We start from the raw sequence: 72,089 nt of genomic DNA on the forward strand, positions 1-72,089 counted from the left end.
GATTCTTTTGATAAATGCTTGCATCACTTATCTATGGTCCTTAAAAGATGTATTGACTCTAACCTCGTTCTAAATTCTGAGAAATGTCATTTTATGGTCCAACAGGGCATTGTGTTAGGTCATGTAGTCTCTTCTAGAGGTATTGAGGTTGATAAGGCTAAGATTGATACTATTCAGTCTCTTCCTTATCCTACTAATGTGCGTGAAGTGCGTTCTTTTCTTGGCCATGCAGGTTTCTATCGTAGGTTCATTGAGGTATTCTCAAAGCTTGCGAATGCTATGTGCAAATTGCTGCAGAAAGATGTGAAATTCCACTTTGATGATGATTGCAAGAAGGCTTTCGACGAATTGAAGGCTAAGCTCATTTCTGCCCCTATCATTCAAGCCCCAGATTGGTCTCTACCATTTGAGATAATGTGTGATGCGAGTGATTATGCAGTTGGAGCTGTGTTAGGCCAGAAAGTAGGGAGGGCATCTCATGTGATCTATTATGCCTCAATGACCCTCAATTCAGCCCAACGAAACTACACTACCACAGAAAAAGAGTTGTTAGCTGTAGTATTTGCTCTAGAAAAGTTTCGATCTTATTTGCTTGGTACTAAAGTAATTGTTTTCACTGATCATGCAGCTCTTCGCCACTTGATGACGAAGAAAGAAGCCAAACCAAGACTAATAAGATGGATTCTGCTCTTATGTGAGTTTGAGTTGGAAATCAAGGACAAGATAGGCGCGGAAAATCTAGTTGCTGATCATTTGAGTCGTTTGTCCCATATTGTTGATCAACCATCATTTCCATACCAAATCCTAGGAGAATTTCCGGATGAATCTTTATTTGCTCTTAAGGATTTGCGGCCTTGGTTTGCTAACATTGTGAATTTTCTGGTTTCTCAACAGTTTCCTCTAGGTTTCACAAAGTCTCAAAAGGACAAGCTTCGAAATGATGCGAAGTACTATGCATGGGATGATCCACACTTGTGGAAGTTCTGCTCCGATCAAATCATTCGCAGATGCATTCCCAAAAATGAGGTGATCCCTATTCTCACCTTCTGTCATTCTCATGCTTGTGGCGGACACTTTGGAGCCAAACGCACAGCAAGGAAGGTTCTCGACTGTGGTTTTTACTGGCCAAGTTTGTTTCGAGATTCCTATGGATTTTGTAAATCTTGTGATAATTGCCAGAGAGTAGGTAACATTTCCCAGAAAAGTGAAATGCCCCAATCCTCTTTACTATATTGTGAAATATTTGATGTTTGGGGTATAGATTTCATGGGACCATTCCCTATTTCTCACGGTTTTACTTATATACTTCTTACTTGTGATTATGTGTCGAAGTGGGTGGAAGCAATACCCACTAGGAATGACGATTCTAAAGTGGTTTCAGGTTTTATCAAATCTTACATATTTTCTAGGTTTGGAATCCCGAGGGCGTTGATAAGTGACCGAGGAACGCACTTTTGCAACCGTACAGTGGGTGCTATGTTGAGGAAGTACTCCGTTCACCACAAAATCTCCACGGCTTATCACCCACAAACCAATGGGCAAGCCGAGGTGTCCAATAGAGAGGTGAAGTCAATTCTGCAGAAAACGGTGAATCCGGATAGGAAGGATTGGAGTTTGAGGTTGGAGGATGCTCTATGGGCGTACCGCACCGCATACAAAACACCTATCGGGATGTCCCCTTACCGCCTTGTCTTCGGAAAACCGTGCCATCTTCCGGTTGAGCTTGAGCATAAAGCATATTGGGCGGTTAAGTCATTTAACAAGCAATTGGATGAAGCGGGTGAACATCGGAAATTGCAACTCCAAGAACTAGAGGAGATCCGGCTTGAGTCCTATGAGAATGTCGATACTTATAAAGCAAAGACCAAGCTATGGCATGATCGAATGATCACGCGGAAGGAGTTCAAAGTCGGTGACAAAGTACTCCTATATCAATCCCGACTTAGATTATTTCCGGGAAAACTTCGGTCCCGCTGGGAGGGCCCTTTTCAAGTGGTGAACGTATATCCGCATGGAGCAGTTGAAATTCAAAGCCTCGAGACCGATAGGGTTTTCAAAGTCAATGGCCAAAGGCTCAAACCCTACTTCGAGGGTTTCAAAACCGAGAACGTGGAGAGCATCGATCTCTACGAGCCATCAATGGAGTAGCGAAGTGGGATGAGCCGCGTCGAGCCAACGACGTAAAACAAAGGCGCTAATCGGGAGGCAACCCGATCGAAAACTCTTCCCCATTTCTTTTCGTAGTTTATTTTTTTTTTATTTTAATTTTTCTTGTGATGTGAAGAGTGTTTTTGTTGTTTCTATGTAGGTGGAGGCCTCGGGAGCATCTTTTATGCCTGAAACACAGCAAAAACAAGCTGAAACAGAGCCAAAGGGGACATTCCCTGCTGAAGCCGCTGGCAGCTGCTCTGCAGCCGCTACCAGCGGGTCTTCAGGCAGTCCAAAAACCCCAGGCTCTGTCCCAGCCGCTGCCAGCGGCACCCCCCCTCAAAAAAAAAAAAAAAAAAAGAAGGAATCAGTATCAGCCGCTGCCAGCTGCCCCGTACCCGCTGGCAGCGGGTCTTCCAGCCCAGAAAACCCCAAAAACCTGCCAGAGCCGCTGGCAGCGGGCCTCAAGCCGCTACCAGCGGCTCCACCAGCCTCCCCGATATTTTCCCCCTTATTTCCCCCTTTCCAACTCCTAACTTCATTACTCCTTTCATAAACCCCAATTCCCACAAACCCTTACTCCTTTTCTCCTCCTTCTCTCTATTCTTTCATCCCCTTACTCCAATTGCACCAATCCCCTACCAATCTCCCTTTCCCAAGTCCTTGCCTTTCATCCACTCCTCAATTCCCATCACAATTACAACCTAGATTTTCCATTTTCTCTTGATTTCAAGTGTGACATTGAGTTGGTTGTGAAGTTATGCAAGTTGAATTTCTCGTAATTGAAAGTGAAGGTAAAGGTACAAGCATACAATTAGAGTCATGGGTAGGGATAACAAGAGGTCTAAGGCATCATCTCCATCAAGACCCCCAAGGGGCAAGAAGCAAGGTGCTTCTTCTAGTCAAGGTGAGGCACCTCCATTGCCTCGAGGGGATGGATTCATGGGTATGCGGTTGAATTCCAAGGAGAAGGGGATATGGACTAAGCTTCAACAACCACGACGAACGGTGCAATGCACCAAGTTTTTTGACTTAGAAGCTTTGCAAGAGCTAGACATGGAGGAAGTAGTGCGGCTCTTGCTAAGGAAAGTGGGTATGGAGAATTTCATGACCAAATGCGCCCCCACCTATGTCAGGTATACCTATGAATTCCTTTCAACTCTTACTAAAGGACGTGATCAAATATCCTTTAATTTGAATAATAGGAATTATGTTGTGTCTTATGATGATATGCGAATGGCGTTTGGTTGGGATGCACCCCCATTGGTGAACCATTGGGGTGATCATAGCACGTACTCGTCCCGAATATTTTGGAGGGCTATAACTGGTTGTGAAGTTGACCCTCATGGTGATCATAGCTTCAAGATCACTCACCCATGCCTTAGACTCGTGCATAGGTTTATTTCGTCCACTATTCTATGTCAAGGGGAAGCCACTAAGGTTCCCAAAATTACATTGTCTTATTTGTGGGCGATGACCCCGGAGGGTGTCGGTACTCCCAATTGGGTCGAGATTTTTGTTGACAGTTGTGTAAAGGTGCGGTCAAACTCCAGTGGCCACATTAGCATGGGTGGCATGGTCTCTTTGCTTGCTTGTTATTTGAATGTTCCACCCCCTGAGGATCTTGTGCCAGTAGATTCGGCATACTTAACGTATAACATCATGACTCTGGTCAAGATCGGTCTATTATCGCGTTCCCTCGTCGCCGGTAGTTATTTCTGGCGATACGGACCACAAGGTTTGAACTATTTGAGAATTCCTCGTCCCGAGGGACGAGCATTACCTTTTGGCCCTGCTGCCGCAGACTTTTTCCTTGCGCCCGACCCGGATGTTGCCCCCTATTTGGGAGATGCCGAAGTAATAATTGAGAACATGGGAGAGGAGAATCCCGATGTTCATATGGGCGGAGAGTTTGTTGATGAGGAAGGGGGTGAGGATGCTGCTGGAGTGCAGCACGATGATTGGCCTCACTGGAGGGCTGATGTAGATGATAGACTAGAGGAGGTGTGCGATAGGATGCAAGAGCTGCTTGCATATCAGAGAAGCATGAGTCGGTTTTATACCGCTCAATATCCACAGTATGAGCCCCCAACTGAGGCGTTCATGGATCACCTGGCATCCCGTGCTTTGCGTCGTTCCGAGAGGCGTGCTTCTCGGGGTGATGCCGGCTCTTCTGGCTCTGGAGGTCCCTCTCATTGAGATGGTAACGATTTTCTTCCTTTTCCCTTACTTTTGGTTTCATTGTAGTTGTTCTTGCATCGAGGACAATGCCTCATTTAAGTAGGGGGGGGAAGCTTTTCATTGCATATTTTTGACATTTTGTATAGTTATCTTGATTTCATGTTTTGTATAACTATCTTAATTGTGGTTCAATGAAAAAAAATGCAAAAAGAAAAAGAAAAAAGAAAAAAATTGAAAAAAAAAGAAAGAAAAAGAAAAAGAAACCCGCTAAGCCGAAAACCTGAAAAGGCGGCTTAGGCAAAAATGGGGGCCCGGTTAGGTTGAAAACTCGAAAGGGCGACCTAAGCAAAAAAGTGGCTAATGAGTGGGTGAGAAAGTGAGATTTGGAAAAAGATGAGAGGCTAGGATGAAAACCCGAAAGGGCTCCTAGGCAAAATGAGAGAAGAGAGAGAAAAATTCGTGAATTTGCGCATCTATTTGCCGGAGTCGGTGTCATAAGGGGAGGAGAAATATGGAGGTGTTGGGTAGGTCTCATCTTGATGTTTTCGGGAGATAGTTGAAGTTCGGGAGAAGTGTTGATCATGCTTAGAAAGCTAGAGTTATTTTTCTTGACTTTTGAGTGTGGAAGTTTTTTTTTTATGGACTTTTGGTTTAGTTGAGTCTTGTTTGCCCAATTTTATCAAAAGTTTCGTGTGGTAGGATAGTTGAGAATATCTATGCTCTTGGCTATGTGCTTGTTGTTCTAGGTTGGTTTTGGGGGATGAGTTGAATGTAAAAAAAAATGAAAAAGGGAGTTTGTGAAGTGAGAAGGCGGTTAGTTGGTGGTTGCTAGGATGTCTTCTTGAGTTTGAATGCGTAGAGCTTGTTCGGTTCCGCCATCTTCTGTTTTGAACCTTAATGGGGAGATGTGTTCTATTCTCTAAGATTACTCGAGGGCAAGTAAAGGTTCAAGTATGGGGGAATTTGATAAGCCGTCTTATCAAGGGTTGAGAGAAGAGTTTTAGGGTGTGTGTTGATGTTGTGCATGAGTTTTTAATAGCTTTTGTGAGTTTCGGGCGGTGATCTCACTTGTGTGCAAAAGCCGGGATTTATAGGTGTTAGTGAGTGAGTTCGGGAACTAATGAGGAGGATTATAGAGTATGGACCTTAGCTCGTGATTTGAGAAGCGTGATGGAGCTTGGAAGAGCAAGGGAGAAAGCTTGAGTAAAGGTGAAGCAAAGCTAGAAGAAAGAGCAAAGAAGACAGCAGAAGACATCAGAACCGCTGCCAGGGCCGCTGGCAGCTGGCCAGAGCCGCTGGCAGCGGGTCAGCCAGAGAGGACGAAGTGTTTTGCTGCTTTAGCCGCTGCCAGCGGGTCCCGAGCAGCTGGCAGCGGGTCTTCCAGATTTCGGGGCCTGTTTTGGTTATTTTTCAGCAGTTTGCTTTGTCTTGGCTCGTGTTTTGTATTTATTTATTATTTTTATTTTTGTTTTATGTTATTTAAGTATGGAAACATATATATAGTCTATTTCTATGAAGAGTTCAAAAAATTAATTAGTGAGAATTAAGTTAGAGAGAAGTAAAAGTTTTCTAGGGTTCTTGGCAAATTTCAGAAATCTTTGTTTTTGAATTAGAATCCATGGAAACTTAATCTTCCAGATTCTTGGTTAAAGATTGAAGCTTTTGGCTACGAATTGTGAGATTTCTCTTCTCTTTATTATCTATTGAATGTTTATTATTCCTTTGAATTATTTCATGATTTGCTTTAATCAATTGCTAGGTTAGAATTGTTAGATTCGCTTGCATCTAATTAATCTTTCCAAAGTAGCAACTTTGGGTTATGAATGCATGCTTTTGATTGATAACTTAAAGAGGGAATAATATTATTGAAGAAATTAGACCGCTTGTGTTAATTTATTCAATCCTTGTTGATTTCTCCGTTTATGTTCTTCTTGTGGATGATTTAGAGCGCTTGTCTTAAATTATACATTAGAAAGGGTTAGAAAGGAGCGCTTTGCTATTTCTAACTAGCTTATGAGAATTTAGAATTTAGAATTCTACAACAAGGTGTTCAATAGTGTTTGATTGAAGAGGCTTCTATGATCAATTTGTATGTTCAATTGTGGATTTCGCATAACCAAGACCGTTATTCTCATTGATTGAATACTATTTACGTTCATTGTTCTGATTTAGTTTAATTGTCACCATTGCTTGTCAAAACCCCCTTGTTACTTAGATTACTACGTTCCTAGAGTAATTCCACTTAGGTTTGCAGTTATTAGTCCCTTTTTCCCTGTGGATTCGAACTCGACTGCCCTAACTACGTTTATTTGCAGTTAGCTTAGTTGTGATATTTTTGGTTGCATACGACTGAGGCACACCAGCTAGTGACATAACGACCCCTGGGAGAGCCAGGAAACATGTGGCCTCAAGGATAGGGAGCAACCCACCTCCAAAATCTCCAGCCGTCCCTGTTGGTAGTTGGCCTGAGAAGGAGAAGGAGAAGGAGAAGCAGGCGGCCACTGAAGGTATCAAAGACTTATTTCCTTTCCCTTACCCTTTAAGGGTCAAATTCAATCAGCAGTCGTCTAGCACCTCTGAGAACAGTTGGTCTATTAGCCGAATTTACACCTAGTACTTACAGGGTATTGATTGTGCATATGTCTCTCAAAGGCCGGATCTTGTCCACCTGGCCAAGTCCATGCTGAAAGTCATATCCCTTCAGGACAGGGAGGCTCTCAGAGGAGTTAACACCCTCAACCTAGATGCCATCCTCGCTTTTCTCGCTGAGGTATACTTGTAAAAAATTTCGTTTGTCTATATAATTTGTTAGCCGCCTGTATCTAACGTCTGTTTTTGGCCGGGTGCAATCTATGCTGCGAGTATACGGTCTTTGCAGGCCCATAAACGAGAAGACCAAAGAGGTAAAGGATGCAAAGACTCGGGACGCCTCTGTTTTCGACAAAGCTATGTTCTAGATAGCTCAAAATGAACTGACTACTGACATACTGTATTATCAGGCGACTGCCAACTTGCAGGTCAAAACGGACTTAGAGGCGGCCAAGAAGAGGATCTCAGAGCTGGAGTCGTCCGTTAAAGACCTCAAGGCTAAGCTCGAGCCTCTTAAGGAGGCGGACCAAGAAGCAGCCGACCTCTGCACCAGGGTGGACAAGCTCAAACTCCGCCTGCAGAACCAGGAGACCCGACTTGCCAAGGAATACCTCTCAAGGGTTGATGAAGAAAAGGTGGCCCTGGTCAAGGAAATGATGGACGACAACAGCGCCATCATGAAGATGACATGGGGGGCTCTCTTCCTAGAGACCAGCTATGAGAACTGGGAGAATCAGTTTATTGCTTCCTCTAAGGAATACAATGAAAAAATCCTGAACCAAGCCCAAGAGGGCGAAGAAGAGGAGGAGAAGTCGTCTGATTCTACTTCAGGGGAGTCGGACCAGGAAGAGGAGAAGGAGGGGGAGGTTAATGAAAAAGAACAGCGGCCGACTAGGGACCAGAAGGATGCGACTGCTGATGCTGATCAAACCCCTCCGGTTGCTTAAGTTTTCCCTTTTTATATCAACTTTTCTTCGGCCTGCGTACCGTTTGTGTTGTATCATTATCCAACCAAGGGGTTGGGGTTTATTAACAATTTCAACTTTTTTGTCAGTCTTATGGTCGACTGTTTATATGAATCCTCTTGCAGTTTTGTCGGATTTTCCAATTTGCACTTTGTTTTGAATTTTTGCATTTCATAAATTTTTCTAAGTGTATGTAGCCTGCTTTTTCATGAATGCTTTATATACCGACTATTCTTGCCCCTGGGCGACTGGGCGCCTGGTTTTCAAAGGTGAGTTGATTGTCTTGGAATTTTTGATACTTGAAGAGTATGACTAATTTCAAACCAATCAATCACTATGGTGATTGCCCTAAGCCAGGCGATCAGTCGGCCATTGCGCAAGCGAACACATAGTAATATCCGGCTATCAACCTCATGATAGTTCATTTACTAAGTTTTGTACTGAGTTCTTTTATTGGGTGTTAACTGGCCGTCTGTTATGATGCCTCTGTTTGCCAAAAGCCAATCAATCTTGTTCGCACCGTTTAGGTTATGTGCTAGGTTGGTTGAGTGACTATAAGTTAACCATTGGGGTTAATCAGTCTCCGTCACTTGAACTTGAGTGAATAGAAGAAACAGTCGGTTGTGGCCGCATGTTGTTTCTACATTTGCTAAGTTAAACTTAGCTTATTACCCAAAATAGCTGTCAAGCTTAGAACTCAGCTTATGCCAACTATATTGTCCCAAGCAATAGTAGGCGGTTTCTGACTTAGATTTTAACTCTACCGCTTGTTTGTAGTCAGCGGCATGTTTATCTTCATCACATGTCAAACGACTGCGAGGTGGTCTTAGAGACATTCGGTAGGGCCGTTTGTTTTAGGTTTATAGAGCAATGTGCCTCCCGAATGGGAGATGCTCTCTGCGATGAATTCACCCAGATGGATGTCGCCGGACGCCTGCTCATGTTTAGGACAGACGTATTAGTTTAATTTTATTAGAATCATCCGGCCATGGGCCTCAAGTAGATCATCCGACCATTAGCCTCATTAGGTTGTTCAGAAAAGAACATAGTTGCTAAGTTGTCTGGACTTAGCATTTTTACTCATGTTAGAGTAGGTGATTAAAAGAAGTAAGGCCGACTGTGTATTGCACTGGCGGCTTGCCCCACTGGGAGGAGCCTTACAAATAAACAAAATACTAAGAAATAAATTGCAAATTTTATTGATATGCTTTCATGTACAAATAATTTATAAATTTCAAAATTAGTACTTTTCAAGTTGTCTACGTTCCAAATTCTGGCTAGCTGTCTGTCGTCTGGTGTTTCCAGGCGGTAGGTTCTGCCTCTAACTTCTTCATAGATTCGGTAAGGGCCATCCCAATTAGGATTCAGCTTTCCCTGCTCGTTGGCCCTACCGATTGCTTCCTTTTTTCATAACACAAAGTCCCCTACTTTCAAGGGGCGCTTGTGCACTCTTTTATTGTAAGCTCTCGTCATTCTCAGACGATATATCTCATGACGCAAGGCCGCATTGCCCTTGCGTACTGGAAGTGAGTCCAATGCTAGCCGCATGGCCTCCCAGTTAGCCTCTTCGTCATAAAGCATGACTTGAAGAGTCGGCTCATAGTGCTCGATAGGCAAAACAGTTTCAGCACCACAAGTCATGAGAAATGGGGTTTCGTCAGTCGCCCCTTTTTCAGTCGTCCTGATAGCCCAAAGAACATGCAGCAGTTCGTCTGCCCACAGACCACCAGCCTTCAATTTTCTTTTTGATACCATCTGAGATTAACTTGTTAAAAGCTTCAACCTAGCTGTTTGCTTGCGGACGGCCGACTGAGGCAAAGCAGTGGGAAATCCCTTGGTCTCCCAGCCAATTCTTGAGAGTAGGCGTCTCAATTTGAGGACCATTGTCAAAGACCATAGACATAGGCATCCCAAACCGGGTGATGACATTTCTCCAGATGAAGGAGATAACATCCTTTGTTTTAATGCCTTTGACCGCCTCCGCCTCTACCCACTTGGTGAAGTAGTCGATAGCAACCAAAATGTATCTCTGTCCGCCTGTAGCAGGCGTATACGGACCCAAAATGTCCATGCTCCATTTAGCGAATAGTACTGGGCTATGGATAGCCGTCAGGTCAGTGGCCGAACGATGAATGAGCTTGCCAAACCTTTGACACTTGTCACATTTTTTCACCATCTCCATGGCGTCTGCTTCTAGGGTAGGCCATAAGTAGCCTTGCCGCCTAGCTCTCTTTTCTAGGGTCCTGCCGCCTATGTGGGAGGCGTAGAAGCCCGAGTGCAAGTCTTTTAGGACCTCTCGTCCCTTCTCTGGGGTAACACATTTCAATAAAGGTTAGAGATAGCCTTTCTTAAAAAGCTCTCCATTGTGGATTTCAAAATTGGTCGCACGCTTTTTCATTACGACCATCTCTAGATAGGTATCCGGCAAGGTGTCGTCTGTTAAGTAAGCCCGGATGTCGTCCATCCAAGTTGAGCTTCGATCTAGGATTCCAATGGGTTCCTCTTCGATGCTCCTTTTTTCAATCACTTCCCAAAAAACTGACCTAGGTGTGTCACAAGAGGCGGATGATGCCAATTTGGAGAGAGCATTCGCCAGGTTATTCTCAGACTTGGGCACCTGAGTTAGATGAAATTCCTCAAGCGTCCCAGCCTCATCTTTGACCACCTATAAATACTTTATCATAGCCGGATGCGTGGCTTCATAGTCACCATGGTATTGGCTAACAATCAATTGTGAATCAGAACAGGCGTCAACTTTCTTTGCCCCAGCCGCCTTACACATGCGGATGCCGGCTAGTAGGGCTTCATACTCTGCCTCGTTGTTCGAGGCCTGGAACTTAAACCATAGTGCATATTCGTACTTGTCTCCTCAGGAGACTGACATATGACGCCTGCACCACAACCATTAATTGTGGAGCTCCCCTCCACATATACCTTCCAAACTTGTTCAAGATTTTCTAGATCATTCGGCCTAGTCATTTTAACAATGAAGTCGGCAAACGCCTTCCCCTTCACTGCTTTCCTTCGCTCAAAAGTTATTTTAAGGCTTAGAATGTCAATCGCCCATTTGATCATTCGGCCAGATGATTCCATGGTTGTCAGTGGCCGCTTGATTGGCTGGTTAGTGTAGACCACGACCGGATGTGCCAAGAAGTAAGGTTTTAACTTCTTAACTGCCATGAAGAGGGCCAGGCCAAATTTTTCAACCATGGGATACCGTAAATCATCATTCCTTAAGACATGGCTGATGAAATATACCGGGAGCTGGCAGTCGTCTCTTTCAGCAAGGAGAACGGCACTGAGAGCATGATCAGAGACGGCCAAGTAAATGTATAACACTTCCCTTGGAAAAGGGCAGACGAGCCTTGGCAAAGAGTGTAGGTGTTCCTTCAACTTTTGGAAGGCCGCCTCTACATCCGCCCCCCATTCAAACATAGTCTTCTTCTTGATTGCTTAGAAGAAATAGAGACACTTGTCGCCTGACCGACTAAGGAATCTCCCCAACGCCGCTAGGCAACCTGTTAATTTTTGAACTTCTTTTACAGTGCGGGGCGACTTCGTGTCTATGACCGCCTGTATTTTTTGTGGGTTTGCCTCTATCCCCCTTTGATCAATTAGAAATCAGAGGAACTTCCCAGACTCAACACCAAAGACACACTTCTTGGGATTGAGCATGACCTGGTGCCGCCTGAGTGTGGCGAATGTTTCTCGGAGGTCTGTAAGATGGTCCGTTTGTAGTTTGGATTTGACTATCATATCATCATTGTACGCCTCCACATTCCTTCCAATTTGATTAATAAAGACCGTATTAATCATTTGCTAGAAGGTAGCAGACGCGTTATTCTTCAAACCAAACGGCATCACAGTGTAACAGAATAACCCCTGATTAGTGACAAATGCTATCTTTTCTTGATCTTTCTTCCACAGAGGTATCTGGTGAAAGCCTGAATAGGCGCCTATAAAGCTCATTAAGGCATGGCCGGCTGTAAAGTCGACCAAACTGTCGATCTTTAGGAGAGGATAGCTATCCTTCGGACATGCCTTGTTCAAGTATGTGTAGTCTATACACATGCGCCAAGTTTCATTGCTTTTTTACAAGCACAATATTGGCAACCCAATCGGGGAAATAACATTGCCGAATGAACCTAGAATCTAACAATTTTTTCACCTCAGCGGATACCGCCTGGCTTCGTTCTTCTCCGTGGTTCCTTTTCTTTTGTCTTACCGGCTTCTTTTTTAGATCCACAGCAAGCTTGTGGACGGCTAGATCTAGGCTGATGCCTGGCATCTCGTCCATCTCAAAGGCAAAGATGTCTTTAAATTCTTTTAACAAGTTGCGCAGGTCTGCACCAAGTTTAGCAAAAGCAGTCGTCCCCACCTTGACAAGTCGTTCAGGACGAGAGTCATCTAGAACGATGTCCATCTGCTCACCAGCCGGCTGGGGACAGAGTTAATCCGGTCGTTCACCGGCTAATGATTGCTATTGCTTGTCTTTTTTCTCGGCCACATTTAGCTGGCCTTTCTCTTCTTGTCAGCTGCTGTGGCAGCAGGCACGGTTTCCTTAACTTGGTCAAGGTCAGTAGTTTCTCCACTGGGGTCGGCTGCGACCACAGTGGGTTTGACATCAGAGAGATAACATTCCCTGGCCATCTTTTGGTCTCCCCGAAGGGAGCCGACTGTTCCATCATCCTTCTCAAACTAGAGGAGCATAAAAGAAGGAATGATAACAGCCTTGGATTCATTCAGGGTGGAACGCCCCAAAATCATGTTATAGGCCGTCAGCTCTTCAACAACTAAGAACCGCACCACCATGTGGCGTCCCTCCCCTTTTTTGCCCAGACGAATAGGTAGGTCTATTCGTCCTATCGGATGTACCAACCCCCCCTAAATCCCACCAAGGGATGAGAGACCTGGTGCATGCTCTCGGACATGTACTAGAGCTTGGCCAGGCACTTGCGACTGATGAGATCAGACAAACTCCCAGTGTCAATGAGGATTCGACCAACTCTTTGGTTGGCCACTTTGCATTCGATGACAATAGGGTTATCATGCGGCCTCTTAACTGTTCCCTTATCAACCTCAGTAATTACAACCTCGGGGAAGGAGTCCTTGGTCGCCTACCCCTCGTCGACCGAGTTGACGTCGAGCCGTCTGATGTAGTCCTTGTTACCCCAGATCGTTGGGCCACCCCCAGCAAAGCCGCCTGCTATTGTATAGATCGAAGTTTCATCAGTGCCCGAACTATTAGCAGAGTGGGGCTTCTTCTTAGACGACTGCCCAGGGTTAGTTTGCAAGGTAACCTTGGACCTCAAAATATAAGACTTGAGAACTCCTTTATCAGCTAGACGGTCCAATAGCCGCTTGAGACTAAAGCATTCGTTGGTGTCATGGCCAATATCCTCATGGTAGTGGCAATATTTACTTTTGTTCCGATTTTTGGCGGAACCTTTCATAGTAGCCGGCTTCTCAATGGAGTCCCGGTCCTTAATCTCCATGAGGATGGGGTGATAGTCTTTATTGAATTCGTACTTTGGGGAGTATGTTTTTGTTTCTCTCTTTTTATTCTGGGACGGTTGTTTAGAAGTATCAGCCACCCAGACTTCTTTTCTTTTCTTTTCTTCTTTCTTAGCCGGTTGTAATGACCGACTCTCTCTTTTGTCAGACCTCTTTGAGTCCAACTGTTTGCTGATGTTGCAGAGTTCGGTTGCCTGTATATAGGCGTCCGCCTCCATTAGCGCCTCTTGGAGGGTAGCAACCCTCTTCCTGACAAGGTCGAACTTGAAGGCCGACCCGTCCTTCAGACCTTTGAAAAAGTCTGTATAGGCCACCTCATCAAACAGCCCTTGAATCTGAATTCTCATCAGATTAAACCGCCTGATATACGAGCGTAGCCCTTCCTTCTTACCCTGCTATATAGCTCCCAAGTCAAGAGTTATTTTCTTTGCAGGGATATTCATTGAGAAGTTTGACGCAAACAAGTATGCAAGCGTCTTGAAGTTATTTATGCATCCGGCTTGCAGGTTGTCGAACCATTGCTTGGCGACGCCCTTTAATGTGGCCGGGAAGCATCTACACCATGCGGCATCATCCAACCCTTGAAGATACATAAGGTTGGTGTATGACATCAGGTGGTCTTTTGGGTTGGTGGTACCGTCATAGGCACCTACCAACACATTTCCACCTTGGCCGGCTGTGCGGCCTCAGTTATTTCCTTGGAGAATGCAGAGGGTTGTTCTCCAAGTCTTAGCAGTCGAAGCTGCCAGTCCAAGGATTGGACATTGTGTGTCGCCTGCCCCCCAAAGAGGGTCGGCTGCATATAAGGTTGTCCATACAGTATGTATGGCTGTTGAGGCGCATACTGGGTCGTATGGAGCATCTGAGGACTAGAGTGGGCAGACATGTCGCCTGTTTGGTTCTCTCGATTTGATTGTGAATACCTTATTGAGGTATTCTGAAAGTTGTCTTGCAAGTTCGACGTTGAAGCCGACTCTGACAGTTGCATGTTCTTCTTCTGCTGGATTAACATCCGAGCATCAGAATAAGTTTTCTTTGAACCATCCGGCTATACATGCCGGATGGCCTTCCTCTTCCCTAGCTCAGGGAACCGGAGTTTAGCCAAATTTAACAAGGGCCTCTGCCCCTCCTTAGGTTTAGAGTAAGGAGTGGCCTCTCGGTCTTTGACCGGCTTATTCCTCCCAGAATGAGAGGGCTTCTTGGCCGACCGGTCCTTGGTGGAAACAGCCGTCCGTTTGTCAATCAGGTCCTTAATCTTCCCTTTGAAACTTGTCATGAGAGTCATGAGCTCGTTTCTGGTGATAGGGATGGATCCTTTGGCCACCAGGGGTTGACCGGCCGGCTGGTCGACGGGTTCACTAAGGTCTCCCTGTTCGTCATTCCGTTCCCTCCTTTCGATGGGACAGATGCGCCTAGTCCTTAGGGACCCGTCAAGGGCCGTGTGTGTGTCGACCTCATAGTCATCATTTGTATCCTGGTCTGTATAGACCTAGATGTCGGCCATAGGTCGTTTCTCATTAAGAGGCAGTACAGGTTCTTGTGAAGCCATCTCAAAAGTACTCTCCCCACAGACGGCGCCAAATGTTTTGGGTTTTTTGGAATTTTCTGAATGATGTTCCTCAGAGGGAACATCTCCCTTTTATAGGATCTTGAAATGTGTGCCTAGTACTAGGTTTTCAGAAACCTAGAACTGACTGGGCTTGCCTAGGTATTTAGGCCGTTAAAGGCCACTTTCCTAGTTGGCAATCTGCATGCCACGTGTCGTGGCCTGATTGGTCAACCTTGGACCTCTCACGAGGTGACACGTGGCGGACTCTGGTTGGTCCACGTGGATGACACGTGGCAGAGTTTGATTGGTCCACGTGGCGGGAGAAATCCCCTAATCAAAAGCTCGTAAGAAACTCGAATTCCTTTATATAATATTATATTTACTAAAACTTAAAATATTTTGATAAAAAAAAAAAAAACTTTTTTTTACATTAATAATTAATAAATAAACATTATTTATGTACTTGTATCATCATATGTATATTCCTCAAACAACAAAACTAAAGAGGATGAATAGATGTTACACTAAATAAAGAGTTCTACTAAGACGGATCAAATTGCAAGCTACTCGAGATCGACTCTGTCAAAACTCGACTCGGTCAAATTTGGTCATAGCTTGACTCGGTCAAAGCTCAATCAAAACTTGACTCGATTAAGATCGACTCGATATGTAAACGAGTTGAGTCGAGCTACCCCAAACTCGAACTCGACTCGCATCATATACACCCCTAGGAGAAATGAAGCAAGTAATAAAATACGAAGCAAGTATTTCTTTTTTTAAGGTGGAGTGAATAAGGCCTGGCCCTGTTTGGTAATTAGAGGATAGCTGATTGTTAAGATCTGATTGTATTAGCTGATTTGACTAGCTGATTGCATTAGCTATTTTGACTAGTTGATTGTTAAGAGCTAATTAGCTAGAGTTGTTTGGTAAAATTAGCTTATTTGTTGTAGCTATTTTGTTAGTTAAACACATGAACTGGCAATTTAGGACATTGACATTTTATTTTACTACCATTGCAAACTATACTACCATATACATTTTTGAAAAAAGCATATTTTTTTTATAATTTATAGAAACAATTTTCTTAAAGTTCTATAATTGAGAAATCAAAGAAAAAAAATATGCTGGTTATAAATTAGAGGAAAAGAAAGAATAAAAGATGAAGATGTAGTGCAAATATTCATTGTCTATTCCATTTTCCATACAACATATATATATACATTAGATCATTGTAACTTCCTAGTGATAATAAGAAGTAACCATTATGAGGAGAGTTAGGGCTAAGGGAGTTACAAGGGGGATTACAAAGTGGAAATAATAAAGCTTAATAGGTTACAAAAGTATAATGGACATACATTAATATATTTCATAACACTCCCTCTTGGATGTCCATTATCCAAAATAGTATGTGTGAGGAGGGTGGCCTGTCATTGGGGATCCCATTTCCTCTATGCCCTTGGACCTTTAAAAGCCTAGGACTTTACACCTTTTGGGGTGTGTTAAGATTTGAATTCCTGACTGTTTGGGAGACCTTGAATTAGAATTGAGTCTGTCATTACTTCTTTTTATAAGAAATCAATAGAGGGTCGCCAATGAGTTTTAGGAAAACTCATAAACCTCGTTCGTACCTTTCTCCCAAGTAGTTTTCAAGGGATAATTTGCATGAATCATAAGTTTACCCATGCCCAAATTGGTTTACTAAACCAGAAATGAGTTCGGGAGCGAGGGTACTAGAAAAACGTTCTCTTTGAGAATCGCAATTCTAGCCCTAATGCGGCCTCTACTAACTCTTCCTTTTTCACAATTTTATCACCAAATAATATACGCAACGCGATTCCTAAAAAGTAAGTTAATTGATTTTATTTACAAATATTAATCACAAAAGGTCTACATTGCAACGATTGTCGTTATTCTTTTCAATTCAAATTCGTGAAAGAAACAAAAAATAAACAATATTCGCCTTGACTTAGGTGATAAAACAACAATTTAATTATTCCAATTCTAGTCTTTAATTAACGAAAGAATACTACGTGAATTGATTAATTAGATGTTTATTTAAAGTGATCAAACAACACTAATTAATTGATTAAAGTTATTTAAAACAAGAAGAAAAAGTGATTTAACTAAGTGCTTAGGAAACTAACTATTCTCCTTTTTTGCTAGATCTCCGTTTTATGCGTGTATGGACTTTCCTCCTTCTTCATACCTCCAAGGACTTCAATGGAACAAATTAGAGTTGAAGAGTATTTGGGAAAAGAGGGGAAAAGTAGTATGATAGTAAGGGAACTTGAGAGATTAGGGTTTTTAGAATGCTAGGGTTTTAATTTTGATTTTTCAGTTGTGTTTAGGGATAGTAATCTAGGTTTAGGGTTTTAGAGCTGCGGCATCAAGAGGCGCGCGACTCTCAAATTCATGCTGGAGTGCCGAGCGCAACTCTGGGACTTGCGTGCGGCTGGCGCATGCAACTTTGGAGGTTGCACGCGGTGCGGTTTGCCTTATATGAAAATGCATTTTTAAAACTTCCGTAAATTTTGATTACGAACTTGGAATAAGGCAAATAAGCTATCATTGTAAAGCTCTGAATGTCTACTTTCCAATACCGTTAGAATTAGGTTAAAATCTGTTGTGGATCAAAAGATATAGCCGTTTTAGTGCAAGGGTGTCGGTTTTAGGGCCCGGTTTAGTATTTTGGCGTTTTAAGTCGAAATTGGGCTTATAATATACCGCTGGAAAGCTCTTTGAATGGGATATCCAGATTTATAGGCATTAAATGGATATTAGGTGATTAATTGTTCTGGTTGGCTTGGTTTTCAACAATGTAAGATCTATTTGATCCAATCATTGCATATGACGCATTTAGGTCCGTTATTAATCAAGATTAAACATGTATGAACACGTTTTAGGCCTAATTAGTAATCGGACTAGGCTGTAAGATAATTTAGTCTCAAATACGAGTTATAACTTACTTCATAATGCATTTCGGAGTCCATAAACACTTCAACTTTGATCTAGCATGAAGAACGAGTTTTGGTAACATCATCGCACTTCTCGTTGGGATAAGTGGCCAAATGTAGGTGTCTATAGTATGATGTTAATGCATATAGTCATATATGTTGCCTTAGATGTCCATATTGAAAATTGTGCCTCGTTAAAACCTTACTAGGAAAAACCCTGTGGGATAAAAACCTAGTGAAGGACAAAGTGTACAACATTCATCATAATACACTTAGGATGTTGCCTCATTACAAACCTTACCAGAAAACCCAATGGGAAAAACCATGGTTAAGGGGAATACATAACATGAGGTCTTTTGGTGTAATGAATCCAATGTCGGTGGGTAATTTTTCATTTGTAGCATAATAACATTCCTTGATAGTTGATCCTCCCAAGTTGGACTTGAATGTTCAAATCTTTGCGTGAATAAGTTAGATGTCTTCATTTCACCATACTCGTTAAATAATACATGTGTTTATCTCAATCTCATTTGATATCTTGACCATTAAAATTATGCTTTCTTTTAGAGGTCAAATTAGTAAAAAGTGATTATCAATAATTGATCATAATTGATGTCAACACGCAACACATGATATCATTATCTAATCTTATATGAATTAGTAATAAAATTACTAATCACATACATTACCCATGGTTCTTCTGGACCATAAGAAAATTATTCTAACTGAAAGATATTCTAATGTTATCCTTCACAATTTTAATATGAGAGTTCTCCAATGAATATTTCATAGCTTAAACTTATGGTTGAGATGTCAATGATGTAGTCACATAGACGTTTCAGGACTTTGATAATAATTTCAATATTCAAAATATAAATTTGTAGGGCTTGGTACTTATATACGCCGTGTATAAATTCTTCAGGAGCTCTTCTTACCTAATTCATAACTCGCTTTTAGATCAACATCATACATAATTTCATCACAACTATAAGCCCATTAGAATATAAATACAATATCTTTTTGTAATTTTCCATCAAAATTGTAAATTCGCCTTTACTACACTTAATACGAACATCCACATGCATATATATATAAGATATAGAAATTATGATAAGATAATGTTGAGCATAAATTTATAATAAGTAATGTATCTAAAAACTGCTTACACATGCAATGAGTAATCCATCTACCTGCAACTCATACATGCACATGAACGTAAGACTCAAAAATAATGCAAGACACTATACAGTGTGGATTTAAAAATCCATATTTCATTGGACTATGTAGATTTAAAATTCCATATTTCATTGGACTTTTGGTACTTGATAAATTTTTTATCATTATCATCATGTTGACATCAAAATGGAGATATATTTTAGATCCCTTATTTATTAGTCCATTCTTTCAAGCATATGCATATTATTCATCGGTTCCACAATATACCGATATCATAAACTTCTTTAAGTTACACTTTCGTATGATATCTAAGTGCTTTTGCAATTGGTTGCATTATATTTATCTCATATCATAGGTCATCTTTTATATATGATTCAAATATCTATACCACTTCTTGGGTATTTCATACACTATGATATTCATATATTATTATTACACATTAAAAGTTTCAACTCCACTATCTTGCCATATATCACATATTTATATTGGAACCGATCATACAATCTACACTTCAGGTGTAGTGATTCAAACAAAAAAAATGGTAAGATCTATCACAATGTATGCACATCAATATGACAAAAATGTATCTTCTCTATGCCTTTTGATGGGTCATAACGGTATACAAATTAAAACATATATAGATGTGCAACATATCTTGATACAAAAGTTGGCATGCATGTAACTTTACACATTACTATTATAGGGATCAACTATCTATAATTTTTCCAACTTACTCCAGTTCTTTTCCCCCTAAGTTGGTAAAATATCTCAAATATATGGTGCATTTGATTCAATCTATTCAAGCACTCTAGTGCTTTTTTAGGAATAATCAATTCAGACCAAAATATTCAAATTAACTAAACGCACCTATAGGGGCATCAAAATTCTTAACCAACTTAGTATACAATTGTGCAACAAATTCTTTGGGAGGATCATATTCAAAAAAAAATTTATCTCTTATGTAGAGTATTATCCATGGGAAGGAGTATATTATGCAGTTATTTATCATTTCTTTTCCTTATTCTTGTGCTGACTGATATAGCCTCATCAAGAGATTTTTATATAAACATAAATAACTTTTATGTAATTCCACTAGATGAAAATCTTCTGGATTCCCAAAAACTTTAATATTGAGGGTTACCCAAAAATTATCATATAAAAATTACTTTAGTGAGCTTCCAGCCAACTAATAGTGAACAACATGTAAGCTATGTTGGTGAACTTCTATTCACTTTTTACATGTTCACATACAAAGTTTTTCAAAGCTAATATATATCTCCGAAATTCCTTAAAAACAAAGTATTAAAATTACAATCCAAATATGGCTCAATCTCAATGTTATGTCTTGTCATTCAACTCATCATTTCATATAAATCCGAGAGAGCGTCAGCACAATATTTCTTTCATGTCAAATGACATTTCTAGTTTCCACCATAGGAATTTACTAAACATAAATAGATGACCTAATTTAAATGTCACATCCAATCACGCACTTTTCTAAATTTAAATTCTGGTGAGTTTTCTAACACTAGTGATCACTTTATTAACCATACTTTATGCATGTCCATGAATATGATGTGATATTAATACCAACATTTATTTCTATCCACAATTGGCAAGACAATCAAATAATGACTCATATCTGCTAGAACATTAAGTGATTAAAATCTTGATACATGCTAATCTTGTTAGATATTTTATTAGATTCTTATCTTTGGAACCTATAGGTTACCACGCTTCAAGCGTGTGCTCTAGATTCATTAGCAACTGTTGTTGTCCTTCCGGGACATCAATTCTAATTATCATTTACATTTGGTATATAGTCAATGACATTTATTCAATCAATCTTCAAGATTGTGTCATTCTAAATATTTAAAAATTATGTGGTCGCCTCTATTGAATAAATCATTGATGTTAAAGCTAATGTATGTACCAAATTGACCATCAATGTGTTTTATTATTTATTATTCATGTGCAAGAATTACATAAATTTGTGGAATAAATACTATCTCCCCCTAATCCTTACATATGGGGTATGAAATTAATCCAACAACCTTTATTTTCCCTTGCACCTTTTAAGCCATAAATTCTTTTGGCAATGTCATGTATCAAGCCAATTAAAATTATTCTTATCACTTGTTCCTCTTGCCCAATTATATAAATATTTATTATTGAAAATTCTTAAAACTTTGGGCATAATAAAATATTTTTATAAGTAACTTGCTCACAATATCATGTTTAATTTCTTAAACTCATAACACTATTTCTTGCTCAATACATATATCTAATATAATGAAATATCCCATATATTATATATAATTAAGAGAACATACACCGTGCAACAAATACTTGTTATTTTTTCAATCATGCGATTTCTCATTCATTTATGGGAATGAGCTAGTAAGCTAAGTCTAGTTAGTTATATATGAATCATCAATGCTCCTCACCCAAAATTTGGTATCAACAATAGTTATCAAAATACTTTGTATATGATCACTACATGACATATATATTTAGGAACACATTAGTTTTGTGAGCAGAGGATAATCTAATCAACATACTTTTGAAACTATTAGACATTTCTAAATTATTCTGGAAGGTTTCCAACCCATTATAAATTTAAGAAACTTCAGGTCTATATTTATGAAAATTCTATTATTCAATTTACACATCATTCCAATAATCTATCTTCATGTAGGAGTATGTATAATATCACATATAATTGAATGAAATCACGCAATCTAAGTTTAATATAAAAATCAAGATAGTATGCTTCATAATAATATAAACTTAGCTAATAATATGACCATGGTACCAAGTTTATTTCAATTATAAGGTGTGTACATGATATAATCTGTAACTAGTCTAGAAGTGGAGAAGAATATGCAATTATAGAGTATTGTCTTGCAAATTACTAGTAGTACTTGTCTTCCCTATTTCACATGAAACTATTTGTATATCATCTAATAGTCATTGTCATTACAAATTGTAATTCACCAATTTCTTTCACATCTAATTAACAAAAATAGATGATTTTTCTCAAATTCATTTTGAAACAAATTCTAACATAATTTGGGCTCATCAAGAATAAACATTCAATAAGGTTATGACATCATCCATGTATAAGTAATCTCACTAATTAATCATTCTCGATAAGATAATTAGTCCACAAACTTTAGTTCATTGAAAACATATACTCATCATAGTATTGGTTGATATCTCATACTCCGTATGCATGAAATATTATAGAGTTAATTTTAATATGTTCAAAATATCAAAAAAAATGTAAATTTAACTGGACTATTGAGGATTAATATATAATCTTACTTTTAAACAATACAGAGGAATTGTTAAACATAATTATGCAAATAATACTTAATTGAATTGTACAGTAATTAACAAAATTCACAAATTTACCGAGTGTGGAAGTCCGATTACTAGAGTACGAGTAATGTACCTTAATGAAGTATATATGTATACAACAAAATATATTATATTCAGTATGAGTTGAATAATTAAATGCACCCCATGAAGAAACCAAATCCAATACGGGACAATTAGACCATAAATTCTAAGCCTAATAAGCCAAGACTTTGAATATACAATTATAATTATCACATTATATATGATGGAAGAAAATTATTGGAACAAATCTCACTTAATGAACACATAAGAGCATAATATTATTCGATATTGTTGTAAACATAATAGGCCAACAACAGTATAATATTATAGTGGTATTAAGTTGTATGTTGATAATCTAACAACAATATAATATTATCACAATTTTAAAAAGATCCTAACTAATTTAATCTAACAATCAATGACTAATTAGAAAAGTAAAAATTTTATCACATGGAATCTAATAATCTATAACTATAATATCATACATACAAGGTTACGACAATATTTAAAAACCAACTACTTAGTGCAATTAAAAGATACTCACAGTAATTTGACGCGTAAACTTTTGGACTGGTATGGTGTAATATAAAACTTTTAAATTCTAATATATAAATGCAATTCCTCACAAAAATAATGGTTGGTATCATAATCAATTTAACAAATTTTTTTTTTTTTTGGGTGCAAGAGAGGGGACAAACCCCCAAAACAAAAACAAAAACGAAGCAACAAAATAAAAATAAAAACAACTACACTACAAATTAACTACTAGGCTTGTCCTGAACCATCCTAGGCCAACCCACACCACCCAATTCCTCCAATAAAACGGCACGAATATCCTCCGAGTCCGCCTCAAAAATCACTAACTTTTCCTCCGATGCAACCCCATAGTTAGCAAGCCAATCCGCAACACGATTCGCTTCTCTGTAACAATGAGTAATCTCCACCTCCCATTCATGACGAGAGATAAGAGCTTTGCATCTTCGAATAATATGAAAATAAGGAGAGCTAGCAGGGGTTTCACCTACTAGCAAACGGACCACAACCTCCGAGCCAACCGAGACTTCCACTTTACGGTGCCCACCATCCCCAGCTATAATCAAGCCACGCAACACTCCTCAATTCATAGCAAATAAATCAAATAAAGCACCATTACAGCCTCGAATAACACCGCCTGCACCAACCCTTCTAGGATTCCCCTTAGCAGCCCCGTTGGTATTCAACTTGACCCAGCCAACTCGTAGACTCAACCACCTGACATACACTTCCTTTCTCTTTCGCACCACTCTACCAGGTGCTTTGATATTACGATCCATAGCTGCTCCATTCATCCCAAGTCTTGTATAAATAAAACTTGCCTGGTCTAACGGGATATTAGGATGCGCATTGAAATACCTCTCGTTCCTCCATCTCCATAGCTACCAACATGTAACTACGAAAAACCGAGGCCATTCACTACCTAACTCTGCATTACCATCATCAATATTGTCAAGAATCCACTCCCTCAACGGTAAATTATTACCCAGCACCTGATGATAGACCTTAAGCTTTCTCCACACTAATTTAGCAGCCGGACAAACGCGAAGGATATGCTCCACGTTTTCTTCCACCTCACCACACACTTGACAACGAGGATCATCTGTTAAAGTTCTAATGAACCTATTCAAATTTGTCATCAAACGTTCCTGGATAGCAAGCCAAATAAAGAAGCGCATTCGTTGGGGAACTTGCGCTCTCCAAATTAACTTCCACCCTCTAATTTCCTCAATGTTGGAAGCCTCTTCATCCTTGATAATTTCAATGGCTAATTATAACGAGAATCCACCAGAAGGGGCTCCATTCCAATAGACCTTATCCACTGTCTCGTCATCATTAATCACTTCATGAGCAGCTATCTCACCTAGGACACTCGCAGGGAGAAAATCAGCAAATTTATCGAACTTCCACCCAATATTCTCATCCCACATTTTACCAACCGTCATGTTTTGAACCTCAAGAGGCGGTTCCTCACTAACATAGGAAAGCAAAGGATCCTTGGTCACCCACCGCTGGTGCCAGAAGAAGGTCCTATCTCCATTACCAACGGCTATATTAATACCTTTTCGAACAATATCCACACTACTCATTATCCCTATCCAAGCATTCAACGCATTTTCTTTGTCTTTAAACATATCGGTATCACATCGATTATCATAATACTTGGCACGAAGAACTCTTGACCATAAGGCATTCGGCTCCGCAAGCAATCTCCATCCCAACTTAGCGAGGAAAGCTGAATTGGTATTGCGCATCGATTTAATTCCCAAACCCCCTTCCCTTTTGGTTTGATCAATTTATCCCACGCGACCATGTGCACTTTTCTCTTTCCATCCGCACCTCCCCACAAGAAGCTAGGGGTTTTGCGGGCAATATCATCACAAGTGGACCTAGGGAGCTTCGTTAATTGCATCGTATAACAAGGAATAGAACTCAAGGTGGACTGAATTAGGGTCACACGGCCAGCAATTGACAAAGTCTTGGTCTTCTAACCCGCTAGCTTGCCATTGATTTTATCAATTAAATACTGATATTCCCTTTTAGAAGTCCTCCCATTAATAGTAGGGACTCCTAAATATTTTCCAAAGTCCTCCGTGGCTTCCATCCCCAAACAACTACACGCTACATCTCGAATATCATAATTGGTATTGCTAGAAAAATATACTCGAGATTTGTCGATGTTAACTTTACTTCCCTAAGCTAAACAAAATTTGTCAAGGCACTCTTGCAAAACTTGCGCTTGTTCAACACTTGCTTCACAAAACAAGATTAGATCATCCGCAAACGCTAGGTGGGAGATTGAAGGGTCATTCTTGCTAGCACAAACCGGTCTCTAACTACCCAATTTCACCTCTCTTTCAATCAAGTGCGCCAATCGCTCCATACATATCACATAGAAGTACGGGGACAACGAGTCTCCTTGACGAATACCTCGTGACGGACTAAAAGCATCCAAAGGCTCACCATTCCAAAGAATCTGAAGTTTCGTTGAATTGATGCAAGTCATGACAATTTCCACCAAATGTTTGGGAAGCCGCAATTCTTTAAGAGAGTCACGAATAAAATCCCACCTCAAACTGTCATAGGCTTTTTCAAAATCAATTTTCACCGCCATAAGACCACTTTTTCCTTGCTTATGCCGCATAGTATGAATTTCTTGAACTATTATCACATTATCCGTGATTTGTCTCTTAGGAACAAAGCTACACTGAGTCGGGGAAATCAAAGTAAGCAAGATCGGTTTAAGACGATTGACAATAACCTTCGTCACGATCTTATAGACTATGTTACAAAGTCCAATAGGCCTAAAATGATTAGCTTTCTCTAGAACCTCCATCTTTGGAATAAGAACTAAAAATGCGTCATTAAGACCCTCCGAGAAGTCCTTACCTTCAAGCACATCTTTTACCAAGGTCACAACACTAGGTTGCACAAGATCCCAAAATCTTTGGTAGAACAAAGGTTGAATCCGTCCGGCCCGGGAGCTTTATACGACTTCATATCCTTCACATTAGCAAATAGCTCACAACTATTCACAGGCCTTATAAGCTTCTCAAAATCCTCAGACGCAATTTCTGGGAAATAATCCAACAATAATCTAGCATCGGTGTCTTCTCTTCTCTCCGCACTAAAAAGACCCTGCCAATATTGTTGCACAATATTCCTCACACCACTTGCTTCTGTCACCCATTCACCTTGATCATTTTGGATGGTTTCAATTCGATTTCATCTCCTTCTAATCACAGTCGAAAGATGGAAATATCTAGTGCTTCGGTCACCATCACAAATAGCGTCCATCCTTGACTTTTGAAACCACAATAATTCCTCATCATTAAGAACTTCCTCCATTTTCCTACCCAATTTAGCCTCAAGCTTAACAAGGTGTTGCTGCCTACCATTCGAAAGCTTAGACAGGATCCCCTCAATTCGAGCCCATAACTCAATTTTTTTTGAAAAATATTATAAAACTTCTCTTTATTCCATTCATTTAACTTGCTCGCAAATTCCTCTAAAAAAGGAATTAAAGGCTTTCTGCAACTCCACGTATTATGCACAAACTCATGGAAGCTTTGGTGGTTCAACCAAGGCGCTTGAAAGCGGAATGGTTTCACAGTCGACGGAATTGGGGCAAAACCCGTCGTACTTATCAAAATTGGGCAATGATCGGAGTGTACCTTTGGAAGAATTCTGACAGCCGCCTCCTCAAATCTCATCCTCCAATCCTCATTAGCAAAACCTCTATCAAGTCTAGCCGACTTGAAAGTATCAGGAGAATTCCCTCTAAACCAAGTGTGCGCAAGACCAGAACACCCAAGGTTGATAAAGGCATTATTTTCAACCCAATTGGCAAACTCACGACATCTACGTTGCATCTCCGATCCCCCTACTCTATTTCTTTCAGACATTGAAGTTGTGTCATTAAAATCTCCGGCTAATAACCAAGGACCCGAGTATTGATTCTTAATTTTTTAAAGGGGTTCCTTCCACAAGTCTTTCTTCAAGGTGCTATCAGGACTTGCGTAAATGGCTGAGAATAGCCATAGCTACTCTCCTAATTTTTCGATTTGGACAGTGATATGTTGCGCATGCTCATCATAAATAGTGACTGACACTCTCTCCGATCTCCAAAACATCCATATACCACCACTAAATCCTTGTGCTTCAACACGATGTTGACCCGAAAAACCAATTTTATCACAAATTTTTTGTGCTTGATCCCCACTAATATGAGTCTCAACCAACACCAAAATCCATGGATCTTAATTTGCACTAACTCACGAATTATAGACAACTTTTGTCCTACTCCTTGCACATTCCAAATTAACAATTTTATCGACATATTAAACATCGGAAAATTAGGAAAACGATCATATACCCTAAGAGGAATGTTGTTCAGCATCTCCAGATATGCTTCCTTCAATGCCTTCATTGGTCCGCTTGTTTCCATTAGCAATGAGAATCTTTCCATCATGCTAGGTGGAATGTGCTCCGGGGGAGGTACAAGTCCAACACGAACATCATCTTGTTTGCTCCCGAGTGTGCCCTCACTATTAATGGCCCCTCCGTCGGATAATCCACAAACGCCTAGTATTTTGGCGGGATCTTCATCACCAGAGTAATAGGTACTTGAGACGGATTTATGACTCTGATTACTCAAACTTGTTGACTGATCACTCGAATTCACTCTCAACACGGTAGGGGTGGACGAAGCAATTTCATAAAAAATTTCTTTTCCACTCATTAAAGGTCTGCCAGAAGAATTTGACTTCGAGTCCACCTTCCTAAAATACGGTTTTGCTAAATTACTATATTTATTTTTATTTGTTAAAGGCAATCTGACATCTTTCCTTAAACTTCTCCCCAAGGAATTCGAAAAAGATGTATTTCTAATCTTTTCCTTTCCTCCACTGCTTTTTTCTCTAACTCCCTTGATTCTGTATCTTCCTAATCTTATCTTTTTCCAAATCGACTTGATCTTTTTCCAAAACTAGACCCTCAGTCATACTAGACTCCCTCAAATTCACAACAGAATTATTCTCCATATCCATATTTTCCTCCAAAAGATCTTCCCCTGGATTAATATTATCCTCAAGAATATTTCTTGAATTATCTCCCAAATTTATCGCCCCAACCAATTATCTTCCATACTTCTCTGCTGACCCTTCGACGAAATTAACGTGTTATTCCTTTCCATATTTTCCTCTTCGAACTCCATCTCATCCTCAACTTCTAGCACATTGAACCTTGACCCACTTGCTTCTTGGTCACGAGTCATTCCCTTTGTAGATTGAACACTTCCAGCACCTTTCTTCACTGCTCGGTTCACTTGCTTTTCCTTAGACACTTGTTTATCCTTAGTCACATTAACTTGTTGCTTAGGCTTGTCCACCTTAGCCCTAGGACCCCCTTTCCTCGAGTTCTTTTGCACCAGCATCCAAGTCCAAAACGGTCCTTCTCTTCAGGCCTTTCTCTTAGGAGCTGACTCTTATCAAAGATTCCCTGACATTGCCCATGGTTTATTTTTTCCTTAGCTTGATCTTGCACTGTTGCATCATATGCCTTGCATTCCTCTTCTTTGTGCCCAAGTCTACCACATTTGAAGCAGACCAATTTCAATCCCTCATATTGAATTTTCCACACCCTACCATTCAGACGAAACTTTGAAAGCAGGGGCTTAGTCAGGTCCACCTCAACACATAAGCGCACATATTAGCCACGTTCCTTAGACTCAGTGTTCCTGTCGATCTCAGTTGAGTATTTTGATAGTCAATTGTTGTTTAAGATTGGAGCTAAGATTGGCATAATCAATTTAACATTGACAACAAGAAACAATATTTATAATCAACAAAATTAAGGATTAGACATGATAATCTAATATCACATTGAGAAACATTGCAACTTTTAATTTACACAACCATCATATTCACATCCAATATATACGATGCTCATGATGCATAACTATGTATTGATCTCGTAAGTAAAGTTTTAAGAACAATGATACTTACCTTAATATCAGTAATATCATATCCCTTTAACTTTCGCATGCTCAGTCGGTTAGGGTTGGTGCTGATAACGTGTTATAAATTCGAGGAAAAGAAAGAATAAAAGATGAATATGTAGTGCAAATAATCATTGTCTATTCCATTTTCCATACAACATTATATACATTAGATCATTGTAATTTTCTAGTGACAATAAAAAGTCACCATTATGAGATGAGTTAAGGCTAAGGGAGTTACAAGGGGGGTTACAAAGTGGAAATAATGAAGCTTAATAGCTTACAAAAGTATAATGTACAGACATTAATATATTTCATAACAATGCTGATTAATACGTATTACATAAATTAACAAATCAGCTATTCTAAAACCCAGTTCAACAAAGCCAATACAGTTATACTAGCTAACCAAACTGTTCCTTCCTTCTCTATCATCTTCTTCTCTGACCTTATTTACTATAAAAATAATAATAATTAAAACAAAAGAGAAATGAAATTAAATATCTCACAATGCAAATCCCACCCAAATAATCTACCATGATTTTCAATTTCCGCCAGCTTATGATTAAAGAAGAAGATGGAGTAAGTTCTATCCAATTTGACATGGAAAGTGATATTTCTATTTTTTTTTCCTAATTTCTTGTAGTCTGGCAAAAGTATTTCTTGTAGAAAAGGTATTGGGTGCGGCAAGCCGCACCAAACACTTCGTGCGTTAAGTATATATGATATGCGGTATTTGATAAGGATATGTATTATTTGATAGAGAAAATGTACAACTTGTTGGAGGATATGTGTTATTTAATAGAGGATACGTACAGTTTTGTTGTAGGATATGTATTGTTTGTTATAGGATATGTGGTATTTGATAGAGGATATGTACAATTTATCTTTGGTTGAAGATGTTTCGGGGTTTTCTGATGTCTTGCGGGAGAGTTACAACTCCGAGACTGGAACCGGGCGCTTGTACCTGCAAAACAACGAAGACTCCGGGTGTGGGAGCTCCGCCTCCGACGGTCAAGTTAGAACTTGTTTAAGGAGTAATTAATGCGGAAAAAAGGTAAAGTGTTTTCTCTAGGTGAGAGTAATTAATTGACGTAATCCCCCTTTAATGAGGATTAGTAAATGTATTTATAGTCTTGGGATGCGTGCCAGTCTTAGGTTTAGGTCAACCTAGGGCTGATTGGGCTTCCACAAGCCTTTGGGCCTAGGTGGCCGGTTTTCCCATTTGGCATGGGGGAGGCCACGTGGCGTGACACAAGTGGTCCATGGTGGACCGATCAACGCTTGACACGTGGAAGGCTCCTAATGGACCATGTGGTGGACACATGGCAGGGCCTGATTGGTCCATTTGTCAGACGATGATTGGCTAGGGAAAAATCCCCTAATCATTTGCCCCTCACAGGTGGCAAGTGACTGTTCAAATGTCACCTTGACAGGTGTCGGCCTGTAACAGGCGACAGCCTGCTACAGGTGTCGCCCTATGACGGGCCGAGCATTTTTAAAACCAAGAGAATAGAAAACTCTGACGGCTCCTCTTTCCGGGTTCCGATTAGTGAAACATCGGACCAACCGCCTGATACCGCAGGGACCCAAGGCAGCCCCCTAGCCGAGAGCTCTAAAGAGGGAGCTAAAGTTGCTCCTTCTCACTTTACTGTTGACCTAGCTAGTCAGCAGACGGCTCCCGAAGAAGAAGAGGGGTCGGCCCCCTCAGGAAATGGGGAGGAGTCGGACTCTTCTGATAGTGAGTTTAGCTCTAGCTCGTCGAGTCGCTTATCCGTAAGCTCGGAGGAAAGACATAATTGCTTGCATGAGGCGAGAGATTCTCATGCGGCTGAGAAGGGAGAAGGCTGGTCGGAACCATCCGCCTCCCATAGGGAGTTGAACACTCCTTATTACTTCCACGTACCCAAGGGTCGGATCAAGGCCATGAAAGAGCGAATAGACACCTTTCTTTCGGACCATACGATGGGTCCGAATTATCAAGTTTTTGTGCCGGATGGCGAGGATATCGTCGTTTGGCCCGCAGGGTCCAGCTATGGGGACGCCTGCTTTGGCTACTACGAGGCAGCCATCAAAGCTGGATTGCGATTTCCCTTGCATCCGGCTGTTCAGCAAATCCTCGATGGATACGAGGTAGGGCTCTGGCAATTAGCCCCTAATTCTTGGTTCAACATCCTTGGCTACGTAGCCGGATGTGAAATGCACGGGGTGGAGCCGAATTTTGAGGCGTTCACCCACATGAACTATCTCAGCCGGACCCCTAAAGCAAGCGGCACCGGCTGGTACCAGATTACGAGCCACAAGGGCTACTTGATGACAAGGGGCAAGGAAAATAAATGGAAGGATTGGAGAAACACCTTCCTCATCATTGCCAGCCCTGACAGTCTGCTAAACAAATGCTACAATAGGTGGAACAAGGATCCGCCTCTTCTAGCAGGCGGTCGAAGCATGCCGCTTGTTCCCCTCAAGGCCAGGGAAGAGATCCTGGACCGAGGGCTGTTTAAAGTAGAGATTAGGGCAAACTCTACTACTGGGGTACGAGAGCAGGTGCCCCTAAACTGCGTCCCAGAGTTTCAATGGCTCTATGACGAGTTTTTCCTGGCCGCTTGTGGCCTTAGCAGTCGGTCCTCCAGAGGTAGCTGGCCACTTGAAAATATGTACCCTTCACTTTGACTTGTTTGAAAAATTTTCTAACTTTCGTGGTTCTCATTTGTAGTTGAAGCTATGGACCAAACTACTGCTTCCAAGAAGGCGGCTGCTATGCTGCGAGCCTCCATAATGCAGCAGCAGCGGACCGCTTCTGATTCTCCTGCCAAGGGGACGCCCACAGTGAGTTTCAATCCTTAGAACTTGTCTTTGAAAGGCTGCTTAATAAATATTGACCACTCGTCTCCTTTGCAGATGGGCACTTCCAAACCCTCATCCTCCCATCAGTCGGACTCGAAGGTTCGGAAGCTGACTGGTGGGAGTACGCCTGGTTCTACCAGGAAACAGTCGGCTGACAAGCAGCCGGCCACCCCACAAAGTGTGGGGAACCCACCACCTGTTCTTACACGACCGCCGAGAAGTATAGCCTGCTCTGTTAGACTTGCTTTTTTCTTTATCACTCTCTTCATGTTTCTGATTTTTTTTTTTATTTTTTTTTTATTTTTTTTTTATGCAGGTGGCCCTTCAGAACCTGACTTGGTCCACATGGCCAAGTCCATAATTAAGGTCGTCCCTCAAGAGGAGAGGGACGCGGTCAAGGGAGTCGACACCCTTGACCTAGACGGCATCATGGGTCTCCTATCTGAGGTAGACTTAGAACATTTTTCAACTTTATTACTTTGCATGCCGCCTGCTTTTCTTAAATCTAATGCCTGTTTTTCCTTTCTCGGACCATGTTGAGAGTGCACGGCCTTCGTAGGCCGATCAACGCCAAAAATAAAGAGGTAAAGGCTGCTAAGGCTATGGCCGCCTCTGACGTTGATAAGGCAATGTTTCAAATTGCCCAAAATGAATTTTTGACAACTGATATTCTTTGTTATCAAGCGCAGGCCACTGCCAACATTTGTACTGAGTTGGAGGCGGCCAAAAAGAAGAACAACGAACTGGAGGCGACGGTCAAGAGCCTCAAAGATGAGCTGAGGCCGCTTAAGCAGAAGATGACTTAGTTCGAGACCTTTGAGAAATCCTTGGCTTCTGTCAAAGAGCGCCTGGTGCAGCAGGAGAAGAGCCTTACTGATGAGCTCTCGGCCAAGGCCAAAAAAGAGAAAATGGAGCTAGCCAAGGCCAAGATGGAGGACTCTGCTCAAATCATGAGGATGACCTGGACGGCTCTCTTTCCAAAAGCTCATTATGCCGCCTGGGAGAAGAATTTCCCTGCTTGTACTGAAAAGTATAACCAGCAAATCATGAGGCAAGCGGCTGAGGAGGACCAGGCGGCCGAGTCCAGCTCAGAAGAAGAGGTGGAGGAAGTGGCCCTGCAGCCGATTGTGGTAGGTGCATCTACAGAAGCGGCCCCTGATGCCGAAACAAGCAAGAAGGAAGCCTCTCAGAACCAGGCACCCCTTGTTGATCAGGCGGCGGGCAATACCGAAACCCTACCACAACCTTAAAGCTTTTTGTGTTCAACTTTTCTTCGGCCTGCGTGCCGTTTGTTTTTGTATCTCTTTACCCGGCCGGGGGGCCGGGGTCTTGAATATTTTTCCGGTCTTTAAGGCCGGCTGTTTATATGAATTCGGCGTCCATCTTTTTGGTCGTCTTTGCTTATCTAGGTTTCCAATTTTGCTTTATTTTTTTGAATTTTTGCTAAGTATCGAGGATCTTTGATATCCGCTTGCGTGTCATACCGACTGTTTTGTATGGCCGATAGTTGCGAACAGGAACAATGTGGGGGCTGCCTATGCCCCTGGACGACTGGTTGTCTTAGTTCCAGGCTAGGTGATCAGTCGGCCATTTATCCAGTCAAACCCTAACATATTTTGGTGAATACGTTAGGTTTGCTTTACTTGAGAAAGGAAAGTAGAAAAAAGTTCTTGAGTCCTTGCTTGCCAAGAAACAGTCGACCTGTGAACCAATCTTTTCAAACATGTCTGGTTTGAAGAGAAATCATCTTAGCAGAGTTGGGATACGAGAGCTCTGGTTCACCTTTAGGCACGCGGACTCGTCATACCTTTTGAATCCTGGCTAAGTATGAGAGTGATTATGGGTAATCTTGGAGGTTACTCACTCGTCATGTTTATGCTTGAGTAGTAGAGGCACCAAGCGGCGTAGGCCGGCTAGTCCCCTTGATTCACCAATTTTGTTGGTTATTTACTCAAGATGCAATAACCTAGTAAGAATAGGGGTTTGAATTCTCATGTTTTAAGAAACAGGCGGTCCATTTAAAAACCTTTTAGATTTCAAACCAAGTTTTAGGGAGTGACTATAAGTTAACATTGATGTTACTTAGTCGCCGTCACTTCTGTTTGAGTAGTAGATGTACCAGGCGGCGGAGGCCGGCTGGACCCCTTGATTCGCCAATGTTTGTTGGCTATTAACTCAAGAGGTACCGGCTGTACTTATCCCAAGTAATACAGTCGGTTATCCGACGCAGATGTTAACTGCTAACACTCGTTGGATCAGTGATAGAGTTATCCTTGTCTCAAAAACGGCTACGTGGTTGTCTTTGTGGACAGTCGTATACGTGTCGTGTAATTAGTTTATAGAACAATGTTCCACCCAAAAGGGAGCTGCTCTCTGCGACGAATTTCATCCGAATGGATGCCGCCGGACGCCTGCTATGATGTTGGGACAGGTCGGATTAGTTTTTTTTTTTAAAGTTGGATCAGTTGGCTGGGCGCCTGGTCTGATCATTTCGGCCATAGGACTTAGGTAGTTCTTGGTGAACAAAGTATGAGAGAGTAGCCGACTGTTTAGGTACAGGCGGCATGCCCCTCTTTATCGAATGCGTATTTGAAAAGTATGGAGAGTAGCCGACTGTTTTACCAGTAGGCATGCCCCTCTTAGTACAAAATAGATGAAGTGAAATAACAAACTTTTTATTAGTAGCTCTAGGCTATTTACATTATTCAAAAATAATACTTCTCGAGGTTATCTACATTCCAGCTTCGAGGCAAGGGTTGGCCGTCTGGTGTTTCCAGGCGGTAGGTACCGTCTTGAACCTCTTCATAAATTCGGTAGGGTCCTTCCCAGTTGGGACTTAACTTGCCCAATTCATTAGCCCTACCGACTGCTAATCATATTTCTTAGCACAAAGTCGCCCACTTTGAGTGGACGCCTATGCACTTTTTTGTTATATGACTTTGTCATTCTCAGGCGGTAAATTTCATGGCGCAGGGCTGCATTACCCCTTTTCTCTGGAAGTGAGTCCAAAGCCAGGCGCATGGACTCTTAGTTCGCCTCTTCGTCATACAGCAATACCCGAAGAGTCGGCTCATAGTGTTCAATTGGAAGAACAGCTTCTGCACCATAGGTTAGGAGGAATGGAGTTTCTCCAGTCGACCCTTTTTCAGTCGTTCTAATGGCCCAGAGAACATGAGGTATTTCATCTGCCCATAGGCCGCCTGCTCGTTCAATCTTCTTCTTAAGACCGTTTGAGATGATTTTGTTGAAAGCTTCTACTTGGTCGTTTGCTTAAGGATGGCCGACTGATGCAAAGCGATGCGAGACGCCTTGGTCTCCCAGCCAATTTTTGAGAACAGGCGTCTCAAATTGGGGACCATTATCAAAAACCATAGCCATGGGCACCCCAAACCGTGTGATGACATTTTTCCAGATGAATGAAATCACATCCTTCGTCTTGATTCCCTTAACAGCCTCTGCCTCTACCCATTTAGTAAAGTAGTCGACTGCAACAAGTATGTACTTCCTGCCGCCTGTAGCAGGCGTATAAGGACCCAGGATATCCATGCCCCACTTAGAAAACAGTAGTGGGCTATGGATGGTAGTGAGATCAGTAGCCGGTCGGTGAATTAATTTGCCAAACCTTTGACACTTGTCACATTTTCTCACCATCTCCATTGCGTCTGCTTCTAAAGTAGGCTAGAAGTAGCCCTGCCTCCTTGCTCGTTGAGCAAGCGACCTGCCGCCTATATGGGAAGCGCAATAACCAGAGTGAAGATCTTCTAAGATCTCTCGTCCTTTTTCTAGGGTAACACATTTCAAGAAAGGTTGAAGGTACCCTCTCTTGTGAAGTTCCCCCTTTATCATCTCAAAACTAGATGCTCGCTTTTTTAGTGAGGTCGCCTGGTGATGATCATCCGGCAAGGTACCGTCTGTTAAATATGCTGTGATGGGGTCCATCCAGGTGGAACTTCGATCTAGAACCCCAATAGGATCTTCTTCAATACTTCTCTTTTCCATAACTTCCCAGAAGACGGTTCTTGGAGTATCACAAGAGGCCGAGGAGGCCAATTTTGAGAAAGCATCCGCCTGATTGTTTTCAGATCTTGGTACTTGAGTCAGATGAAACTCTTCAAGGGATCCGACTGCTTGTCGTACTGCCTGCAAATACTTGATCATGGCCGGATGGGTTGCTTCGTACTCGCCATTATACTGGCTCACTATCAGTTGTGAGTCAGAGAAGGCGTCTATTTTTCTTGCCCCAGCCGCCTTGCACATGCGGATATCGGCCAGCAAAGCTTCATATTCTGCCTCATTATTCGAGGCTTGGAAGTTGAAACGTAGAGCATACTCATACCTGTCGCCCTCAGGCAACTGACATATGACGCCTGCTCCACAACCATTTGAGGTGGAGCTCCCGTCCACATAAACCTTCCAGACTTGGTCTGGAATTTGAGAATCAGAGGGCCGAGTCATTTCTACAATAAAGTCAGCAAAGGCTTGCCCCTTTACTGCTTTCCTGGGCTCGAATGTGATTTCCAGGCTCTGAATCTCTATTGCCCATTTGATCATTCGGCCTGACGACTCCATGGTTGTCAGTGGCCGCTTGATCGGTTGATCTGTGTACACAACGACTAGATGCGCCAAGAAGTAGGGCTTCAATTTTCTAACGGCCATGAAGAGAGCAAGACCAAATTTCTCCACTAAAGGATATCTCAACTCGGCATTTTTCAACAAATGGCTGACAAAGTAGACCGGGAGCTGGCAGCCGTCTCTTTCCGCAAGGAGGACGACACTTAAAGCATGATCAAATACTGCCAGATACATGTAAAGCACTTCTTTGGGCAAGGGATTGCGGACTGACCAGCCTTGGCAAGGAATGCAAGTGAACTTTCAGTTTTTGGAAGGCCGCCTCAGCATCCGGCCCCCATTCAAACCTTGCCTTCTTCTTTATTGCCTGAAAAAAGTAAAGGCACTTTTCGCCTGATCGGCTGAGAAATCTTCCCAAGGCCGCCAGACAACCTGTTAACTTCTGAACCTCTCGAACGGTGCGAGGCGACTGCATGTCAATGACCGCCTGCACTTTCTCAGGGTTCGCCTCTATGCCTCTCTGATTGATGAGGAGTCCGAGAAACTTCCCAGACTCAACCCCAAAAACACATTTCTTGGGATTGAGCATGACATGGTGCCGCCTGAGTGTGGTGAATGTTTCTCGGAAGTCCGCCAGATGGTCTAACTGAAGTTTGGACTTAACGATCATATCATCTATGTATGCCTCGACATTTCTCCCAATCTGGTCAAAAAAGACCGTATTTATCATTTTTTGGAAGGTGGCCGGGGCGTTCTTCAAACCAAACGGCATGACTGTGTAGCAATATAGCCCTTGATCAGTGACGAAGGCCGTCTTCTCCTAATCTTTCTTCCACAAAGGAATCTGATGGAAGCCAGAGTAGGCGTCCATAAAGCTCATTAAAGCATGGCCGGCTGTTGAGTCGACTTATACTGTCAATTTTGGGCAAAGGGTAACTATCTTTGGGGCACGCCTTGTTCAAGTCAATATAATCCACAAACATTCGCCAGGTACCATTCGGCTTCTTTACCAGTACAATATTTGCAAACCATTCCGGGAAGTAACATTGCCGAATGAACCCTACATCAAGCAGCTTTTTTACCTCGGCGGCTGCCGCCTGACTCCTTTCTTCACCATGGTTTCGCTTCTTTTGCCTGACCGGCTTCTTTTTCGGATCAACAACCAATTTATGTATTGCCAGGTCAGGACTGATGCCTGGCATTTCATGAACTTCGAATGCAAAGATGTCTTTGAATTCCTTCAAAAGTTGGTGAAAATCTTCACCCAATACTTCAAGAGCAGTCGTCCCAACCTTGACTGTTCGGTCAGGACGTGAGTCATCCAGCACTACATCCGTATGCTCACCAGCCGGCTGAGGGCGGAATTCATCCGACCGCTCCTCTACCAGTGATTGCTATCTTTTCTCTTTTCTCTCGGCCCCCAGTTGGGCAGCCTTTCTTTTCTTGCCGCCTGCTTTCCAAGCAGGCGCATCCTCCTTGATAAGTTCAAGGTCAGTTTCACCACTTGGGCCAATGGCCACTACAGTGGGTTTGATATCCGAGAGGTAGCACTGTCGAGCCATCTTTTGGTCTCCCCTTAGGGAGCCGACTGTTCCATCATCCTTCTCAAATTTGAGCAGCATAAGAGAGGGGATAATGACAGCTTTAGAGTTGTTCAGTGTGGGTCGTCCCATGATCATGTTATAGGCCGAGAGTTCCTTAACCACTAAGAACCGAATGACCATGTGACGGCCCTCCCCTTTCTCACCCAGGCGGATGGGTAGATCCACTCGCCCTACTAGGTGTACGACTCCTCCTCCAAACCCTACTTAAGGGTGGGATACTGGATGTATGCAATCAGTCTTGTACTTGAGCTTTGCCAAGCACTTGCTACTGATAAGATCAGAGGAACTACCGGTATCTATGAGGATCCAGCCAACTCTTTGGTTGGCCACCTTGCATTCAATGACAATGGGGTCATCATGCGGCCCCTTAACACTTCCCAGATCTTCTTCTGTGATGACAATCTCTGGGAACGAACTCTTGGTGGTCCGTTCTTGGTGAACGGAATTAACATCTAGCTGCCTGATATTGTCTTTGTTGCCCCTGATAGTGGGGCCGCCTCCTGAGAAGCTGCCTGCAATAGTGTAGACGACTGCATCATCTGTATCAGAACTGTCGGCTTGTTGATGATTCTTTTTGGCCAACTGCTTGTTCTTTGAGGAAGTGTTCCCCTTAGACTTCTTAACATAGGAGTCAAGGTCGCCTTGTTCAGCCAGGCGGTCCAGGTAGCGCATGAGGCTGATACATTCGTTGGTTTCATGACCAACGTTTTCATGATAATGACAAAATTTGTCCTGGTTCCGATTGCTTGCAGAACCCTTCATGGGGGCCGGCTTCTCAATTGAGATCCGGCTCTTGATTTCTTTGAGGATAGCCTATCTATCCTTGTTGAATGCATACTTCGAAGAGTATGGTTTGAACTCTTTCTTCTTTTTCTGGGCCGACTGTTTAGAGGAGTCGGCCGCCCAGACTTCTTTCCTTTTTTTCTCATCTTTATTAGCCGACTGCTTTGGTAGGCTTTCTTTTTTGTCGGACCTCCGCCCATCCGACTGCTTTCCAGTATTACAGAGATCAGTCGCCTGTATATCTTCAGCTTCAATCAAAGCTTCTTGGAGAGTCGCAACCCTCTTTCGAACCAGGTCAAACTTGAAGGTCAACCCATCCTTAAGACCTCTGAAAAAATCAGTGTAGGCTACCTCATCCGGCAGCCCTTGAATTTGAATCCTCATCAGGTTGAACCGCCTGATGTATGAACAGAGCCCCTCCTTTTCACCCTGCTGAATTGTCCCTAAATCAAGGGTCGTCTTCTTTGCAGGAATGTTCATAGCAAAGTTGGAGGTGAACAAGTAGGCAAGCGTCCTGAAATTATTCACACAACCAGTCGGCAGGTTACCGAACCATTGTTGTGCGATTCTTTTTAGAGTCGTGGGGAGACACTTGCACCAAGTGGGATCATCCAACCCTTGGAGGTACATTAGGTTGGTGAACGCCATCAAATGGTCTTCAGGGTTAGTAGTGCCATCATAGGCGCCTACTAGCACATTTTTAACTTTGGCCGGCTGGGCGGCCTCTGTAATTTCCTTGGAGAAGGCAGACGGCTGTTCTCCAAGTCTTAGCAACCGTAGTTGCTAGTCCAAAGGTTAGACATTTTTTTCCGCCTGTCCTCCAAACAGAGGTGGCCGCAAAAAGTATTGCTATTGCGATACGTATGGCATGTTTGGTACCGCCTGCTCTTTATGAAATCCAGACCGACGGGAGGTACCGCCTGTCTGACTCTCATAGTTTGATTGAGTATACCTCATGGAGGTATTGTGCAGACTATCTTGGAAGTTAGAAGTGGAGGCCGACTCTGACAGTCGGTCATTCTTCTTCTGCTCTAGCAATAGCCGAGCATCTGAGTATGTTTTCTTTGACCCATCCGCTTGTACATGACGAATGGGTTTTCTCTTCCCTGGTGAGGGAAAACGATACTTTGCTAAGTCAATCACAGGCGGCTCCCACTTCCTAAAGTTAGGGTGGGGGGTCGCCTCTCGACCCTGAACAGGCTTCCTTCTTCCAGACTGAGAAGGTTTCCTAGCCGACTGCTCCTTGGAGGGAGCAGGCGTCTTTTTATTGATTAATTCTTGGATCTCTCCTTTGAACCCCCTCATGAAGGTCATGAGTTCGTTTCTTGTAATAAGAGCGGATCCTTCAGCCGCCTGTTGCTGATCAGGCGGTGAGTCGGCTGGATTGCTGGGTCCAGCTTGGTAATCTACCCGTTCTTTCCTTTCGGTGTGACGGGTGCGTCGGGCCCTTAGGGTCCCATCTGAGGCTGTGTGTGCTTCAACCTCAACTTCATTCTCAGTGTCTTGGTCTGAGTAGACTTAAGGGTCGTCCACTGGACGCCTCTCTTCTGGAGTCGGTACAGACGTTGATGCCATCTCAAAATTACTCTCCCCACAGACGGCGCCAAAATGTTTCGGGGTTTTCTGATGTCCTGCGGGAGAGTTACAACTCCGAGACTGGAACCGGGCGCTTGTACCTGCAAAACAACGAAGACTCCGGGTGTGGGAGCTCCGCCTCCGACGGTCAAGTTAGAACTTGTTTAAGGAGTAATTAATGCGGAAAAAGGTAAAGTGTTTTCTCTAGGTGAGAGTAATTAATTGACGTAATCCCCCTTTAATGAGGATTAGTAAATGTATTTATAGTCTTGGGATGCGTGCCAGTCTTAAGTTTAGGTCAACCTAGGGCTGATTGGGCTTCCACAAGCCTTTGGGCCTAGGTGGCCGGTTTTCCCATTTGGCATGGGGGAGGCCACGTGGTGTGACACAAGTGGTCCATGGTGGACCGATCAACGCTTGACACGTGGCAGACTCCTAATGGACCATGTGGCGGACACATGGCAGGGCCTGATTGGTCCATTTGTCAAACGATGATTGGCTAGGGAAAAATCCCTTAATCAGAAGATACTACAGTTTGTTAGAGGATATCATCATATAGCCAATAGAGGATATCGTCCAGCCTATAAATGATATCATAGACACAATTATAAATGATATCATATAGCCAATAGAGGATATCATCCAGCCTATAGATGATATTATAAACACAATTATAAATGATATCATATAGCCAATAGAGAATATCATCCAGTCAATAAAGGATGTCATAGACACAATTATAAATGATATCATATAGCCAATAGAGGATATCATCTAGCCAATAGAGGATATCATAGACACAATTATAAATGATATCATGTAGCCAATAGTGAATATCATCTTGTCTATAGATGATATCATATACACAATAAATGATATCATCTAGCTTATATCATAGAACCAATAGAGGATATCATCCAACTTATAGAAGATATCATAAAAACAATAGAGGATATTATCAAAGTAATAGAGGATATCATCCAATTCATAGAAGATACTTGTATCATAAAAACAATAAAGGATATAAAAAAAAACAATAGAGGAGATATAATCCATCGTATAGATAATATTATAGACACAATCCATGATATCATCCAACTTATTATAGATGATATAATCTACACAATACAATTTATGTTATCAAAATAATTAAAAGGTCAACAATGGCGGAACCACCATTGAAGGTCCCGTACTAATCTCATGGGTATAATATAACATGCTCATTTCTCAAGCAAAATACATGCATTTGTTATCAAAATGCTCACAATTCAACATACAATCACATAGGACAATCAATTTCAACAATTATACATCACACAATGCAAGAAAGCCCCAAATTGATTTTTTTGGGTATTTTTCGAAAAATCCGAGAATCTCAAGCAATTATCAAGCCAATTCAAGCATAAATCATGGACAAATATAATCAACAATCTTCATTTTCTCTCTCCTTTCCATCCTCTTCAATTCAAGCATAACATGGACAAATAAAATGGAGGAATTTAGCAGAAACTTGAGGAGAGAGAAAATAAGGGTGTGTTAAAGGTGAGGGAGGAGAGAGAAAGTGAAGTAGGATTGAGTGGGAGTACTGATGGTGGTGGTGAGTGAAAATGAGGGTGTGAGAAGTTTGTATTGCCGTACAAATAATAGCTGGACTGACGAAATGTTTGGTCAGTCCAGACTGACGCAATAATTTGTGTTTCTTGTATCTACTCCGTATTTGACAATTATTTATTCCTTCCATCTTCAATTCTCCATTGTTTTTATTTTAAAATTTATTTTATATTTTATAATTTATATATTATTTAATTCGTAACTCTTGATTCAATTGGGAATGTAATTATGGGCATAGCTGTCATTTTGTAATGGGATATCAAACCACTATTCCCAAAACGCTGGGTGAAGTAGTGGTTTCAAAATTAACTGTTTGTTCCAATATGCTCTTCTAATCCACTCTTTACCAAACAGTATGAAGAGAGGATTTGAGCGGTCAAACCGCTAGCTTTGCCCCAATCCGCTAGCTTTGCCCCAATCCGCTAATTTTCCCCCAATCCTCTCTTTACCAAACAGGCCCGAAAAAGACAGGAGGGCACGCTAAACAAATAAATTCAAAAACTAAAGCAAGGCGGGCATTTTCATTTATGGGCATCAGATTTTTATTCTTCTAAAAATTCGTTTCTCTTTCAAAATTCAACTCCGCCAATCCTCAAAAGCATAGATTCTGACACATAGATAGTTTAATTTTAGCGAATAGGAATGAACTAGCTTTATACTTCAAGGTACACAAACCAAAATTTTCATTTCAATTTTTTACAATTCGAACCTAAAATTACAAATTACTGCAATTTTTCTTATACATTTTTGTTTGTTTCGGTCGAAGAGAGCAAGAAGAATCAGAAGAAGAAGCAAAAATGGTGCTTCTCAAGGTTTTCATAAACCCTAATTTTTGTACTAATTTGATTTTTTTTTTTTTTTTTGAAATTTTAATATTTATTGTGTTTATTGAAGGAAAAAACTGTTACTAGGCAAACCAAGACTACAGAGAATTGGGGAACTAGTAAGAATGGTAATGTATTTGTGTCGTTTGTTCAATTTTGTGTTTTTAGCATTTCAGTGAAGTATAGTAGTTTATTGATTTGTGCATTTTGTTGTATTGCTCTTGGGACAGTTGCTATGAGTAGATTTAAGGTTTATTCGGATAGGCAGAAGGTTAGTGGCCGTAGAAGCGATGATGCCGATGCTAAGCTTCTGTAAGTTCCGTCTTTTAATTTCATTTTTGTTCTTATTTACTCACCTTTTTCAAACTGTTTCAAATGATTATCTTGTTATATCCTTTTCTTTATATTGTACGATTCCTTATGACAATTCATGACAATTCATGTTAGCTGAACCCAAATCATTTTGGGACTAAGACTTTGTTGTTGTTGTTGTATGTGTGATTGAGAACCCTAAGACAATTGATTTGTTTAGTTTAGGGCTAGTAGATTTGTTAAGAACAAATCTTCGATAATTATGGTAGATTGGATATACATCATGAATTATATGGCCTTTTGTGTGACAGGTGGACATCCCTTGTGTCAAAAAAGAAGGTGACTCTACCGCCAAGTACCATTGGGACTAAGGTATTAAATATCCCTGCTTGATTGTGTATTTGCTGCTGAAATTACTTTGGCAGTATTTGTGCTTATGCATTCGGTACTTTCTTTTCAAGACGAAGATCCAAGTCAGTGGTGCTGAGTTAACTAGAAGCTGCCATGGTGCTCTTGGTATGGCTTTTGGCTACATGTATGACATAACTTTTCTCTTTTATGTTCTTTGACAAACTTCCCTTTTAGTGCAGCCAAGACAAAGGTTGGAAGAAAAGCATTGGCCGATGTCAGCAATATACGGAGGCAATCATCTAGATTTGAGAAACCTAGTGGTTCGAGGTGAACATGAATCATGGCTAGCATTGTTTTAACATTATACAGAATCTGTTGGATGTTGTATTTATATTAAATGGTCAAAAAGAGATCAGTTGTAATTTATATGGGGGTTTTTCTCTATTCCCGTGGTTAATAAGCTAGTACCTCACTAAAATTAAAATAAATTTGGTATGGACTAGTAAATATTTTTTCTGCTGACAACATCAAAATGCCGCAGGCTTAAAGCATACAAAAAAGTTCAATAAGGACATTCCTTTGACTTGGTTGTATGGGTATCCTGGTTATGCCAAGTTTGCTTTTGCATTGTCAATTGTTGTTTGAAGGTTTAGCAAAAATTATAATGCAATTATATGTTTATTGACAAACCTTTTCCAAATCTCTGAAGTGGGTTAATTTATCTGCAAATCTATTTTCTCATCTTGAATTTATAAAAAAAAGAATTCTAATGTGTATGGGAATGGGAACATAGTTGAACACACTAACTGTAATCAATTTTCCAGGAATTCAGTGGCTTTTGGCACTCTTACCAATACTGCTTCATCTAGTCGATCTCAAGCGGTATGCCAATTGTTTGCTAAATTACTTTGAACGGTCTTATTGCTTTAGTTTGGCATATTTAATATTGAAAGTTCAGAAAAAGTCTCTTTGTCGGCTTGATATTGAACTACTATGAACATTATATATTACTTTCAAGTATCAACTCAATATTATTCCAATGTCTGAAATGCGGTTTCCTATTTTAGCTTGGGTAAGGGGTACACATGTATGCAATTTTTACCATTGCATAATGGAGTGACTATTTCCAATTGACCCTTAATCTAAAAGTTTACTATAGTCTACTACCCGATGTATGAAGCATAGACAATGTAATGATCCAATTTTTTATTTTTGTCCATAATAAACCAAAGAAACCATGTATTGTTTTATGGTTTTACCAAAGAAAAGAAATAGTTAGGTATGCAATGCTAAAAGATCAATTTATATGTTTTATCATGTATGCTCATACTGCTCAAAGCTCAACATTAGGAAGAACCAAGAACTTATGAAAACACTACTAGAGCTTGGTATAACCTTAAAGGCTTTTGTGGTAAAGGCCAACAACCTTTTGTAAACTGCAATGCAACGGCAAATATTGCATTGTTACCTAGATGTTATTGCTTATCAGGTTTGATGGATTAAATTTTAAACTGAAACCATCATGCTAATGAATAATGAGCATTAAATTGGGAATCTACTTTTATAAAATATTTTTCATATATCCAGTGTTACTTTGTATAGTTGTATTGTGTTACTTAATGCACAAGTAATGTGCCATTCTATGTTAGCATCTTGTCATACGAAGAACCTGTTATTATTTAAAAATTTACTCTCTCCCTCCCTCCCTCCCTTTCTGTCTTACTTATTTTTTAATTTATGATGTGTTTATGAATATCATAAAGGGAAAAATGACTTTAAGTTATAATTGTGTTACAAATCCATGCTAGAGTCACTATCTCTTGCGTCCTTTTCCTTATCCTTCATGAATCTTACAGAACTGGTGCTCAAAATTTTCTATAACTTTGATTCTATCTTGGAACAGGGAAATCTTAAGGGAAACTTGACTCGAGGTGTTGCAGTCTCAAACACTGCTGTAAAAGGTGAGAATTAATTTGTGGATTTATATGGTACTATCACCATGGCTTCTTTTCTAGTAACTGTTATCCTGTGCTTTAGTGGCTACAGCTACCATCAAAGCTCAGAGGGCATCTTCAAATTTCCACAGGGTCCAAGTGAATGAAACTATTGAAAACATAACCAGGTTTTGGCTCTTTTGTGCCTTGTATTTTCTATTTGATGAACTACGAACTTGTTTATACAAACAATTGTTTCTATTCTCATAAGCTGTAGAATAATGCATATTTTTTATTACCCTTTTTGTCTTCAGGCAGATTTCTAAGAGTAGTAATACAATCACAAGGTTTGTTGCTTTCATGAAACTTGTGATTTGACTCCCTGCAAGTTTCCTTCTGTTATATTGATGCAACTTTTCTCATTATCTGTTTTGTTCATGTCCTGATTTTAAGGAAGTCTTTTCCAGTAATGAAGAAGGCTAGTCAGCTGGATTCCAGTGACATAAAGGTAGCTTCTACTGTTGCTCCTCATGAAGATAAAAGTCAGAGTTTGCTTTAGTTTACTCATAATATTTTTTTTTATTCAGGGAGCACATCCTTGTTTATGTGTAAAGCCTCAGGTTTAGTTATTGAGCAGAACTAGTTGTTCCCCGGGCAATGGGTGGTCGAGTTGTTGTATATAGTCTGACATTATTTTTTGTATTTGGTGAAAAATAAAATTATAAATTTCAAGTTATGTGATGTTAAAATACAAATTGGTTAGCTAACAATTAGTCAACTACATTTTGAAATTTGAAGTAGTTTACTTGATTTGTATAGAATATGACTTGTCTTGCATTCCACTTTAGCTTATAAAATTTATCTTAAGCTTGAAAATGTACATTAGTTTTTAAAAAATGTGCATTGAATAAAAAGAATTTTGTAAATTAGGAAAAGTACAGCAGATTTGGTTATCTAAAGATTGCAACATTTTTTCCTATTCCTTTTCTGGTTACCTATTTACCTAAGTTTTGTGTATGATTCCAATAACAAGAAAAACCATGTATTATCTAAAATAAATGAAGAAGTTATTTAGGCATTAAAGTTGTAATATCTATAAATAGTCTTTTCTCTTTATTGAGTGATTCAGAGTCATAAGTTCTATCAATGGAATAATAGTTAAGATTTTACATTAATGAACGCAAGGTCATGAGTTCGAGTGCTGAAACCAACATTTTTTTTTGTGATGAAGCAATATTAGTTAATGTGTGTGCATGACATGGCACAATGTCATGTCACTTGTTAAGTAATAGTGACACATGTAGAGATGTCATGGCTTTCCTTGAAGTTTTAACATTATATATAAGTTATGTGATATAATATTACTGGTATATATTTGTCTGACAGGGAGATAAGACAAGTGAAAAGTTAACAAAAAAATGTGGTTTCCCAAGTGAGTATAGTACTTTGTAAATTTCCCTTGGTTGAACATATAGGTATAATGTATGGAATGATTTTAACTTTCTCTCTTTATTGCCTAAGTAAAAGCAAAGGTTGGTGGAAAATTAGCTCCCCAAATGAGCAATCTCAGTGGCAAAGTTTCAAAGGAAAAAGTGAATGACAATTTCCCACCAAAGTGAGTATTACTGCAACAAACCTTTACCCATGGATGTTATTATATTGAATTTTTTTTGGCACCTATAGCGCCTTTCCATGTTAATTTTTGCATTGGTTTATGTCTGATGTTTGAAGGAAACTTTCGCTGCCTCTTTTGTTCTGTCAAACCCGAATTTCACCTGTCATTTATTCTTCTTGTTTAGTGGTCAGACTAGGTGTGGTATCTATTAGGTTGAGGTCAAGAAGTCAGCAATGATTGAGGTTTTTCTTGGATGCTCTTGCCTCTCGGCATGATTATTGAAAATTAGCTGAATTAGATCCTTTAGTTACGACTCTATGTTGTTGTTTGCGTTAGTCTCAGCTTCTCAGTGGTTTAGAAACTATGATAAGTATGCTGTTGTTTATGCTGTTTAATCATTAGAGTGTGATGTTAGATTTTTCCCAGTTTAGTGTGATAGTTATTAAGCCAGAAATGTATAGAGTTTGTTTAGCTGAGAGCAATGAAGTGAGAGTGCAACATGTTGCTGATCTTATCTGTCTCAAATCACTCGAACTTACCAATGTATGGCTAAAAGCTATGTTACATGGACTTGGGAACAGATGTCGGACACGGACACATGTCCAAGTGTCCGATCCGGCAAGTTCTAAAATTTTAGGACACGGGGATTCTGTCCGATATTTGGACACGGGTACATGGACACGTCAATACGTCACTTAAATTTATATAAATAAATTACATATTACAAAAGCTTTGAATTTTTCATTACGTCCACCCCTATTTTTTTAATCTTAATTCTTTCCTTGGTAAATGATCCTAATAAATGACAATATTCTTCCCTCCATCTTCCCTTTATCAATGGTGGTCTTTGAACAAGATGTGTTTTTCTTTCATGTTTCTCCTCTTTTTTCCTCTCCACTCTTAATGGAAGTGTCCGAGTGCACAGTGTAGGGTCGGACACGTGTCGTGTCGTGTCGACATGGATACTTCACGATTTTAGCCGTGTCCGATTAACATAGGCTAAAAGTATGCCTAGTATTTGTTTACTTTGGGCTGTGATCATGATTTGAAGCTCTTACATTGTTTAGGGTGCATTTGAGCAGATCCATTTTGCCCATGTAATTTATTAGGACAAGATAGCATACCAGTTACATTAAATAGCTTTTTGGTGAAGATGTCAGTCTAGGAAGCTCTCTATAATTGAAAGTTCATCTTTGTAGAGTATGAAGAACCTTTTCTACTCTTACATGGTATGCTGAAATAAGTACAACTTACTTATACTACACATCGAGAGCTTTTGATGTTGATGAGTTTTGTGTTTGTTTATATGTGCATGCTTGATTAGTTGCGCACCCCACCCTCGCCACCCCCCCCCCCCATGAATGAAAGTAACACCTTCAATAATTTTCTGCTTACATGCTTTTAAATTCTGTATTGTCCAGAGTGATGTTCCTTTTATGTTTTATTTTTTGAAATGAATGTGGCTAAGCTGGTTATTGGTAATAGATTAAATAAGGGGTATTTTAATTAACTGCATGTTATCCTGTCTGGTGTAGGTCACTGAGAATTCAAACTAACAAGGATGCTTTTGGAGGGGTAAAAATACCAGTCAAGGTACTTGATGATAACTGCATTCAATGAATCTCTCTCTCTCTCTCTCTCTCTCCAAAAGTGCACTTGAAAGAACTTTAGCCGATTTGTAGTAAACCTTACATAATTACTTGATATCGCAGCAGAGCACCAAGTCTAGTTGAACACTAACACACCACAATATCATCGTATCTGCTGCTCACGATAAAGCACTTTATTTTTGCTTATATTTTTTGGAATTTGGGGGTGTTAGTGATAGATTATTTTATGTTATTTTGAACTAAAGAGTTGCCAACTTTTGTTTTCGGATATCCTATAAAATAACTTTCATTATCATAACACCATTACTTTAAAGATGACAGAAAGTAGAAAGTAGTATCAAGCACCCCCAATTTAAATCAAGTTCAAACAGATGAATTGATAATTTGTACAACTAAATACCATTTATATGGTAATTCTGCTAAGATTTTAAAATATTAAGTACTCTGTATATTTATTTATTTTTAGATTTTCCGTATAAATATAACAATCACCATACTGCCCTTTGGCAACAAAGTGATGACCAACTAACAACTGATCAGGTCATTTATCAGTTTTAATGTTGTGATCACTAAGAAAATGAATCAGCAAAGATGGCAGTATGGCACTTTTTGAAAACAAATTTGTTTTGATAAGGTACTTCCTTTTTTTTTTTTTTACTTGCAACACGTTTCTTTTAAGGGTAATGTTTAATAACTCTAATTACATGCAACCAAGCCATATTTAGTAAGTTTGATGTGGCAAAATATCAATATTGCCCTTACTTGGACACCCTCCCGACTACCACTCTCTCTCCTCAACCCTTCCCCTCCCCCTTCCCAGACTGCCCTCCTCCCACCCAACCACTGCAGGTGCTCAACAGCACAACTCTGCACCCTAGAAACATCACCCCTTCGCCTCCCACAACCCACCCAAATAACCACAACCAACCCTGAAATTACCCCACCCACCCCAAAAAACTACCTCACCATCTCGAAAACAACCTCACCCACTCCAAATACACCCAATGCACTGCAAAACGGCCCTAACCACCTTGTATAACCACTTCACCCATGCCAAAACCACCCAAGCCACCCCTAAACAACCTTAATCACTCTCGAAAACCACTCGGCCAAAGCACCCTCGACAACCACCCCCGCACGTCAAAATCACTTCACCCACCAAAAAAACCACTTCTTCCACGCTAAAAGCCATCTAACCCACCCAGAAACTACACGAACACCCTAAAGTTAACTCTAATGGTGGGGGGAAAGTGGGTGAAGAAAGGCAGCAGGCTGGTGTTTGGGCTAGGTCAGGAGGGCTGGTGGAGAAAATCAGAAAATGCTTGATTGTTGTTTTCATGGAGCTAGTAGAGAGGAGAGAGAAGGTAGACTTGTGGGCAAATTAGTCATTTTGACTACATATCTACTTTTCCTTGGTTTATGTTCCAACTCATTAGGTTGCAAGTAAGAAAAAAAATAGTTTTTTTTTTTTTTTTTTTTTTTTTTTTTTTTTTTTTTTTTTTTTTTTTAAAGTTAATATTTAAAGGTATCACTTCTAGAAATTTTTTTACTAGAGGTAATTGATACTAAATTTCCTTTAGGGAAGTGTCCCAAATATGTGTACGTTCAGCTAATTACCCCAAGGAATGGTCAAGAAAGCCTTCCTTTTGATGTTCTCTTAGTGAATGTTCTCAGCTATCTATATAATCCTTAACTGGGGTGCAAATTGTGGATGTAACTTTTCAGTTGATGCAGCTTTATAATACTTAGTACTCTATCTCAACTTAGCAACTTATGAATCCTGAAGTGAAAAAAAGTTGTGAAGAGATGTATAGAAGTAATTTAGTAGATTTATTTGGTTGAGTTATCTTTGGACCTTGATTAGTGATTGGTCTTACTCCATCCAGTCTATGTAGTGAAAGTTTTGGAACACCCATCACCGGTGCTTGAATCAAATAGGGTAAGGAAATCTATGCCTTGTACTCCTGTAGTGGTACAGAATGAAATTAAAATTTCAGAGTTGCTTGGAAGGTGATTCTTGCCCTTTGATTATTGATAATTTCCTGTTAGTATGATTTGTTGTTATGTGTGTATGCAAGTCACTCACGTGCTCTTATTTTATTTAATGTGAAGTGGATTTAAACTCTTGTGTATATCTGCTGAATATTTATGTCACTTGAGTGAAATGGCAATAGCTTGTCTGTAAAAAAAAAAAAAAAATACCTTGTAACCAATAAGCATCCTGGTGAATGAATTTGATAGTTTCTGTTTTGGGTCAGATTTATAATGTAAAAGATTTGAATTCCTAGTCTTAGTTCATTTAGCTGTGGGTGGGGCACATTTTCTTGGCTCAATGCCCCAAATCAATTATAACTGGAAATCCAGTAACTATATTGAACTCAAAGACAGCTTTATACTTCCTGCGTTCCACAAATATTGCAACAATTACCTACCATTTTAGGAAGTTTTTCAAATACTGCAACAATTCCCTATTTGCACATGTTTTCTTTCTCTCTCCTCATCACACCAGTCCTTATCTTTATTCCTCTCTATCTCTCTCTCTTCTTAATATTCGTGTCCCATCCCCATGTTGCAATATTTAGGGATCGGAGGAAGTTTACTTAGTATTCTGTCTTAACTTAGCAAATTTTGAATTCTAAAGTATTGAGGTTGTTGAACATTACTTCACACTGAATTAAACTATTCGTTTTCATTGTTCAATCTGTGTCTTGATGCAGACAAGGGGTTGACAGGGCCTTAATATTTTCCATTTCTTTTCACCATCTGCCTTTTTTTGTGGAAGTAGCATAATCACACTATACCTATTTTAGTAAATCTTTCACATATCAACTACCCAAATACCCTGAGCCCCTGAGTGACAATGCCTTAGCACTCTTACCTAGTTGGGCTTTTTGGATAAATCAAACAGGTTCTGTGGTCCCCCCTTCCCCCTTTTCCTCCCAACACACATGGTTCAACAATTAAAAAGGAGGAAGTATCTTAGATTCGTGGGTTTTGAGATTTGTGCATTTGATTGAGGCTTTGTTCTTGGTGTTTGATTCTTCAGAGACTATAATTTTTCTTTCTTTCTTTCTGTTCTAGCAATCTGAATGATGCATTTATCTTGTAATTCAGCCAATTGCAAGAAACCGATTACAAATTTCCAATGACCACAATAAATCTAAATCCAAGAGCATCTGTAATTTGGAAAAATCATGTGGTACAACACCTGCCAGAAAAGTGAAGGTTGCCAATTCTGTTGCAAAAACTTTGAAGAGTACAGGTTCTCGTGAAGAAGTTGCTGGAATAGGAATTCCAGCAAAAAGCAGTGACAACTTGCAATCACAGTCATCAGAGACTACTGTCAGCATAAACACGGGGCGCAGAAAATCATACACATATTCGCTTATATCAAGATCAAAGGTCAAACCCAATATTCATTATTTATTTCCTCAACTAGCATTTCGCGGAATCTAATTAAACAAAAAAATGGATGAGTTGTGCAGCTTCTAAAATCAAGCAGTGAAGTCAGGGAACATGAACTGTTGCCGAATATTGATGATGAGGGTAATCCTCTTGAAGTTGCAGAGTATGTTGATGACATCTATGAGTATTATTGGATAATGGAGGTGATTATCATCCTCTTCATCAGTTTCTTATCCATTTTTTGTAAAATTGATATGTCTAGGTATCTACCTATATTTCGGTCTCTAGAATATTTAATGCAGCTAAGCAGAATTCTTAATTAACGTGTATAAATTGCTACCTTACTAAGACTATAGGCTAGCTTGACTTGCTACAGCTAAAAGACCTGATATTGAAAGTGTCTTTCTTCTTAGTACTTTGAAGCACAGTTTGTCTTCTTTGCCAATTCCCTTAGATTTTGATTTTGGCTACATAGCTGTTAAGATAATCTGTTTATGTAAAACTTGCAATACTCTTCTGCATTTTCCTGTGGAATAATTTCTGACAATTAGCAGGTGTAATTTGTAATTATATTTCTGTAAAGATTTTTGATGAACATATGTATTTATTTGAATCAGGAACTGTGAAATTGTGATTGTTATCACCCTGGGCTTTTTAAGAACAATATGTGGATGTAGGACTTTGGAACACATAGAAAAGCTTTGGACTAGAGAGTGCCTTTTGAGCATGCTATATGTTTCATGACTTGGACAGTTGCCATTTCTCTTGAAGAATGTTTTTAGACAAGATAATTGATTTCCCTTGTCCTTATGCAAGGGATGCCCATCACTTTTTGCCTAAAAAATGGTTTACTACTGGAAATTGTCTCGGACATGAAACTGTGGGCATGAATTGCTAATTGGCAGAATTCTCTGATAGTTACAAAATATCATTGCTCTTCTTAGCTTTAGGCAGGTCTTGATAAGGGGTTATATTCATTCCAATTGATTTGTTTTGAAGTAATCATTTTATTTACAAGAATTAGTCATTTTTTTTTTCAGGCACAGAGTACACTACCAGAAAATTATATGATAATTCAAACAGATGTTACTCCACAAATGCGGGGCTTATTGATTAATTGGCTTATAGAGGTAGGTGGCTAATAGTTGGGGAAACCATTTTATGCAATTCTCTTAAGCTTTATGTTATTTTATACAATGTTTGTTCTTTAACAGGTACACTTCAAATTTGATCTGATGCCAGAAACACTTTACCTCACAGTAGCTCTGCTGGACAGATATCTCTCAGTAGTTTCAATAAAGAAAAATGAATTTCAGTTGGTTGGTCTTGCATCCCTTTTACTTGCATCAAAGTACGAGGATTTTTGGCATCCAAGGGTGGGTAGTGATATATACGAAGTGTATATATATATATATATATTTTCCCTTGTGCTTTTAATGTAAAATATTTTCTTACATTGTTTATTTGGCTTAGGTCAAAGACTTGATTAGCATCTCAGCAGAGTCATATACCCGAAAGCAAATGCTTGAAATGGTATGTCTTTGGATTTGGTGAAGTGTTTAACTTTTGCTAGTAATAATATCTGGCAAATATAACATGTCAATTGGAAATTCATACAGCTATCGATGCCCATTGTTCAATTATATATTTTATGCAGGGGATTATGGGAACTCTTCTCCAGTTGTGATTCATACTAGGGAACATTAGACCAATTCTGAATATTATGTAGTTAATTTCCTGGATTTTTAAATACCTTTGGGAACTCTAGTTTTGATTTGTGTTTTCGTTCTGTATTTATATTTGCAAAAAAGTGGCTTTGATGCTTAACTTATTCACAGGAAAAGAGCATCCTCAAGAAGCTAAAATTTCGGTTGAATTTGCCAACAGCTTTTGTCTTCATGCTAAGGTTCCTCAAGGCTTCTCAGTCAGACAAAAGGGTGTGTTGATTATTTATATAATCTTGTTTTTACCTTTTTCCTTGATTTCTTTAGCTTCTAACTTGCAACTTTTTACCTTGGCTTCCAGCATGAACATCTCTCATTTTACCTGATCGAGTTATGCTTGGTTGAATATGAAACCTTGAGGTTCAGACCATCATTGTTATGTGCTGCAGCTGTATATGTTGCCCGTTGTACCCTAAATGAGATTGCAGGATGGACTTCATTGCTTGGAAAGCATACACATCATGAGGAACATCAAATCAGGCAAGTTATCACCATTGAGCTTTGCTGTCAAACCTTTATGATTTCCCCCATGACTTCTGCAGCTTACTGATTGATTTTCTGCAGGGATTGTGCGGAGATGATTCTCCGAATCCACAAAGCTGCAAGTGCAGGTCTTTTGAAGGTCACTTATGACAAGTATATACAGCCAGAGTTTGGTGGTGTTGCAGCTATCAAACCTCTGGACACTCTTCCTCTTTGAAGCCTTCTATACCTCCTGTGGTTTTTAGTGGGCAGTGTAGCTTGTTGTTAGTCTCTCTTTTTTGGTTTGTGCTGTATCTAAGTTTCTGATTCGGTGATTCCTTGTCAGAATTTGTGTATAATATCTTGCACACATGTACATACACAACACATTAAACATTGAGGCATTGTGCAGTAGACTTTTTGACTGTACGATTGTGTAGACTTGCTCTTTATATATGTACAACTTAAACTCTAACTAGTGAAGTAGGGATGCAACCAATTAACTCATCTATTTGACCAGTTTGAGATTGCTGCAGAATCTAATTAAACTAAGTTTTTTTTTTTTTTTTTTGAAGAAATTAAACTAAGTTTATACTATGTATGAATATGAGATTGCTCTGTATTACACTTGGGCTTTTGAAGCTCAGCCCAAGTTGCTGCTGCTGTTTGGTGTCATTTTTGTATCACTTCTACCACGTATTGATTATAAGAAGCGAGGCAAGCCTCTAAACATGCTCAATCACCATAAAAAGGTGTGGGTTTGTGGCTCGAAGATAAACGGACTTCGTAGGCACCTCATTCCCATTTATTAGCTTTCTTAACGATACTAATGATTTAACTCGTTAATTGCTTCAATTATTTTTTTGGTAAATTGTAGCTAAAATGAATGAAAATGCAGAATCAATGATGTCCGATGATCAACAAAATGAATCATTTTTGAAGTTCCAACAGAAAAGAAAGGACCATAAAAAAGGAGAAAACACAAAATGTGCTAATGAGAATAGAACTGGTTGGAAGGCTAACATTCGATTCAAGAGAAGAATATGGCGAGTATTGTGTTATTCAATATAACGTAGAACACAATTAGGAGTTAGTCAATCATTCAGAAAAACATCACTTGAAATCTGAAAAGGAAGATATAGGAAAGGTGATTGAAAGGGTGATTGAGAATTATATAATACCATAAAAACTGGCCAAATGCTGTACCTAGAACTTAAGTGACCACCAAGGTTAAATCCATTAGTGGATAAACCCCAATCTAATATTTCGAGCATTGATACAAACAATTAAAAGATTTCTAAACTTCTGCATCAGTCGGGTGCCTCAATTTTTTTTTTCCTTGCGACCTTCTTTATGCCATCACATATGATGAGCTAGCTTAGAAAAGACAAACATCCTTTGCAACCTTGGAATAAAAGGAAAATGATGCAACTCTAATTGTGGCTCCTCCCTAAGTTTTGGGGTCCCTCATTTTCAGTGTTAGAATTACCGTCAACACTTCGAGAAACTTGTCTCTCTTTCCACTTAGATGCTCCACATACATGATATTCATTCTTCCCCTCATCCTCTTTCCAAAACAAAACACAATGATTAATACAAGCATCAATCTTGACATAGTCCAACCTTAATGTTTTAGTGTATTTTTTTTATTTCATAAGAATTTTAGGGAAGGAAACATCATAGTTAAATGTCCTGTGTACGTAAGTAATGCTTGGAGTAACAATGAAAAGGATTATCACTCCATTCATTGCTAACTTTGATGTGAAGTAATGTAACAATAAACTCTAACTTCTTAAATGTTTTACATCCAGGAGTTTCTATTCTCAAACTTGCATTAATTTTTGAAACTCCTTTGGCATCATATTACTAGCTACCCTTTCGTTCATATTTAACATCACACATATCATCATGAGGGATATCAAAATTACATGTATCTCCATGCGTCTAAGTTGCATTAAGAAGTAAGGAAGTTAATTCATCACCAGCCATAATATTAGCATTATTAACATCCATATCAACACTTGATATGTAATGCTCACGTGCACACTCCTTATCATAATTCATGTTTTGCTCCAATTTCCCCCCATGATGCACCTATGAGTAATAATCCCTTACTATTCCTTTAGCTATTAAGTGACATTCCCTTGTAACACGATTGTGATATAATTGAAAGTTGCAATTTAAACAAGGACATCTTAATTTAGCTCCGTTTTCACTACCACTAAAAGCAAGCTCCAAAAATGAGTCTAACCCTACATATATGAAGGCTATTTCCTATCGTTAATTCCTTTATATGATTCATCCAACTTTGATCCATATTCCGAAATCAATTATGTCATTAGAAAACCTAAAAAATAATTTGTTAAATACAAAGGGTACACGAAACCTTTCATAATTAGCAAATTTGATTATTAACAACACAAAACAATCTATTTAGTGGATTCAAAACTATTGCATATAAATAATTGAACACCATATATATATATATATATATATATATATATATATATATATATATATATATATATATATATATATATATATATATATATATATATATATATATATATATATATATATATATATATTTGTAAGTATATTGCATACCACGAGCATCAGACCTAACATTTATGATGCAAGTTTAAACTTAACAATCAGATTATTAAATAAACAAATTTATTGATTTTACAAATTGAAACTTTATTGTATACACAAGAAATCATACATAAAATCATAAAAAATAATTTAGTGTTTAGTATTATCAACAAGTTGACCAAATTTCTCTGGATTCAGAGTAAAACTTGTTGGAATATCTACCTATACTTAATATATTATATTATGTAATAGTATAAGTGAAGTATACTAGATTTTTACTATAATATGTTAAGAAATTCTAGCAATTCAATGGAAAAACACCATTGATGAGTGAAGAACAGTACTTGGCTTAACAGAGGAGAGAGAGAAAGTGATTAAGAGGAGAGAGAAAGTTGATTTTTATTTCTAAATATCAATGAATGTGTCTATTAAAAGATAACATGCTATTTATATCCTGTAACTACACTAACAATAGGCCTAACAACCTAACAAACTCATAACAACTTGCTAACGAACTTGCTGACTCAGCTAACAAACTTGCTGACTCAGCTTAGACTAACTAACTCCTATTACATATAATTTGATTCTATTTATTGATTTTTCATTGTTTATAATTGATTTTGGTGCAGGATTTTGATAGTTCTCAGTTGAGCAATCAAATGCGGCTATCAAATCTGAGATTGATATATATTATGAAGAGCTACTTATCCCTCGAACCACCAACATTGATATTTTGTCTTATTGGAGAACTTGTTCGCGGTACATTACCCTATTCTAGCTCAACATGGTAAGGATGTTCTTGTTGGGTTTCGTAGAGTGCGACTCTACGCGGAAGAGAAACCCGCCCAAAACCTGCCCACTAATTAAGGCAACTAAGCATGCAATCACATAATTAAACATTAAACAATAAACAAGAGAAAGAGAAAAGATATTCTTACCCTTGACGCGTGCTTCGCTCGAACCCGAGCTCTTACTTGAGAAGCTAAACCTCGCAAGCGCGACGGTCTCCAACGGCTCGTACCTACAAACCCGACCCGAACGGTCCTAGTCCCGAAGGTTAGTCAGGACTTGACCAATAAAAACTAGAGTATTACGAACTTAGGTTTTCTCACTTTTTTAAGGAGATGCCTTTTTAGTTCCACTCAAGTGTTCTTCCCAAATCCCAAAACTTGGGTATTTATAGGGAAAAGAACCTTGATTTCCCATTCTCAATTAATGTGGGAGATTTTCAATTTTCCTATTTTATTTTAATCAAAAACAAAATGGAAATGCTAAATCAATCAACAAGTTACAAGTGGCAATGGGAAGAGAGGGAGAAGGTGAGGACCACCAAGGGAGGGGACCAATCCACCTTGCTCCCCAAGGCAAACACCAACCATTGGACCCCACACAAAAACCGGACCACTCCTCCATATAGCTGGCTGGCAGCCCAGCCAGCCAGCTAGCACATCGCCAGCTAGCCCGCAATGCATGCGCAGCCAGCCAGCACACAGCCAGCCATCACGCATGCCTCGCTGTTTCTTGGTGCGTGCTGCTAGGCGCTGCTATGCGAGGCTGCTGCTTGCTAGCACACACGCACAGCCCAGCATGCCCAGCACGCTGCTGGCTGGTGTGTGGTGCTGTGCGATGTGCGACGCTGCTGCTTGCAATGCCCCAGGCCCTAGCACGCTAGCAAGCACGCAAGGAACCATGCTTGCTTTGCTTGCGATAGCAAGGCCCAGCAAGCCTAGCATGCTGCTGGCCTAGCGATGCTTGCGAGCTAGCATTAGGCTTGGTGCGTGGCCCTAGCATGATGCGATGGCTTGGGCTGCTATGCTAGCACGCCCAGCCATGCATAGACACACGACACGCATGCACGTATCTTGCGATGCTTGTGCCATGTATATGCGTGTGCTAGGGGATGCTAGGCACGCATAGCTTGGGACCTTGCCTAGCCTAGCACTCACATGGCTAGGCCAATGTGAGGCTACGGCTAGGCTCAAACTTGTTGCTTGTTTGATTTCACGTCTCGTTGAATTCTAAATTCGACTCGACTTGCGACGCTCGGTCTCGACGCTCTAAGCTCGATATCTGACGTCTTTGTTTGTAATATTCTGATGACTTATCTAATCCTTCGGATTGATTTGTCGACCCGGATCGGTTGTTCGATTGGGTTCGACCCAAAGGGTTCAGTCAAGATTAAGCTGTAATATTAATTGTACATTAATATTACTGATTGGAAGCGGCCTCCACCTAGGCATTCCGATCACTTGACCTCACTGAAGAATTAGCTTTCTAATAATTCTGAACCCTCTATCGGAATAATACACTTGTTGGAAGGACACCATTCCTTTTAGTTCTTGTTGTCCCTGTATCAATCGCGGCCTCTAAATTAACTTTTAGTACCGGAAGTCGAGTGCTTGATTGTTATAGAAGTTCTTTAAAATTAGAAACCGTGGAGGCTATCGTTTGCTTAAGGGATTGGGCTTTTGGGTAAGGTAATAAATGATTTAAAAACAAAACTTCTAACTTTTATTTTTTGTACATGTCATACACTTTTTATGTAAACTTGGTTCATATTATTTTTGGTAGCAAATATGGATCCTCAAATGGAAATGTTGTGGAGATCAATTATGAAACTTAAGGTGTGGGGGGTAACGATGACACGCCACATACATCACTTGAACTTGAACCCGTTGATGAAAGTTCTATTGCATCTTCCACAATGTTTGAAAATTGTCATATGAATTTGTGTTTAAAAACATTTGTTGCTTTTGAGTTCCAGTTTGTAATTCATTAAGGCCTTGTTTGGTAAATAGCTTTATGGAGAGCTTTTAGCTTATTGTGCCTCATTAGAGGTTATTATTTAAAAAAAGCTTATTAGGGTTTTTGGTAAATAACTTATTAAAAGAGCTTTATGGGCTCCAAAGGCTTTTTTCACAAAATAAAAAAAACAAACTCATTTTAAGAGCTTTTTGAAATTAACGTATTGAACAATTAGCTTTTTGGCACACTTAAACAGCCAATAGTCAACAACTATGTAGCAACCACATATACACAATCATTTATCTACAACCAGCTAGTCAAATCAACAATTATAACCAACTAGTCAAATAAGCTAATATAACCACTTATATCCAAATAAGTTCTTTTTCTTGGGAATTTTAAGTTTGAAAATATCAGGTGGTTTGAAAAAAATTAGTTTGTTTAAAAAAATTCAGGTTGTTTAGGCCAATTTCAGGTCAAAACAATAATTTCCAGTGTGGCCGCCCGCTTATTCTCTTTTCTCTCTTTTATCTCTTTTAGGGTTTTAGTTTTCTTTGGTCGCTTTGGCCGGAAATAGTCATGGAAATTAGACTATTTCTGATCTACTTTCTTTAATTTAATTCAGTTTTTTTTGCTTTTTATATTGCTTTTCTTTGCTTTGTTCTCTCCATTTGTGAGAGGCTATCTAATTTAATGGGGTTTTCCCAATTTTCTGGGATTTTGATTCTCATCTAGGGATGACAATTTTATTTTTAGGGTTCTAATAAGAATTGGAAAGATGATTTGGATTCATATGGGTTTAGGGGTTTGTTATCAACTCCATGATCAAAATATCATCGCAGATTACGATGGTCTCTACTTAGAAAGATACGAAAACATCAAAATTCACTACTCGCGTTAAGCTTGAAACGTCAAAGCAACCCAATTTAAACCCAAAAAAAAAAAAAATTAGGTCAAAGCAGGTTCAATTAGGTTAACCCGAATCCCAAAATATTAGGTTTAAGTTAGAGTTTTCAACCCGAAAACTTAAATGGGTTAGGTTTGGGTTGGAGGTAGCTAACCCAACTTAACCCGAAATCAATTGATCTGAACATGAAGCTGACCTGACCTGATTTGGTTGCCATCCCTTATACACTTTATTGCCTTTTCATTTTTATTTTTAATTTTTTTAATTTAACCTACTTTTCTATAATAATAAATTAATACATTACACTATTCCTCTTAAAATTTTATGCCCAAAAAAATAGAGTACCTATTAAAATACAGATGGAGCATTTCTTATTATCATTCTTACCTTCAACAACAAACCAACGAATCATCATTAACACAATAATAATCATCAAACAAGAAATGACAAGATCCTAACTCATCTCATCAATCCTACATTCAAGATCCTAACAAGAAAATGCATAGTATAATGTCTGTTGTTGATAATATCTATTACAATAAGATTATCACTTTTCATCCATTAGTCTTCACTTTTAGGGTGTACGATTATAACATTAATAAATATTTTAGTTATAAGGTTATGACCTTATCATAATAAATATATAATAAAAAATTTCGGTCATGCTAGGTGCCCATGGAAGATCCATTTACTAAGAGAATTCTCATCAATGGTCAATTTTTTGCCCATGGGGAAAATTTGGGTTAAAAAAAATTGACCAAGGTCTACGTCAAAGGGGAATATTGAAAATGCTCATGGTTATTTTCTTTTTCTCATATTTTGGGAAAATTAAAGTTCATGGCATTGAAGATGTGGGCCCCACTTACTACAACCTCATGATTTTTGTTTGGCTGCCAGCCATTAGAACAATGCATTTTGAGGATGCCAAAGCAATCTCCCTCCTCAAAATGCGCCGTTTTGATGAACGGTGAAACAAAAAAAAAAAAAAAGGTTTGTTGACAGGGGGCGTCTGGTCGCCTAATGAGGCGCTGTCACTAGGTCCTGTCAGCCACACATCCAATGAGAAAAGGCTTGAAATTGCAATGGTTATAATGTTACAACGACATTTGATGATTTTAAACTTAACTAGGGTACCTAACGCGCACGATGTGCGCACCATAGCTAGCCATATCTGAAAGCTCTTTCGGTTTGGTCTTACAAGTTACAACACAAATTTAATTGTTGGTAGCATTTATGAGATAAAATATGCGTGTAAACAAATATATTTAGGGGTATAATGTCCACGCACTATTCTTAAAAAAAAAGTAATTAACAATAATGAGGGCAAATAAGTAAATAAATATTTTAAAGGGTAAAATTGTCCAAATACTATTCATTAATAAAAACTTGTACATATTAATGAAGGTATATATGTAAATACACATTTGAAGGGTATAATTGACAATATACTCTTCATAAGAGTAATCTTGTACTTTTTATAAGGTAGGGAAATAATAAAATATTAACGACTATAAAAAAAATTTTCTCTACAAATAATGACCCATTTTGCTATATTTTCATAATTTCAAAAATTCATTTGTTTTTCTCACAATATCTAGTTCATACTTAATCATCCTATTATAATTATTTTCATAATTTTGTTAGTTTTTAAAATTAATCAAAAATTAGAAATTGATCCTAATTGGCCCTTTAACTCTTTGCTTTCTTAAAATTGTAATGATTTAGATGAGAATTTCACTAATCAACTGAAGGATTTATGTATTTGTCAAGTGCAATTACTAGATATATCATGGATCATTATTACAGAGATAAATAGTTCATTACTTTGGGTCGTCACTGTCTATTGCTAGATATGATAAATGATCTTTGGATTAGTCAAATAGTCCAAAGCCTAATAGAATGGATCTTATAAGGTCACACACAAGGGTTATGGATTGAACAAAGTATGAAGCCCATTCATGGGCCTCATGAGATAATGACAAGCCACATAAGAAGTAAGGCTAGAATAATTTGGGTTGGATTAGGAGTTTGGGCTTCACATGGACTCTAATTATATATGAGATATATAAATAGAGGCCTTGCCTAGATTAAGCACATAAGTCACAATTGACGTAAGCAGTAAATTGTGAAGAAAGCAACCAAACTCTCTCCTCCCTTCTCTCACATGCCTCTCTCTCTCTCTCTCTCTCTCTCTCTCTCTCTCTCTCTCTCTCTCCCCTTGTCCGTACAGTACGGACTACCGGCGCAAGGTGGTTGCATGGTGGTGGTGGTGGTGGTTTGTGGCTTGTTTGTTTCCTCTCCTCTCCGTAGAAGGTAGATCAAAGCGTTCGTTCTCAACTAACTAGCATTAGTGTGAAAGGAATGGTGTCCTTCCAACAAGTGTATTATTCCGATAGAGGGTTCGGAATTATCGGAAAGCTAATTCTTCAGTAAGGTCAAGTGATCGGAATGTCTAGGTGGAGGCCTCTTCCGATCAGTAATATTAATGTACAATTAATATTACAGCTTAACCTTGACTGAACCCTTCGGGTCACACCCAATCGAGTATGTAACACCCCAATAATTCTCTCTTTAAAACCTGTATTAACCTGTAAAAACCTGTAATCACCTGTAAATACTTTTAATAACCTGTGAGAGAATTACTGGTGTGCTACAGCCACGTGTTAAAACGTTAAGGCTAGTTTCAGAAATCTGCAGCGGAAAACTAACTTAGTCTTAAAAAGAATATAAGTTTCAAAACCAAAAAGCCAAAACTTAATTTAGTCTTACAAGTTGGAACCATAACAACCCTTATTCAAAATCCAATAAAATAGGAAGTAAATGGAATTAGAACCAAAATAACATTCAATCTATGAAATGAAATAAGCTAAGTGGTTAACCAACGCTCCACTCAATTCCCATCACCCTGATGTAATCAGTTTATGCAAAAACCTGTGGTTAATCTGCTCCCCAATTTTACAAGTGTAAGAATTGGATCATTACAGGGTCATTGAAGGCGAAGGCCATGACCAAGAGAAACACACAAAAGCACGCAATCAGCAACGCTGAGTACATACAAGCTATGAAATATAATAAAGAGTCTTAGCATGATACTACCAAGCATTACATACACTCACAAGCAATATAATCATTGACTTGAATACATGACTCAATAGTTACTCATTACTAAGTTTTTATTTAAGTAGCATTGACCACTTCATTAATTGATTGGATTAAGCAATAGACCGGGTTGTCCCCCTGTGCTCCATTCCGGAACATTAAATAAGAAAACCCTATGCCTCCTTTCGAAAGACATTAATAAACATCCAATGGCAGACGGGCGCAACTCCGTGGCCATAGCTAGTATGAGATCTCATCTAACTCATTATAATTTTAAAATAATTTAAAACAAGAGACTCGTAGATCAGACGGCCTCTGAAAAGTGCACGGCTAATACCCCGTGAACCCCAACCCATGTTTGTCATTACTCTAGATGTGCTCAAATCCAGAGTTTTATTGCTCATCCTTCTTGCACTTTACGTGATTTACCAGTTAAATATTTGGTGATGACTCATATGCAAACAACTCAACCAATCATACATCAATTAATCAAATCATTCAAGTTTCCAATTAAATTCTCAATTTATCAGTGACAAACAACATTTATTATTGCATCCTTTAACTACCTCGGTGTATAAACACCTTAAGTGCATAAGGCACCACAAATTCTCAACTTTGTCTTATAAGACTTTAATTCTTCCTTTACTCATTCCATTTCAGTATAAACGAACAAGTAATCAAAATAATTCATTATATCTTTGCCTCTAAGCTCACTTTGAACATTATTGCATAAATACTGCTCATAAGGAAAAATCAATGCACATTCTCAAGCATGAATTAAACTAACCATCACATTCATCATCAAACAACTCATTAACAAATAATTCCAACCAATCCACAAGTCTCCTAACATGATTCTAGGTCTTTCCAAGTCCTTAAACATGCTTCTAAAGTCAAGGTTCTTCGTATACTTGTACGTACCTTAATTAAATCATCTTTCCAACTAGCCACAATGCTAGAAATTACTCAACTTAAAGTCTCCTACAATACCAAATACATAAACACAATTACTTCCTTGATTACACAAATTTCTAGCAACTTTTAAACACTTTAAACCTTCTCTAATAAGCTGAAATTTTGGTTTAAAACCTTTAAAACTCTTTCTTTAAGTGGGTAATTAAAACCACAAAGTAAAAACTCATTCATGGTGCTTATATAAAAATTCCAGCACACTTTTTAAAATTTAAACCCCCCAAATAAATCTGAAAATTATTTTAAAAACATTAAACCTTCGTCAAAAATCAAAAACTGTCCGAAAACCCTATTTAAAGACTGATTTTGGCCATGAGAGGGTGGTTCTCACTACTAAAAGTAGTGAGTTATGATTAAAATGTTGTTTACACACGAAAAACACTATTGTTTTGTAAAAATCAGACGAGTTATAATCTCAGCGGGATTAAAACGTGATTAAAAAATAATTAAGAACGGAGATCGGAATTTAATTATCGAAAATATGTTTTTATGTTTAATTAATCTTTATAAATTCAATAGGAATGAAAGCCCTAATATAATTGATTATTAGAACCCTAAAAATCAACACTTTAATAGTTAAAACCCTAATTTTTAATACTTTATAAAAATCATAATTTAAAACCATACAAAATCAGAAATTTATACTCTTTAGTTGTCAAAACACAATTATAAAATATACTAATCATATTGAATAATAATTAAAATAAAAAATCCATAGTATATAATTATATGAATAATAATTAAAACAAGAGGAGGAAGAAAGAGAACCACCGTGGTGGTGGCCGACGGGTCGCCGACGGCTGGGTGGCGTGGCGGCAGCAAGGTGGCGTGTGGTGATGGTGAGTTGCACGCATGAAAGAAACAGAAGAAATAAAGAATAAGGAAAAAGAAAAAGAGGAAAAAAAAGAAAAATAAGGGAAAAAGAAAAAGAAAAGTTACTTACCCCCCAAAATCTGATTTTTGATCTCTTGTGTGGGAAAATTTTGGGGCTTGGGGGATATTTATACTTTATAGAGTAGAAAGTAGGTATTGGGTTTGGGCTTAATAAATAGGTAGGCTTTAGTTATGAAGTATTTGACCCACAATGGTTCAAATAAAAGAATTGGGCTTACTTAAATAAAATGGGTTGATCCACTAAAAGTATGTAAGAATTGTTTACATACTATTATTTAAATGAGCCCAACAATTAATAAAAGTTAAGCCCAAAATAAATTATACTTTTATAAAACTCACTAATTTAAAATGCTTTAGCCCTTAAAAATATATATTATAATTAATTAAATAATTTATAAAAATACATAAAAATGCGGAGTATTACAGGGTAACCAATCCGAGGTGACGAATCAATCCGAAAGATTAGATGAGTCGTTAGAGTATTACGAACAAAGACGTCGGATATCGAGCTTAGAGCGTCGAAACCGAGCGTCGCAAGTTGAGTCGAATTTAGAATTCGACGAGACACGAAATCAATCGAGTTACAAGTACAAGCCTAGCCGTAGCCTCGCATTGGCCTAGCCATGTGAGTGCTAGGCTAGGCAAGACCCATCGCAAGCCAAGCATGCTAGGCGTGCTAGGCCCTTGCGTGTGTGCTAGCAGGCCATGCGCCCAAGCATCGCAAGGCTAGAACTTGCTAGCATGCTAGGCGCTGGCGCTAGGCAAGGCCTAGCACTGCTCATCACACCATCGCAGCAACGCACCATCATAGCAACATGCTAGGCGTGGAGGGTTATGCATGATGCTGGGAAATGGCACGCAGCAGCCCTAGGTATCGCTGCGCAGCATGCGTGCTAGGCATCGCATGGCAGCAGCTCCATGCCTCGCACATCGCAAGCACCATGCACCAGCCAGCAGCTAGCTGGGCTGTGCGTGTGGTGCGTGTGCATCGCATAGCAGTACCTCGCATAGCAGTAGGCATCGCATGGCAGCAGCTCCATGCCTCGCACATCGCAAGCACCAAGCACCAGCCAGCAGCTAGCTGGCTGTGCGTGTGGTGCGTGTGTAACACCCCCAAATCTCTCTCTACGTAAATTGTAGAAAAATACGTATAAATACCGTGGAGATAGGCTTGGGAGTATTACCGCCGCGTATAACGCAAGGCTTATACAAAATACTTTTGCAGCGGAAAACTTTATTCTTTATTAAATAACCATAATAAAAATTGGTTCATAATTCGTGACACAAAAATGACTCAAACTTTTCCTAGCTAGGTGAAATTCCCGTGGACTCCCGTATGCATCAATCAATTTCCACCTGAAAAATTCACCTATTTACCATAAATGATAAACAGGGCAAAGCCAAAACAAAAGCACGTATTAGCAAAGTATGCTAAGTAAGTCATGTGTAAGATAAGTAAAACGTAATTTAAATCATTTACGTTTAATTAATAAAAGAAATACCAATGCCGTATTCAAATAGAACTTTTTCAATCCATTTCTTTTAATTCAAGTAAAACTCAATCGATTCATACCAAACCAATTCCTCACTAAGTGTGCACACCCCCCAAGTGGTTTACTTTATAATCAAAAGCCAAACTTGAGGAAAGACTAGGTCATGCAAAGTCCATAGTCTTCTCTAATCCATTCCCTAAGTGGGATTCAACATATCGATTGATTTGTTTTAAAAACTCTTCTTTAAAAATCCTTCAACAACTTGCAAATCATTTCCAATAACTTCCAATCACAATTTAAGGTCTCTTTTAATTTAAATCCAAATCACTCAATTCAATCCGGCATAATTTCATAATTTAATACGGAACATAATATCATAAATTCATACGGAACATAATATCATAAATTCATACGGAACATAATATCATAAATTCATACGGAACATAAAACATGGTTTCATACGGAATGTAATAAAATATGGTTTGATACGGAACATAATAATTTATAGTTTCATAATAAATCATAGTTTCATACGGAACATAATTTATAGTTTCACAAATATAATTTCATATGGAATAAATTATAATTTCATACGATCATAAAATGTAGTTTCATAATCAACTTTCGAAGGTATCAAACCACATAACGTACCTTGATCAATCACGAGCGATTCACAACTACTTCTCTAAATCACGAACACCCTACACATAATTATAACCTTAATTAATATAAGGCTATCAAATAAACATAACAACTTAATTAAACTACCCTATATGTGCATGAATTAATTATCATTTTATAAAATAATTTTCTGTTTATAATTTAAAGAATTTTCTGTTTTTATAAAATTAATTTGTGTAAGAAATAATATTTAGGAGAATGATTAGTAATATAAATAAGATTAAGAGAAGGAAGGATTTGAAGGATGGTGGAGGAACCAATGCAAGGGAGGAGCAAAGGTGTCTATGGCCAGCTGGAGTGGCAGCTGCTGGTGGCTGCCGGCAGCAGGTGGTCACCAGAGGTGGTGGCCGCCGGTGGTGGTGACCGGAAAATTTGAGGGGAAGGAGAGGAGAAAACCGTGAGAATAAGGGGGAAGAAGAAGAGAATTCTTGAGGTTTTTGGTGTGATTTTTGGGGTGTATGAAAGGGGTATTTATAGGTGTTTAGGGGATGGGTTTATGGCATTTTAGGGTTTATAAATTATGGAAGTTTTTGATCATGAAATTCCATTTGGTAGTTTCTAGGCTTGGAGTGCAAGTATGACATAGAATCAAATATTTTTAGGTTTAAGAATGGAAGTAAAGAAATTTAAAAGATTTTATTTTTAAAATAATTTAAAATCTTTGTAGAAAAACCATGAATGGCCGAAAATATCGAGCAAAATATTACTCAATATTTTCGGACCTATCATGTTAGTTTAGGGATTTTATAAAATAATTTATTTGTCAAAAATTAAAGATTTAATAAGTTTATAGGTATTTGGAAGAATAAAAATCAATTTTTCTTGCTAGAATATTAGGGTGGCCGAATTGGGACTATACTAAGGTATAAAAATCAGATTTTTATTATATAAAGTTTAAAATATTATTTGGTAAATTTTGGAAATCATTTTACTTCATAAAAATAATTAATTTAGCAAATAATTAATAAAAATCAGATTTTTAATATATAAAATCGGAAAATGTGTTTCATTAGTTTAGGAATTGATTTTATTTTATGAAAATACTTTTACTTAGAGTAAAATCAGATTTTTAATTGTAAAATTCGAAAATGATATTTATTTAGTTTTAGGAAATTAATTTTATTTCATGAAAATAATTAGTTTAGCAAGATATTAAGTAAAATTGGATTTTATTGGAAAAATCCGAAAATATGTTTACAAAAATCAGATTTTTATATTCGAAAATGCCTCTAATTTTATTAATTAATATAGTTTTGTTTTATTATTTATTTAATCAAAATACTATTTATATAATTTTTAGGTTATCCATTTAATTAAAATAAATGATTTAGGCGCCAAAATTCAAATATCATTTTGGCTCCAAAACTGAAATACTCTTAAGTTAGAAAATACGTCGAAAATATGAGACTAAATACTCTTTAATTTAGAAAATGCCTTTAAAAAATACGGGGTATTACAGTCTACCCCCCTTAAAAGAAGTTTCAACCCGAAACTATTGATGAGTGACATTTATGTCACTCTTAGGGGTAGTATTTAGGTCTTTTTCCTCTTATTTTTCTTAGGTTTTTCCACCTCATTATCCTCTTATGGCTTCTTTTTGTGTTGATAAAAAGTAATGCTTATTTTGATAATCTTTATGCACTATTTTATCATCCCCATGCTCTCGTGAACTTTGGTATCTTCTGCAGGTTCCGTGACGGTCCTATGCACGGTGGGAGGCCCCTTGGCCAAGCATGGAAGCCATGGACAAAGGCAAGAGGAGAAAAAGGGAAGGAGAGGAAGCAAGAAAAGGAAGTGCAAGAGGAGGTGTGGCCGAACCTCTGAAAGGTCCGGTCGAACCTTGGTGTGGTCAAACTTTTCAAAAGTTCGACCGAACCTCCAGGGTGCAGTGAAGGCAGTGTCAAACCTGTTTTCAGCAATTTTGCAGGAGAGGTCGAACCTCAAAAGTTCGACCAAACAAGGATCAGGGAGGTTCGACCGAACCTACACAGGGTTCGACCGAACCTACCCTGAGTCCGACCGAACTTACCCAGAGTTCGGTCGGACCTTTTCCCGATCTCAGCCAATTTTGTACGGACTATTTAAGGTCCTTTTGAGATCGTTTAAAAAAGACGGGGAGAAGGAGGACAGTAGCCTAGTTTTCAGAAACCTCTCTTAGTTTGAAACATTCCTTAGGATTAATTTAGCTTAGTTTTCATCAAATCAAATCATTGTATTAGTGAAATTCAAGAATTATTCTCAAAGTTGGGCAATTTGTATTCAACATTTGAAGCTTCAATTAGTAATTTCTCCAACCTTCTTCCTTTTAATTTCAGATTTCATTTGGTATTTGCATGTTATTTAAATCTTCTTAGTTCTTGGTAATTTGTTATTGGATGATAGTTATTTCAATTGTTAACCACTTTTCCCCAATTATTGAAGTATTTAGAACCCTAATTCTTGATTGCATGTTGATAAACATGAGTTGTGAGTAGTTTTCTTGCTAGGGGTTGGGTGAAGCTCGACCTTTTGGGTTAACTATGCAAATGTGGGAGAAGCATTGATGTTTGTATTGCAATTAAATTGATTATATGAGATTGCTTGTTAGTTCCTCATGATAGGTTTAGCTACCCTTGACTAAGGAGCTTGATAGTATGATATGCCTAATTTGACATGGAAGTGTAAATTGAGTACGTCATTACTTATTGTAATTTGATTATGTATCATCTATTGCTAAACTAATGAGGAATCTAAGTTTAGTAGTGTGAGTTGTTTTCTAATTGCATGAGGTTGATTTTACATATAGTCCTTGCTATATCTTGTCTAGTTTACTCCCCGTTTGCCTATTTTCCTTGGTTGAGTGGATCTCATTCCCTAGTATCTTTAATTCATTGATTTAGAACCATAGTTTGTTTGTCTTCTTGACGAACCCCTATTCACCAATTGACTTCGAGTTAGCTTAAGTGTAAAGATCTTTGGCAATCATATCCTGTTCCTTGTGGACCGAACTCTTACTTGTCATTATGCTTGGTTTGTAAGGTGTTTGTTAATAAATGTGTTTGATTGAGTGTGGAATGTACGACCGTTCTAACGCCCATCAAAATGGCGCCGTTGCCGGGGAACGGTGTTGTTGATAGCTAATTGATTACTTGAGTCTAGTTCACCATAAAAAAAATTTCAAAAAGATTGTCTCTTTTTGGCTACACTTGTAGCCTTGGTACTAATTGCGTTTGTTGAGAGTGTATGCGCAGAACTCATAACAGGATCTTGGTACCTTACGATCCCGAGATTGAGCAAACTTATAGAAGGAGAAAAAGAGCCGGTTCTAGGCCGTTTACTACTCCCCCAGCTAGAGAGACCAATTTCGAGGAGGATCGAGATCAAATGGGTGACGCGAAACCACCACCTCAAAGACCTTTAAAGGAGTTGGGAACTCCGAGAGCTTATAGAGCTTCAAGCGGCATTGCTCCACCCGTTACTCAAGCCAATGACTTCGAGATTCGGCCCGCAATGATTAATTTGATTGAAAGGAGGCAATATAGTGGAGCAAAACATGAGAGCCCTCTTGCACACTTGAACGAGTTCGAAAAATATTGTAACACGATCAAGGTAAATGGGGTAACTCAAGAGTTTGTGAGACTAAAGTTGTTTCCTTTTTCTTTGATAGGAAGAGCTCTTGAATGGCTTGAGAAGGAGGTGAGGCCTAACTCCTTGAGAACTTGGGACGAGGTCACCACGGCTTTCTTAGGAAGATTCTATTCCCAAAAGAAGACGGCCGAGGCAAGAGCTTTGATCCAAGGATTCCGTCAAAAAGCTAGTGAAACCATTTATGAAGCATGGGAACGATACAAGGAATATCAAAGGGAGTGCCCTCATCATGGCATTCCGTCATATCAAGTGCTTCAAATTTTCTATGGGGGCTTGAGCCCACAAGGAAAGACTAGCTTGGATGCAGGAGCGGGTGGCCCGATTATGAACAAGACGGAGGAGCAAGTCATAGAGATAATTGAGGATGTGGTGAGGCACCACATGGATTGGCAAGAAGGAGAGAGAGATTCTCTAAACAAGGGAGGAAATGCGGTTTACTCCGTTGATCACCTTAATGCCATCAACAATTTGACCTCCCAAATCGCCAACCTTGGAAAGGAGATGAAGTCCATTAAGGAAAAACTAGAGACCTCTAGTTCAACACAAGAGCATCCCTCCCAATCTAAGGGGAGAGGTATGAATTCTAACTCTTCTCCCTCTACTTCTAATAACATGCCTCATGGATGTTTGTTTTGTGAAAATTGTGGGTCTTATGACCATGATACCTCTTCTTGTAATTATGATTTCCAACCCCAACCCCAATACGAAGATGGTAATGAAAATGAAAATGAACAAGTCAATGCCTTGTCTTATGATAATAGACATAGGAATGACAATCAAAGATACTTACCACCAAATAGAAGAGAACAAGGGGGGAATTCCTATAACCAAAGAGGA

General features: G+C 39.2%; 1 protein-coding gene across 3 annotated transcripts; it reads left to right on the top strand.

Moving 5' to 3' along the window:
* The first annotated feature begins 41,920 nt into the window (after positions 1-41,920).
* LOC110722421 (putative cyclin-B3-1) lies at positions 41,921-54,714 on the top strand. 3 transcript variants are annotated; one of them, XM_021901690.1, is made up of 23 exons: positions 41,921-42,667; positions 42,769-42,814; positions 42,897-42,954; positions 43,057-43,138; positions 43,450-43,510; positions 43,600-43,654; positions 43,729-43,816; positions 44,314-44,371; positions 45,393-45,450; positions 45,536-45,611; positions 45,738-45,770; positions 45,877-45,931; positions 46,810-46,855; positions 46,945-47,038; positions 48,574-48,631; positions 51,763-52,050; positions 52,134-52,256; positions 53,094-53,183; positions 53,268-53,429; positions 53,527-53,586; positions 53,892-53,990; positions 54,079-54,257; positions 54,342-54,714. In XM_021901690.1, the coding sequence occupies exons 2-23, from the start codon at positions 42,800-42,802 to the stop codon at positions 54,475-54,477; spliced, it is 1,974 nt and encodes a 657-aa protein (XP_021757382.1). In that variant the 5' UTR covers positions 41,921-42,667; positions 42,769-42,799; the 3' UTR covers positions 54,478-54,714. The 3 variants fall into 3 exon arrangements, with proteins under 3 accessions (XP_021757382.1, XP_021757380.1, XP_021757381.1); XM_021901688.1 differs by having other exon boundaries at positions 41,922-42,667; positions 45,527-45,611; XM_021901689.1 differs by lacking the exon at positions 41,921-42,667 and having other exon boundaries at positions 42,677-42,814; positions 45,527-45,611.
* Positions 54,715-72,089: the final 17,375 nt, after the last annotated feature.

This window comes from Chenopodium quinoa, unplaced genomic scaffold (genome assembly GCF_001683475.1).
Source record: "Chenopodium quinoa cultivar QQ74 unplaced genomic scaffold, ASM168347v1, whole genome shotgun sequence".
Classification (NCBI taxonomy): Eukaryota; Viridiplantae; Streptophyta; class Magnoliopsida; order Caryophyllales; family Amaranthaceae; genus Chenopodium; species Chenopodium quinoa.

What these genes read in the sequence shown, in the direction of transcription:
- LOC110722421 (XM_021901688.1), top strand. An exon ending in AGTAGTAATACAATCACAAG is followed by an intron (nt 45,771 to 45,876) that starts GTTTGTTGCTTT and finishes CCTGATTTTAAG; the next exon opens with GAAGTCTTTTCCAGTAATGA. An exon ending in CATGAGGAACATCAAATCAG is followed by an intron (nt 54,258 to 54,341) that starts GCAAGTTATCAC and finishes GATTTTCTGCAG; the next exon opens with GGATTGTGCGGAGATGATTC.